General features: G+C 38.6%; 2 protein-coding genes and 1 non-coding gene across 4 annotated transcripts; 1 reads left to right on the top strand and 2 right to left on the bottom strand.

Annotated features, from left to right (window-relative positions):
• Positions 1-22,145: 22,145 nt before the first annotated feature.
• On the top strand, positions 22,146-27,767 carry LOC110802887 (uncharacterized). 2 transcript variants are annotated; one of them, XM_022008342.2, is made up of 6 exons: positions 22,146-22,390; positions 22,509-22,600; positions 23,142-23,241; positions 23,801-24,656; positions 24,867-25,000; positions 26,809-27,767. In XM_022008342.2, exons 1-6 carry the CDS (start codon positions 22,296-22,298, stop codon positions 27,689-27,691), a joined length of 2,160 nt encoding a protein of 719 aa, XP_021864034.1. In that variant the 5' UTR covers positions 22,146-22,295; the 3' UTR covers positions 27,692-27,767. The 2 variants fall into 2 exon arrangements, with proteins under 2 accessions (XP_021864034.1, XP_021864035.1); XM_022008343.2 differs by lacking the exon at positions 22,146-22,390 and having other exon boundaries at positions 22,585-22,600; positions 23,142-23,237.
• A 4,476-nt stretch (positions 27,768-32,243) lies between these two features.
• Positions 32,244-33,872, bottom strand: LOC110802891 (uncharacterized). The gene is made up of 2 exons (XM_022008346.2): positions 33,354-33,872; positions 32,244-33,242 (listed from the first exon to the last, which is right to left on the bottom strand). The coding sequence occupies exons 1-2, from the start codon at positions 33,844-33,846 to the stop codon at positions 32,548-32,550; spliced, it is 1,188 nt and encodes a 395-aa protein (XP_021864038.2). The 5' UTR covers positions 33,847-33,872; the 3' UTR covers positions 32,244-32,547.
• Positions 33,873-35,350: 1,478 nt separating this feature from the next.
• On the bottom strand, positions 35,351-35,422 carry TRNAH-GUG (transfer RNA histidin (anticodon GUG)). The gene has a single exon. It is a non-coding gene; the product is annotated as a tRNA-His (tRNA).
• Between the last annotated feature and the right edge of the window lie 36,667 nt (positions 35,423-72,089).

Genomic DNA, 72,089 nt, shown 5'->3' with positions numbered 1-72,089 from the left:
GTCACTAATTGATTCGCCTCTCTTTTAAAATATATTTTTTCAAAAGATCATCTCTATTATATTCCTAGAATATTGTCAAAATCTTAATTATAGAAAATAGTATCGTAGAAAATTTCTATCACCAAATCATATACATCACGTACATTGGTCCCCAAAGTGCAACTGGTTTATCGTAATATTTAATTTGATATTTAGTGCTTTCTAGACATCAAATAAAGTTGTTGGACATTCAAAAATAAGTAGCATAAAAAGAGGGGAAAAAATTGTATTTCTTTGTTGCTGGACATTCAAAAATAAGTAAATAGGAGTGTTAAAGAGAATTTCAAAATCCATATACATATTTGCAATTTTATTAATCTATTAATATATACATGTCCATTATTACATAGTAAAATAGATAGATTTAAATTAGCAATTTTATTAATCTATTATATAGATTATTACTTAGTAAAATATATAGATTTTAATTAGTATATAAGGATGCATTGATGTGGATCTGACAAGTGTCACTCTCTAATTGTATAGCTTTGTTGTTGAACATTCAAAAAAGAACAAAACATGAGTGTTAAATAGAATCTCATAGTCCATATTTATATTTGTAGTTTATTAATCTAAAATGTAAACTCTCCACTATTACTCATTAAGTAGAATGATTTTAAATTAGTGCAAAAATTGATATTAATATTTTATAAATCGTGAATCGTACAAGTGATATACTATCCTACAATAATGAACTCTTCGATACATATGAACTTAGTTATCTAACGCGAGGTTGAAGGAGGTTTTTGACCCTCAGCACGGTTGACCCCATCATCGATCCCAGGTGGGTGGGGATGGATATAAGTTTTATGGGTTATGGGAATGAAAAATGTATCTGATGCGAGTAATGGGGTTATCCACGTGGGTAGGACTTGACCTCCTCACTTATCCTTTATCTAATTGATTATGAGTATATCAATATATTTTTAATACTAACGTACATATAATTTTGTATATATACTCAATCATACTAATCAGACAACTAAGTTGCCAAACAGTCTAGAACAAAGATTTAAAATTCAAAACTCTCATACCAAAAAAAAATTGTCGGACCAAGGTTAATGTAACACCCCGACCTCTAATTCAATTATTAAAGCATAATTAGCAGCGGAATTAACGTAATTTGGTCGGGGCATTACCTGCCGTAACTTCCCTTTGGAAATTACAAGGCAAACATCAATCGTAATCTAGTAGAACTCCCAAAATAATATAATAGTCCTCAAAATAAAAGTACATAACTTACTAAAAATCGTTAATTAAGCTATTAAAACTCAAAACATAAACTAGGTGGAAATTATCAAAGTGAAATTCCTCGCCACTAAACGTTTCCATCGTTCCCCGCCGTACCTAAAACAGAAAACAAAACGGTGAGCCGAAGACTCAGTAACGAACTATTCTAGCAACGTAAATTCATTTCAATTCATTTTATTTAATAACACAGGGAGAATAGAATAATGTAAAACATTTTATAAAGTCCTTTATTTAATTCATTCATAACTTTAGGGTGCACATGCTAGCCGTGGCAAGTATAACATGGTGGAACGTCTTCCACGATGGACCGCTGTCCATAAAACATGGGGCCTTGGCCCGAAAACATGAGAGCCTTGGCTCAATGGGCGGATGCCCCATGGGTACATGCATGACTGAGAATCGTAACCTGTGAACATATACTGCCAAACGGGCTAGGTCTTTCACTTTCCTTTATCATGTTTCGTTTAATTTTACATTTTAGCCTTTTTACTTCATTTGAAATAACATAATTCCTTTAGATCATGTAATCAACATAAAACATCATTTAGATCCTTGGATCAATAAAATATCATTTCTTTCCTGGCATCATAGAAACATCATTTCATTCATGGCTTCTTATATCGTTTTATAAGAATTTCAATCAATCATATTATAATAAATAATTCAATAAAATCACATTTCATTTCCCTCAATTCATAAAACATGTCAAAACATTCAGTTCATAAATCAATCATAACATTGTAATTTCATAAACGCATTTATAAGGGAATTGCGGTACTAGCAATAGCCGTTACCTCACTTCCACGATTTTGCTAAGGATTTTCCTTGGTTCGTTCGTTCTGAGCTCCGAGTCCAATTTCTTTCAAAATAATAAATTATTGAATTAGTACTAAAACGAAAAATAATGTTAAATCGATATTTTATAAATAATAAATTTTATAAGTGATGAATTTATAAATAACGAATTTTAATAAAATATAATTTCGAAATTTACTGAAAATATTATTAATCGAATTTCAATCGAAATATATATATATATATATATTTATATATATATATATATTATTAATCGAAATATATATATATATATATATATATATATATATATATATATATATATATATTTATATTCATAAACCGATTTTCATGAAAATATTTATAAATTCCGTTTTTGGTTAAATAAAGCTAGTAATTTTATTTTCGTAAAATCGATAATTAAACGTGGAAAATATTAAACAATTTTTATTAGTAAATAACTATATTATCAAAATTTATTAAAGCATGCAAATTAATAATTAGAAATCTGAAAATACAATTAAGTTTGTAACTCACCCAAAAAGCCCAAAGGAAATATGGCCCAATTTTAATATGGGTTGGAAGGGAATCAAAGTTTTAAAATAAAACTTTGATTTTGGTTTATTTAGAACAAGAGAGGGCACGAGCAGGGGGGGGGGGGGAAGCACAGCGGAGCAGAGCCGAAGAAAAGGGCGACGGGGCTGGGTTCGGTGGCGCCGGATACGCCGGTGAGTACGGCGGCGGTGGTGGTTTGTTCTCGGCGACAGAGCAGCAAGAGAAAGGGTGGTGAGTGGCGCGAAGGAGAGGAGAGACAGGGGAGATTGGGGGGTGTTTCTGGGCGTTCTGGGCGGCGACAGGGCGGTGCGGCGATGGCAGCAGGTGGTTGCCAAGGTGGTGAAGGTGGCTGGAGGTGGTGATGCGTGGTGTGGTGTTGGTGCGGTGGGGCGAAGGAGAAGGAAGCAGGGGAGAGAACAGGGGAGTGTGACGAGGGGAAGGAGAGGGAAGGAGGTGGTGCGTGCGGTGGTTCTGGGGAGCGACGGTGGTTGGGGTGGTTGTATGGTGTTGGGCGGAGGTGGCAGTAGTGGTGGCTGGTGGTTGCAGTGGTGTTTGCGGTGGTGGTTCGTAGACCGAATCAAAGGGGAGTGAAATTGATTTTTGGATTTGGTTTTTATTTTTTTTGAAATTGAATTCTGAATTGTTGAATTTGTAATGGATGAAGAGGAAGAAGCAAATTTGATTTTTGCTTTGAATGGGGACCTAAATGAGGGAAGGAGGAAGGGAGGAATTGTTTTCCCTTCTTCCTGCTACACGTGAATAGCAAGCAAAGAGAAGAAAAAATGAAATTCTTAGTCTTGAGGGCATTTTGGTCATTTCACAAGATTAGGCCAAAATTCTGAAATTTGTTGCTATTTTTGGAAACTACTAAAAATAGAAATATTTATTTAAAATAATTCTTAATAAAAATATCGTTAACGAAAAACAAATAAATTTTCGTTTATAAATTTATCGTTTAAAATAAATCGTAAAAACGTTTAAATTAACGGAATTCGATAATTCGTAATTATTTAAAACGAAATCAAGCTAATAAATATTTTTAATTTTAATAAATCAAGTTTAAAATTTTCGGGGTATTACATCCTTACCCCCTTAGAAAAAGTTTCGTCCTCGAAACTGGAGCTCAGTCGAACTAGCCATCCATAGAAATCATACAATTCACACTTAACCATTCTATTCGCTAGACAAACATGCGGAATAACATTATAACATAATCATTTAAATAACATATTAAAATTCATACATCTCATCGTTTCTAAACGAATAACTGGGGATATTTCGCTCTCATTTGCGCTTCGACTTCCCATGTAGCTTCAGATGTCAAGTGATTGGCCCACAAGACTTTAACCATTGGAATTACTTTGCTTCTAAGTCGTTTCTCTCTTCGTTCTAGAATTTCAATTGGTTTCTCCTCGTAAGTCAAATCGTTTCGCAATAACAAGGGTTCGTGCGTAATCACATGGCTAGGATCAGGAACATATTTTCTTAACATCGACACGTGGAACACATTATGCACCTTTTCCAAGTCGGTTGGTAAAGCTAGCCTATATGCTACTGCACCTATTCTTTCTAATATCTCATATGGCCCGATGTATCTTGGGCTCAACTTTCCTGTTTGACCAAATCTCATTATTCCTTTCGTTGGCAAAATTTTCAAGAACACGTGATCTCCAACCTCGAACTCTAGTGGTCTTCTTCGTTGGTCCGCATAACTCTTTTGCCTACTTTACGCTGCCATCATTCTTGATTGGATTAAACGAATCTTGTCAGTAGTTTCTTGAATTAATTCTGGTCCTATAACACGTGCCTCATCGATATCACTCCAACATAATGGTGTTCGACATTTCCTTCCATAAAGTGCTTCATACGGTGCCATACCAATAGTGGCCTGATAACTGTTGTTGTACGAAAATTCAACCATAGGCAGAAACTTTTCCCACGTTCCTTGAAAATCCAAAACACAAGCTCTCAACATATCCTCAACAATTTGATTAGTGCGTTCTGTTTGTCCATCAGTCGTTGGATGAAATGCAGTACTGAAGTTAAGTTTCGTCCCAAGAGCTTTCTGCAATTCTTTCCAATAGGTTGATTGATACCTCGTATCACGATCAGAAACAATAGAACTGGGCACTCCATGCAATCGCACAATAGTGTTCACATATAGCTCAGCAAGTTGATCTAAACTCGAATTGCTCTTCATTGCTAAGAAATGCGCTGACTTCATTAATCGATCAACAATAACCCAAATAGCATTCATTCCCTTGGTTGATCTTGGTAAACCTATGATAAAATCCATTGAAACTGAATCCCATTTCCATTCTGGCACATCCAGAGGTTGCAACAAACCTGCTGGTCTTTGGTGCTATATCTTAATTCTCTGACACGTCAAACATTTAGCCACATAGTCTGCCACTTCTTGCTTCATGTTGCTCCACCAATACACTTGCCTCAAATCCTTATACATCCTATTTCCTCCAGGGTGGATCGAGTATGGCGAACTATGAGCTTCCTCTAAGATTCTCTTTTTCAACTTTTCGTCGTTTGGTACGCATAATCTCCCTTGAAATCTCAACGTGCCATCTTCTTGCACTACAAAACCAGGTGACTTCCCATTTTGCACTTCGTTTCTTATTCTTTCTAATTGCAAGTCCTGACATTGTGCTTCCTTAATCTCATCAATCAAAGTTGGCTTCATTACCAACGTATACAAACATGCACTTCCTTTCTTAATGAACTCAATTTCCATCTTTTGCAGATCATCTTGGTTGGCTCGAGAAAAAGTTAGGATTGAGCTTAGGTGAGATTTCCGACTTAATGCATCCGCAACAACGTTGGCCTTTTCGGGATGGTACTGAATGTCAAGATCATAATCTTTAAGGAGTTCTAACCACCTACATTGTCTCATGTTGAGTTCTTTCTGGGTGAAAATATACTTAAGACTCTTATGGTCAGTGAAAATTTGACACGAAACTCCATACAAATAATTTCTCCAAATCTTAAGGGCGAAACAACAGCTGCAAGTTCAAGGTCATGGCTAGGGTAGTTTTGTTCATGGACTTTGAGTTGGCGTGAAGCATAAGCTATGACTTTTCCATTTTGCATTAAGAAACATCCTAACCCATTCTTAGAAGCATCACTATAAATAACAAATCCCTCAGTTCCAAATGGAAGGGTAAGAATAGGGGCAGTGGTGAGACGTTTCTTAAGTTCTTGAAATGCACGTTCACAATCATCATTCCACACAAATCTGGTATTCTTCCTAACTAGTCGGGTTATGGGTAAGGCAAACTTAGAAAAGTCTTGAACGAACCTTCTATAATATCCAGCTAAACCCATAAAACTCCTTACTTCAGGGACATTAGTTGGTCTAGGCCATTCCACAATTGCTTTTATTTTCTCAGGGTCAACTGATATACCTTTCTCGGAAATAATATGACCTAAAAATGAGATTTCCTTAAGCCAGAACTCACACTTTGACAATTTAGTATATAACTGGTTTTCGATCAACATATCTAACACTTTTCTCAGATGCTCCTCGTGTTCCTCATTACTCTTAGAATATACCAAAATATCATCAATGAAAACAACTACAAACTTATAAAGGTATGGTTTAAAAATACGGTTCATCAAATCCATAAATACAGCTGACGCATTGGTTAACCCAAAAGGCATCACAACAAACTCATAGTGACCATATCTAGTTCTAAAGGTTGTCTTTGGAATATCCTCAGGTTTAATTCTAAGTTGATGGTAACCTGACCTCAAATCAATCTTAGAAAACACTTTTGCACCTCGAAGTTGGTCAAACAAATCATCAATACGGGGTAAAGGATACTTATTCTTAATGGTAATCTTGTTTAACTCTCGATAATCTATGCATAACCTCATAGTTCCGCCCTTTTTCTTCACAAACAAGACAGAGGCTCCCCAAGGTGAAACACTAGGTCGAATATATCCTTTTTCAAGTAACTCATCTAATTGTTTCTTTAATTCTTGTAACTTAGCTGGTGCCATTCTATATGGTGCCTTAGAAATAGGGGTGGATCCTGGAATTAATTCAATGCTGAAATCTAATTCTCTTGGTGGGGGCATACTAGGTATTTCTTCTGGAAAAACATGTGGGTATTCACAAACAACAGGTATGTCAGTAATGGAAGGTACAGGGGTATTTAGGTCAACAACACTACATAGGTAACCAGATAAACCACTCTCAATCATTTTACGTGCTCTCAAAGCATGGACAATTTGAATCGTTGGTTTTCTTACTAACTTATGGAATGAAACTCTATCTCCATCTGGCGTTCTAAGGGTCACACTTTGCCTCGAACAATTAAGGTTAGCTTCATACTTAGTCAACCAATTCATTCCCAAGATTACATCAAACTCAGATAGGTTAAAATCTATTAAATCCGCTAGGAACTCCACTTTCTCTATTATGATAGGGCAATCCTTATACATGGTTCTACATTTCACAATTTCTCCACTAGGAAGGGAAACACTCATAGCATGAAAGTCACAACATGGTTTTAAATTTAAACATTTTGCAAACAATGGAGAAATAAAGGAATGTGAAGCTCCAGAATCAAAAAGAACATGGTCTGCTAAAGAATGGATAGAGAAGGTACCGGTGATAACATTATCATTCTCATCTGCCTCATCCTGTCTCATCACAAAAACTCTTCCAGCTGGCGGTGGTCGGGGTGGGTTGCGGCTTGAACCTCCTGCGTTGTTGTTCCGACCACGATCGTTGTTAGTTGGAACTGGTCCTCTCATGGTTGACGTCACTTGATTTGGGCAATCTCTGACGTAATGATCATGACTTCCACATCGGTAACAAGCATTTGTGCCCACACGACATTCACTCTCAACATGACTCCTTTTTCCACATTTGGCACATCCTTGCGACCGATTGTTCCTTCCTTGAAATCCTTGTCCCCTATTATTTCCTTGATTACCATCATTCCTCCTTTGATTTCCCTGGTAACTTTGGTTAGGCTTCTTTGCTCCTCCCTGGCTTTGGTTATCATTTCTCCTTTTATACCCAACATTCTTCGCTTCTCGAAGTAGTACCACTCGCTCCACATTAGCTGCAATATCAACCATATCCTGGTATGAAGTAAACCTCTGAGTGGACAAATCCTGGTACTTAAGGTGCAGACCTCGTTCGAAACGATTCATCCTGGACTGCTCTGTCGACACCAAGTCTGGTGCAAACCTTGACAACTCCATAAACTTATTTGCGTATTCCAACACGCTCATTGTTCCTTGTTGCAAGTGTAGAAATTTATCTTCTTTTTGTTTCCTCAAGGATGGTGGATAAAACTTGTCTCTCATTAACTTCTGTAGTTCGTTCCAACCAAATCCAGGCCCATTCTTTCGTTCCTTGTTAACTTTCCACCATAATCCTGCTTGGCCCGACAAGTAGAACACTGCGAAATCAACTCTCCATTTCTCAGGGCATTGCAGGGTTTCAAACAACTGATCAATGCGACTTATCCAATCCTCGAACTCAACTGGATCGGGCTTGCCATCATAGGATGGTGGGTTGAGTGATGAAAAGTTCTTGAACACCGTTGCGCTCTCGTTCCCACTAACAGCTTTCTTTTTCCGAGAATCATGGACTAATTCGGCCAACATTGCACTCACATTTTCCAATCGTTCCATCCTTTCCTCGTGGCCATTAACATGGACATACTCTTCATGAGTGATGTCGTTATCATCGTGAACATGATACTCGTTGCGAGCTCCGTTGGTTACATCGTTGATAGCATCGATGGTCGACATTCTGCATAACATATCTTATCAGGTTGAAGCGAAATAATAGTATAAAATAAACCCTTTGATCCCGTTCCTACACTCACACTCATATTCATTTTAACTTAGCAAGATTTTAGAACATTCTTTTTAACTCATTCCTTAAAATTCTTTACTTAAAGCCTAATGAATTCTATTCGTGCGAAAACCCGTAAGGTTTAGACATGGTGGAACGTCTTCCACGATGGAGCGCTGTCCATAAAACATGGGGCCTTGGCCCGAAAACATGAGAGCCTTGGCTCAATGGGCAGATGCCCCATGGGTACATGCATGACCGAGAATCGTAACTTGTGAACATATACTGCCAAACGGGCTAGGTCTTTCACTTTCCTTTATCATGTTTCGTTTAATTTTACATTTTAGCATTTTTACTTCATTTGAAATAACATAATTCCTTTAGATCATGTAATCAACATAAAACATCATTTAGATCCTGGGATCAATAAAATATCATTTCTTTCCTGGCATCATAGAAACATCATTTCATTCATGGTTTCTTATAAAGATCGTTTTATAAGAATTTCAATCAATCATATTATAATAAATAATTCAATCAAATCACATTTCATTTCCCGCAATTCATAAAACATGTCAAAACATTCAGTTCATAAATCAATCATAACATTGTAATTTCACAAACGCATTTATAAGGGAATTGCGGTACTAGCAATAGCCGTTACCTCACTTCCACGATTTTGCTAAGGATTTTCCTTGGTTCGTTCGTTCTGAGCTCCGAGTCCAATTTCTTTCAAAATAATAAATTATTGAATTAGTACTAAAACGAAAAATAATGTTAAATCGATATTTTATAAATAACAAATTTTATAAGTGATGAATTTATAAATAACGAATTTTAATAAAATATAATTTCGAAATTTACTGAAAATATTATTAATCGAATTTCAATCGAAATATATATATATAAATATATATATATATATATATATATATATATATATATATATATATATATATATATATATATTTATATTCATAAACCGATTTTCATGAAAATATTTATAAATTCCGTTTTTAGTTAAATAAAGCTAGTAATTTTATTTTCGTAAAATCGATAATTAAACCTGGAAAATATTAAACAATTTTTATTAGTAAATAACTATATTATCAAAATTTATTAAAGCATGCAAATTAATAATTAGAAATCTGAAAATACAATTAAGTTTGTAACTCACCCAAAAAGCCCAAAGGAAATATGGCCCAATTTTAATATGGGTTGGAAGGGAATCAAAGTTTTAAAATAAAACATTGATTTTGGTTTATTTAAACCAAGAGAGGGCACAAGCAGGGGGGGGGGGAAGCACAGCGGAGCAGAGCCGAAGAAAAGGGCGACGGGGCTGGGTTCGGTGGCGCCGGATACGCCGGTGAGTACGGCGGCGGTGGTGGTTTGTTCTCGGCGACAGAGCAGCAAGAGAAAGGGTGGTGAGTGGCGCGAAGGAGAGGAGAGACAGGGGAGATTGTGTTAGGTAATGATATATATGACAATTCATAAATCATGCGGAAAAACCATAAAGCCAGAAAAGCATATTATTTACACATAATCATTTAGCATAGTTTAGATGCATACTCTTTGTTGCGTGCCTTCCCTAGCTGCGCCCGAACCGAACAAGAACAAGTCTTTAGGACTCCAAGTGTCGTCCCTCCGTAGATAGTCCACAGCACGTCCGGATCCGCCTTAAGCTTGACCAACTAGGATCGCCCTTAAGGTACTTAGAATTTTCGGCACTTATAGGCTATTGTATGACTGAATTTTTTCTCTCAAAAATCACTTTGAATACTTGAATACTCTCTGTAAATATGTGACCCTAGGCACCTATTTATAGAGTTATGGAAAAGGATTTGGAATCCTATTAGGATACTAATTTATTTAATTATAATCCTACTAGGACTCTAATTAAATAAACTAAATCTTTTAGGATTAGATTTAATCATATGACAAATCCCGGTAGCCTTAGGATTCGAGTAACACACTTCGAGTGATACGCTAGCACCGCACGTAGGCCTTGCGGCCCACGCACAGCGCCAGCCCACTCGTCGCAGCCTCGCGCGCGCGCCAAGGCCATTGCTGGGCCTGGCCTTGCGCTGGACCGGGCGTGGCTTTGCAGCGTGTTTTTGGGCGCTTGGGCTTGCTGAGCATAGGCCTGGCTTCGTGCTGGGCCTTCGTCTAGCAAGTCTCGTCCGATGCTAATTCGTACGACGCGCTTCTGATTAAATTCCCGATTCCGGAATTTATTTCCGATACGAACAATATTTAATATTTCCGATTACGGAATTAATTTCCGTTTCGAACAAATATTTAATATTTCCGTTTCCGGAATTATTTTCCGATTCCGATAATATTTCCGATTCTGACAATATTTCCGTTTCCGGCAATATTTCCGATTCCGGCAATATTTCCATTTCCGATAATATTTTCCGATGCGTACCATGTTTCCGTTTCCGGCAACATCTACGACTTGGATAATATTTATATTTCCGATACGATCCATATTTCCGTTTCCGGCAATATCATCGTTTCCGGAGTATTCATTTCTTGCCTGTGACGATCTCAGCTCCCACTGAATCCAAGATCCGTCGATTCCGAATATCCATAGATGGAGTATTTAATGCCATTAAATACTTGATCCGTTTACGTACTATTTGTGTGACCCTACGGGTTCAATCAAGAGTAAGCCGTGGATTAATATCATTAATTCCACTTGAACTGAAGCGGCCTCTAGCTAGGCATTCAGCTCACTTGATCTCACTGAATTATTAACTTGTTAATTAATACTGAACCGCATTTATTAGACTTAACATTGAATGCATACTTGGACCAAGGGCATTATTTCCTTCAGTCTCCCACTTGTCCTTAGGGACAAGTGTGCATTTCCTAATTCCTTTGTCGCTCGATGCTTGCTCTTGAACATAAGGTAAGAGTTGTCATCCTTATTATGTCCAGAGGTGTTCCTCGGTTTCAGAGTTCAACTGATCAAATAGACAGATAATCATAGCCTATGATTCATCCGAGCACGGCCATGCATTTCACAGTTTCTAGCTCTCCGAGTGGCCGTGTACAACTTTTAAGCATCTCATCCCGATTTATGGGAGGACAATCCCAATCTTGCGATCTTGAGATTAGACTTCGTTTGATAGGTGATTACCTGAGCGTTGCCTTTATAGCCTCCTTTTACGGTGCGACGGTTGGTCAACGTCAAAGCAACCAGTTCTCAAACAAGTAATCTCAAATCACTCAAGTATTGAGGATTTAGTGTCTAATAATTTTAATGAAATTTACTTATGACAGATTTTCATCTCTTACAGTAAAGTTTCATAGGTCTTGTCCGATACTAGTCTTCCCAAAGTAAGTATCTATGCAAATGATTATGACATTGCCATGTCCACATAGTTCAAGAAACAGAACTACTAGTCATCTTGCATTCTAATCGTCTAACGTTTTCTATGCGTCCAATTTTATAGAAAACTCCGACTAGGGACCATTTTCAACCTTTGACATTCAAGTTCACTTGATAGACATTTCTTAGTCACAGGACTGGTCCTGACAGTCTATCTTGAATATATCGTCAAATTGAAGGGACTCATCATTTAATACTAAACCAAGATTAAATGGAATATGAAAATGCATTTCATATATGATAAATGTTCAACCCCAATGTTTTACAACCATGGGCCTCAAACCCATCTTCTAAAACAGTTCATGGAATTTCAAAGCTATGCTTGATTTCCAGTGCTACAATGTAAGTGTTGCTTCTCACTTGTTGCATAGGTTTAGTTATCATGCTTTGCCAATCTTAATATCCTTTTCATCGAATGTTCTTCGAGATAGATGATAAGATCTTTTGAGTATGTTTATTTTGTGATCTAGTCTTTCTCGCTACAATGGTGGTTCTACGCATTTCTCAATGAAGAACCATCAAGTTAGCAGACTTTTTTCTTGCTTCAAGAGTGGTTCTACGCATTTTTCAATGAAGAACCATCAAGCCAGCAGATAGGTGATCTTCCCAAGTTCAGTGAAGAACTCTTTAACATAAACAACCCTGTTTTATTGCTTCTTAGGCAATAAGTACTTTTACTTCAACTGTTTAGGTTGCTAGTGATGCTTTGTTTGGATTTGCTTATCCAAGCAGTTCACAGATATGTGGAAGACTTTCCATCTGTATCTTAGAACATAGAAATTAATATTTTAATTTCCCACGCAACAACTCATGGTCTCCAATCCATGTTGCCATTTCGAAACACGATGCTCTTTAGCTCGTCCTTGTCAATGGTTAACTCCAAAGGGTCTTGCTTGATCCTTTGCCAGTGTTTATGCGTGTAGCATCAATATTTATCATATCTTTATTTCCTTGAATCAAGAACTATTCCTATGTACCTTTTCAAGTACCATAAGTGTTCTTGATCTCAATCTAGTTGATCTTCACTTAGATCAATAGAGATTGGTATATGTTCGTCATGCCTAAAGTCATACGATACATTTTTGGCGATCCTCATATTATATCATACATGATAAATTCTTTTGCAGAATAATTCCCAATTGAATTCTATTCATGTAACTTTAGCTCATTCAATTTCAGTAGATACGTACTGAATCCAGCTAAATTCTTTGACATATAATATAGGTTAAGAATCTCACTTAGATCATTTGATGTTTTAACTTAGTAAATGCTTATACATAGTTCAAACATTCTTTTACTTAGATTTATTCACATGGGTCGAATATCTCCAATGGAGTATTTCGTGTTTGATTTAGTAAATGTCATTACTTAATCCAAAATAATATTATAAGATCTTTGTAAATAGATCTTAGTACCTAGTATGTACTAAGTTTCGCCTTGGTCCATCATTGATGAATAATCTCAAATCTAAGTATTTAGCATTTGAATGTTATTTCACAATAGAGAGATATGTGTGTGATACACATAGGACCAATTAAGTTTTATGTACTCCCACTAAACTTCTTATATATCTATAAGAATCATGTACATTTTATGAAACTAAAATACTTATTAGCTTCACTAAAATACATTTCTAATTCCCAATTGCTTGCTTAAATCTGTACTTAGATTTTATAAACTAGCTTTTCTTTTCAAGCATTTATTTGGATCCACAAATCCTATGACATAGCATGTACATAGTTTCTTCCAACATTTGACTGAGGAAGATGTTTTGTCATCCAATTGCCATATGTACCAATATGCAATCATTGCTTGAATTATAGACTTAAGCATTACGATTTTGCATGAGGTTTCAACACAATCCACATCGTGAATTTGCTTGTAACCTTTAGCAACTAATCTAGCTTTGTGTGTGAACACAATTTCATGTTTGCTGGTTTTTATCCTTAAAACAAACTTTGCAACCAATAGGTGTGAAACTATTCTTGCAAATCAACAAAATTTCAATTTTGTCATCAAAACATTGAGTATGTTTTATGGCCTCTAACCATTTAAAACATTTGAGTCTATATATGGCCTCTAACCATTTTAGGGAATCTGGGTTTCGTCATAGCTTTCTTACAAGTCACAAACTCATTAATCTACATGATAATAGTTTGACTGCAAGTTGTAGGTTTCTTCACTATCTAATAGAAGAATTGCATAGTTTCAGTGACCTGAACTCCATGTTTCTTCACTATCTAATAGAAGAATCTCATAGTTTCAGTGACTTGAACTCTATGCCTACAAGGGTATAGAACATCAAACAACAGAATGTCAATAGCCACTTAAAAGTCCTTTGAATATTCTGTTCTCCTTGAAGCACTTGTAAAGTCTTCTAAGAGATGTCTATTCTTTAAAGCCACTTCTAAAGTCCTTAAAGAATACGTGTTCGGATTTTCTAAAGAACTTCGAAAAGCCTCCGGAATGTCCGTTTATGTTTGTTGTTCGCCTCGAAGACTTTCGAGGTCTATTTTCTCCCACTTGTCATTTTGGAAACGAATCTCCAAAAGGACATAATTTCGAGCAAACAAACATTATGTTCTCAAAAATTCGTGGTAGAAACAATACCCTTGTGTCTCATTTGAATAAATCACAATGAAACATATATCTATACTTGGGCCTTAGTTTGTTGAATAACAAACACTAAGCTCCCACTGAGTTTAGCAACTCTCTAGATATATATTATCGAAAAGATATTCTGAAATTTCTTTTCTATAGCTTTGACGAATTTAGTTTAGTTTGGTGGTAGTTGAGCATTTTGTTTTAGAAATTAAAGGAAAAGTCTTTATGATCCATCATTGATCGAATCAAGTACTAATCGACTTCGATCATTCCAACTTAGATATGCCATATCTTATGGAGCTAGATTGTGAATTTTACTACACAATCATTGATGATCATTCTTGATTTAAGTAATCATCAACATGATCTAACCTAGATCTTTATGATTTCTTACCAAGTGGGATTTATACTTCTGAATCTTTGAACTAGCCAAACAGATTCAAACTTATATCACATTGAGTAAATAAACCTATATTCACTCAAATCTGTGTGAAATAATAAAGTCATAAAACCTTTCTTTAGCTTTGAACTCTATTGTCTAGGCGTTCTAACAATAGTTCATATCTTTTGTTACTTTCAACAAGTAAGACTAGTCGTCTTAAATTGATCTAGAAATCAATGAACTTTCAAAAGTCCATCAAAATAGAGCTTTTGAATGTTAATTTGTTGATATGGTCTAAGCAACAATGCCAAAGATTAGTGGAACTCAAATCAAGGGGTTGATTTGAACCTAGTAAAGTTCTTTAAAGAATTGTTTGTTTTAATCAAGCATATTGACTCAACCTGTAATTGACCATTTCATTCAAATAAACAAACAAACATTGTTTTTGTTTTTCTTGAATGTGAGTCTTTCTGTGTTTGAAAACAGAAATTTAGGTATGTTGATTATGGAACAAAATAGCCATTAAGTTCCAGCCTTTGAAAGGACTTAAAACAAACTAGATGACCCTACAACTAATGTAGCATTGCCATGCTTCATTTCCCACTTGTAGGTCATTAGTGTATCCTAGCTTCCATTGTTTGAGTTATTACCGAAGTAAGAACCTCAAGCGGTATATGATACCAAGGAAGTTTGATTGCTAGGTCACTTCTCTTTAAACATAAACTTATAGGTAGAAACGGAATCGTAAATTCCTTTCATTTGTTCCTCGTTTTCCTATTTCTTGTACCCTTTCTTATAGTCTTAAGAATTGATTTCTTTAGTGTTGACTTTTATACTTTGTTAGACATGTCCAATGTCACCAACAAGGTTTTTACCATTTTAATTTATGTTGAATATTTTGCTTCAACTAGATGATCTTACCAGAAGCTTCTAAAGTTCTCTAAGCATCGATCTATTCGAATGTCTAGGGACTAGACTCATTCGAGAATTAAATGGACAAAGATGTTTAGGTTGTTAACCATTGGTAAAGCTGAGCGTTTAAGCTCAATGCTTTATGATCTCAAAACTACAGTGTATTTTGAATTCACAAGCACCAATTGGTTTGCCATTCGATTTTGATACTCGAAAACAACCATAAAAGTCGCTATAAGAAACGTACATTTTAAATTGCTCATTTTCTCTCATTTCCGTGAATCGTTCTTGGATTCACTACCAATCGAGGAAATTTACTGTTACCTTTCTAAAAGGATTTATTGCAGTGCAAGATATTTAATTATAAACAATAATTAAAACATACATTGAAGCATGCAAAGTCTAAACATTTATCATGAATAATAACTTGAAAATTAAAGCAATCATGCAACAAGTCATTAGCATTTTATTCGAGTTATGTGTTCCGGCAGGTGTGAATAAAATGATTCCAAGACCCTAAAACCATTGAAGAATTAAGCACAGTTTGTCGACTCAATTCTAAAACATTTTAGGTAAGCAAAAGCCTTTTGCTAATAGTCTAGAAACTACTCTTGGTTGATAGGTACGTCTAAGAACTTATTAGGTAAACCTATCGATTTTGCCACGACATAAAAGGACTCCTTACTTATATCGTTGAGTTTCACCAAAACTAACGTGTACTCACAATTATTTGTGTACCTTGCCCCTTTAGGACCAATAAGTAACACCTCGCTGAGCGAAAACTATTACTAGATTGATGTAAAGGATATCCAAGCAAGTGTATATTTTGGCATGGCACCTTTTAACTCAATTTTTAAGTTTGGAACTTAAGGCTCTTACTATGTTGGTTAGATTTTAAGTGAACTAAAATCCTTAATCATGCAACATAATCAAGCTTTTGATCTCATGCATTTTAAGACATATTTAAAAGCAATAAATAACTTAAAACATGCATAAGATAAATGTGATCTAGTATGGCCCGACTTCATCTTGAAGCTTTAACTTCAAAGTCCGTCTTGAAAATCTCCATGGGAGGCACCATTTTCTTCAAATAGAATAAGCTATAATTAAAACTAATTACAACTATTTGATGGTACGCAGACCATATTTGAATTGAAAAACAACTTTGGTACTTTAGACCAATTACATTCAAATTAATGGTACGCAGACCATATTTTCTATTCTATTTGGGCCATACTAGTCACTTCATAACCTGCAAAACAGTACATATACAATATATACCATTCACCCATTCATTATCATGAATGGCCCACATAGCTGGTTAGTAAAACACATTATGCATCACATAAACATTTGCAGCAATTAATCAAGGGCACCAATAATCTACAAATTATTCAGTCCTTATTAATTCTAATCAAGTTGTTTTAACCTTAAGGATTTGTAGACCTAATCAAGAGTTTATGACTAAAAGTGCTCCCACTTAAACCAATAAATTCATATGCTTTACTAACTTTAAACATAAAAATGTATTTCTAGTCTAACCGGAAACATACAAATTTAATTAAAATTTAAAGCTCATATAAATTTATAATTGAATCCAAAAAGTTTAATTTAATTTCAGTCGTATTTAAATTAATTCTTGATTTTAATTTTAGTAAAATAATTAGAATAAATAAAAATTTATTATAATTACAATATTCAAAATTAAAATCCAAGAAAATAATTTAAATTATTAATTTTAAAATTAATTAAAATTACGTAAACTGAAAATTTCAAATTAAAATTTCAAAACGATCTAATCGCAACGCAACAACTCCACGCATCGCACGCCCATGGGCCACACGCACACAGCCATGCTGGCCATGTGCGCGCAGCCCATGCGCTGCCTCGCATCGCTGCTGCTCACCATCGCAAGGCATCACGCGAGCTGGTGCTCGCTGCGTGCGCCAGCGCTCGACGCACGAGCATGCTGCCGCAGCCCATCGTTGGGCGCAGCGCTCGTCGCACGCACAACAAGCACTCGCACGCCATCGCTGGGCGCAGCGCTCGTCGCACGCACAACAAGCACTCGCACGCCATCGCTGGGCGAAGCGCTCGTCGCACGCACAACAAGCACTCGCAGCGCGCGAGCGATCGATGCTTGGCGCAGCACTCGTGGCACGCGAGCTTACGCTCGCTGCGCGCGAGGCTCCGCACGCTTGCGCGAGGCAGTGCGCGCTGTGGCGCAGCTCGCTTGCTGCCCACACGCGACTGCTCGTGCCTTGCTCTCGCCCTCGCCCATTCGCCCATTGCACATAGCCCACGACACAAGGCAGGGCTGCTGCCTTGTGCTCGTGAACCATGGCCTTGTTCATGGCATTCGTACCGCATGGGCGACGAGCTCCCTTGCTCGTCGTCACATGCCCGCACTATACAACACCCCTTAAGGGTAACACGTAGCGTCCATTGCTTTGTGCGTGCAAGTTATATGAGCGAATCGCATAAAAATTTAAAATTTATATTCAAAATTATTGACAAATTAATAATTAATATTAATTTCATAATTTTAGGGCGAAAAATCGAAAATTTATTATTCAATTGATTTCCGATTAACATGGATTCAAGTCTAGGTCATAAAAATTTAAAATTTAACATAAATTTACAATTTTTATGGTGGTTTTTAATCATAGGTATCTAATTAAATTATAACTAATTATGAAAATCAAATTAATTCCAAATTATTCCAATTTTCAACAAATTAATCATAATTACAAATTAGATTGCATAATTAACAAGGATAGGCATTCAAACTTGTTAAACATATACAGTAGGTCAATAAAAAATTCAAGATTTATCAACAAGAATCGCAAATATTTAATTTAACATCTTAAATTTACGAAATTTTGCATTCCAAAAAGTAAAACCTTCGAAACGTCATAGTTAGGCTTCGAATTTGAGAATTCTGGGTTCGGCCGAAAAATACCTTTTTTTTGTCAAAATTTTAGAATGCCTTTTACATGCGGAATTGACACAAAAATCACTCGATTTGGATGAGTAACGAAGAAACTGCCGAAAAACTGCGTACGTATAATTAAATAAACGCAATTTGCAATTAATTAACAATTACGAAAATTAATCACCCCTTTTAATTCTTGCAAATTTGTAATATTTAACCATGTTCATGCAATTTAGATTATGAAAATAATAAGAGGCTCGTGATACCACTGTTAGGTTATGATACATATGACAATTCATAAATCATGCGGAAAAACCATAAAGCCAGGAAAGCATATTATTTACACATAATCATTTAGCATAGTTTAGATGCATACTCTTTGTTGCGTGCCTTCCCTAGCTGCGCCCGAACCGAACAAGAACAAGTCTTTAGGACTCCAAGTGTCGTCCCTCCGTAGATAGTCCACAGCACGTCCGGATCCGCCTTAAGCTTGACCAACTAGGATCGCCCTTAAGGTACTTAGAATTTTCGGCACTTATAGGCTATTGTATGACTGAATTTTTGCTCTCAAAAATCACTTTGAATACTTGAATACTCTCTGTAAATATGTGACCCTAGGCACCTATTTATAGAGTTATGGAAAAGGATTTGGAATCCTATTAGGATACTAATTTATTTAATTATAATCCTACTAGGACTCTAATTAAATAAACTAAATCTTTTAGGATTAGATTTAATCATATGACAAATCCCGGTAGCCTTAGGATTCGAGTAACACACTTCGAGTGATACGCTAGCACCGCACGTAGGCCTTGCGGCCCACGCACAGCGCCAGCCCACTCGTCACAGCCTCGCGCGCGCGCCAAGGCCATTGCTGGGCCTGGCCTTGCGCTGGACCGGGCGTGGCTTTGCAGCGTGTTTTTGGGCGCTTGGGCTTGCTGAGCGTAGGCCTGGCTTCGTGCTGGGCCTTCGTCTAGCAAGTCTCGTCCGATGCTAATTCGTACGACGCGCTTCTGATTAAATTCCCGATTCCGGAATTTATTTCCGATACGAACAATATTTAATATTTCCGATTACGGAATTAATTTCCGTTTCGAACAAATATTTAATATTTCCGTTTCCGGAATTATTTTCCGATTCCGATAATATTTCCGATTCTGACAATATTTCCGTTTCCGGCAATATTTCCGATTCCGGCAATATTTCCATTTCCGATAATATTTTCCGATACGTACCATGTTTCCGTTTCCGGCAACATCTAGGACTTGGATAATATTTATATTTCCGATACGATCCATATTTCCGTTTCCGGCAATATCATCGTTTCCGGAGTATTCATTTCTTGCCTGTGACGATCTCAGCTCCCACTGAAACCAAGATCCGTCGATTCCGAATATCCATAGATGGAGTATTTAATGCCATTAAATACTTGATCCGTTTACGTACTATTTGTGTGACCCTACGGGTTCAGTCAAGAGTAAGCTGTGGATTAATATCATTAATTCCACTTGAACTGAAGCGGCCTCTAGCTAGGCATTCAGCTCACTTGATCTCACTGAATTATTAACTTGTTAATTAATACTGAACCGCATTTATTAGACTTAACATTGAATGCATACTTGGACCAAGGGCATTATTTCCTTCAGATTGGGGGGTGTTTCTGGGCGTTCTGGGCGGCGACAGGGCGGTGCGACGATGGCAGCAGGTCAGCAGGTGGTTGTCAAGGTGGTGAAGGTGGCTGGAGGTGGTGGTGCGTGGTGTGGTGTTGGTGCGGTGGGGCGAAGGAGAAGGAAGCAGGGGAGAGAACAGGGGAGTGTGACGAGGGGAAGGAGAGGGAAGGAGGTGGTGTGTGCGGTGGTTCTGGGGAGCGACGGTGGTTGGGGTGGTTGTATGGTGTTGGGCGGAGGTGGCAGTAGTGGTGGCTGGTGGTTGCAGTGGTGTTTGCGGTGGTGGTTCGTGGACCGAATCAAAGGGGAGTGAAATTGATTTTTGGATTTGGTTTTTATTTTTTTTGAAATTGAATTCTGAATTGTTGAATTTGTAATGGATGAAGAGGAAGAAGCAAATTTGATTTTTGCTTTGAATGGGGACCTAAATGAGGGAAGGAGGAAGGGAGGAATTGTTTTCCCTTCTTCCTGCTACACGTGAATAGCAAGCAAAGAGAAGAAAAAATGAAATTCTTAGTCTTGAGGGCATTTTGGTCATTTCACAAGATTAGGCCAAAATTCTGAAATTTGTTGCTATTTTTGGAAACTACTAAAAATAGAAATATTTATTTAAAATAATTCTTAATAAAAATATCGTTAACGAAAAACAAATAAATTTTCGTTTATAAATTTATCGTTTAAAATAAATCGTAAAAACGTTTAAATTAACGGAATTCGATAATTCGTAATTATTTAAAACGAAATCAAGCTAATAAATATTTTTAATTTTAATAAATCAAGTTTAAAAATTTCGGGGTATTACAGTTAAGCTTGAGGCGGGTGTAGGGGTGGGTGATGGAGCGGGGATGAGTTTTATTTTGATCCCAACGAGGGTGGGATCGAGATTGTGTTTTAGATGAGGATGAGTATCACTCTTATCGTGGGTGGTGAGGATAGGAACAAGATAAGCAAGTACGGTTATGGAGACCAATCCTCCGCACTCACCCCATGTCGAAGTCATATGTAGCTAAATAAATAGATTGTGTGAGTGGGTGTTAAGTAATCGGGTATAAAGATACATGGTGTGTGCGAGTATTAGGTGGATAGGATTATCGAAGTAAATGATGGATGCAAATGACTTTACTTTTTAACACGTGTAACAAACAGGGAGAAAATAATTTTATATACTTACCCTTGGTCGTTTTTAAAAAAAAATAAAAAATAAAAAATAAAATAAGTGACTGAACGGGGCAATAACATATCTATCATGTATTAATTTTAATTGCCGATAACTATAATTTAGTTTTCATTCAAAATTAATCTAAAAATGTGCATCGCACGGGTGTGGATACACAGGAAAGGGAGGTGATGAAGAGGGATGAATTTTATTTTATACCAGACTGCGGTTGGGAGGGGTGGGTATCGTTCCTATCGTAGATGGAGGGGATGAAGATGAGAATTGTAGGCTGGTGCGGGTGCGGGTGTGCAGGCCAAACCCCGCCTCAAAGTCATCCCTAACTCAATAAAGTAAATGGTCTATATAGGTGATAAGTGATCGGGTAATGAGTTGGCGGGGAGACTGTGCGAGTATTAAGTGGATATTACTATCGAAGTGAAGGCGGGTGAGATAAATTTATGCTTGATGCAAGTGGTGAATGAGATTGAAAATACTTTCATGTATGTGCCCTTATTTGTTTTAATAAGTAAGACACCGAATAAGTAATAACAAATTTATCCATCATTAATTATTTTTTATTTTGAGAATATTTATAGTTTATTCACTAAAAATTACCGAGTAAATAATTTTTCCATAGCAAACTCGAAGGGTTTGGGGAGAAAAAGAGCCCAAATGGATGATCAATGAAGAAGTTCCTCATTATATGCTTCGTTGTCTCTGATCCTCGATAGTCAATTAGGATTTGTCTCTTCAGAAGTTTGATTGGAAAGAAATGGAGAGTAATCCAGAGTCTGGGTCGCCCAAGAAGAAGCCTCGCCCGCTTGTGCGCATTGTGCTTCTTCTCATGTCTCATCGTGTTCTTGTCAGGTACTCTGCATCGTTATGCTAGTAATTTCAATCTGGGTTATGCTCAACTTTAGATTTTTGAAAACCCCAGTTTAACTTTTCTCTATTTGACAGATATATATATATATTTTTTTTGCAGTTTTCTGTGCTGTATTGCTGGAGTTATTGCCCTTTTACTCTTGCCTGTTCTTGCCAAAAATACTTACATATCAGAGAATGCACTCATGCCAGGTGAATCTTATTTATCAAGTCTCCAAATATTTGAATTGGGGTTTTGTTTGTTTGGATGATCTGGTTTGTTGGTATTTTTTGGGGAGATTACTTTGATTGAGTGTCGATTGTGTTCAATGCTCATATTTGTTAGATGTGTGTTATTTGAATTGCTGAAGCACGCTAAAATTTTGATTTTTCGGGATTAGTTTTTTACCTTTTGGATCCCATCATATTGCTAGAAATGGGTATTTTCCCTGTGCAGTGAGCCAGTGATTGCTGGAAGGCATACGCCATTTCATTGAATGTGTAGAAACTAGTAACATTTATGGTTCTCAAGAATTCGGAATTATGAATGATGTACCTCTGAGAGATATGATTTGTGCAGCAATAATTTCTTTATTTTGTTAATGAATGAGTTCATGTTAACATTATACGGAGTAAACGTGGAACATATCTTGCTTGAAAAATACTTTTAACTTGCTCTTTTAATAATCTCGGATGAACTGTTTTGTTAAGATAAGTTAATTCATTAACTAAGGAGTGTCTATTTATGTCATAGGTTCTGCCAATCCCATGCTGTCTGCTAATGATGTCTTAGATGCTGACAAGCTTGTTGCGGAGATAATGAGCTTGAGCTTGGAAGGCGATACTGCAGGCATGTATGTGTCCTCTAAATGCCATTGTACATTTATGCTATATACTTAATCTGAACCTGAAACAGTCAGTTCTTCTATTTCAATGTTTAGTCAATACCAAATCTCAACTATTATTTACAACTAAACCTGCTGAGAACTTGAAAGGTAAGGTTAGGCCCAAGAATATACAACAGAATGTCATTGTTCCAATATTTCCTTTCATATTCATCTCATCTATCACAAGTTTCTACATTCTTAACCCCTTTCCAAGCACGGGAGTCTGCATGCCCGAAATTGATTTGAGCGTCTAGCTTTCTGTCACTGCAGCTGACTGAGGCTTTATTTTGTAAATAGAGTTGAAACAGATTATTATATGCCTTTGGTTGCGCTTTTCTGATACGAAGTATCACTCTTGCCTTGGGTTTTAAGGCATTTCATTTAGTCGATTGTGAGGCCTTTGGTCTAAGGACTACATTTGGATAGAAAGAACTAGCATGGTTTTTCCTTGAATCCTTTCACTTCTACTGTATGATTTGTTGACGTGCTTTGTTATTTGATGTTTCCACCGAATATTTCATTTCAGTGAAATTCCAAGGATTCTAATGAAGCGTGTGGGAGACTTGGGTGCTGAAGTTAGTCAGTTCCAGTTCTATCCTCGGCCAAATAAGTTTCATCCTCTTCATTTCTTTTCTAGTCATGACAGTGACTCGAATCAAGAAAATGCTACCTGTGCAAGTCCAGCTATTAGTACTGTTGGTATAGTTAGGGCTCCACATGGCGACGGAAAAGAAGCTATTATCTTGGTGACTGCTTATAATGCTGTGAATCCCGATAATGGTGAAGCTTTATCGTTAGGTGTAGCATACTCTGTTTTCTCTTTGCTAACGCAAGTTACCTGGCTGGCAAAGGACATTATTTGGCTTGCTGCAGATTCTCGATACGGCGAACATGAAGCTGTTGCTGCGTGGTTGAGAGAATATTATGCCCCAACATTTTACAGCACAGATAAAACACACACTAATATGTGCTCTGCTAAAAATCCTCATCAGGAAATTGAGGAGAATCATGTTGTAGGTGCAGAATCATTTGAGGGCCTTAGACGTGCTGGAACAATGGCTGCTGCTCTGGTGATTAAAGTTAACGTAAACAAAGATTCTCAGGAAAGTCTTAGTATCTATGCTGAGGCATCCAATGGCCAAATGCCAAATCTTGATCTCATTAATGTTGTGAATTATCTGGCAGTACATCGTCAGGGTCTGCATGTAAGGGTGGGGAAACTTTGGTCCTTATTGGAGTCAAAATGTCTGAAGATGATTGGCGGAACAATTGAGTTTCTAGGAAACCTGGCTAGAAGCTTAAATCCCCAGTGGGGATTTGGTATTCCTGAAAGCGAATACGTTGAAGGCACTGCTACTCTTGCTAGTTCATTGTATGCTCAGGTGAGGTGACTCTTGATCTTCATTTCATCCTCATTTTGGTTCTTTCTTTCTTCTTCTACGTGTCACTGGCTATTTGTTTTGTGTGTGTGTGTGTGTGTGTGTGTGTGTCTGTTAGCGTGTCAAGTAGACTGATCATTTGTCATTCTTTATTTTTTACTTACTGCTCTTGTTACTTATCTTCTCTTTCTGTTTTATCATTATTTTAATTAGGCGTTGGGCGTTCCAACCGGTTCTCATGGTGCTTTCCGTGATTACCAAGTTGATGCTGTGACATTGGCAATTTCTTCCAAAGCCTCACCATATAACAAGGCCAAGCGAAGTGAATTTCTATTACGCAGTGGCCGGTAATGTATTTCTTCAACTCTTTGCCTAAATTCTATTATGTTTTCCCCAAAAGATTCAGTTGTCCTATTTCCATATGAGTCAAATGTTCTTACTTTTATGGTGTGTTCTGGCTGACAACTAATTTAGACCAGGCCCGTTAAATTTTTTAATTGGTACTACATATATTAGAAACAAATTGCCAGATGCCTCATAATTCTCTCTATAGTGTCCTGTGTAGGACAATTGTGCCATTCCCGATAAACTTAGAAAGTTCTTCCGTTAAGCCCTGATCAATGAACCTCCAAAATCCGACAAACTAAAAATGAGTCCTAACAAAACTCGTCCTTTTTCCTTCCCGCGAACCACGAGAGCGCCTAGCGCCCAGAGAGGAATGTGATTCAACAAGCAATTCGTCACTGCGAAGCTATAGTAAAGGTGTACAAATCATGTCTCTGAACCTGGACTGCAGCTTTATAGGGCTAGCCAGTTCATAAAGCTGAGGACCCAAAAGTCCTTGGCATGTGGTTGCATGTTACTTTAATTTGTATCCTGAATAAACTTCTGAAAGGCATGAACCTAGTCGAGCATTTGAGCTGTAGCCAGAGGAGGTTAAGCTCCCACACAGAAGTTCAAGTGTTTCTAGCCCCTTTTAGTTCTCGCATTGAACATTTGTGCCATTGCCGACATTGAATAACTGGATAACCATTCTGACTGTCTTGCTAGTTTTATAGGTCCATGGTAGGAAGTTTGCATGTAAAATGAAATGATACCTAAAAAAGACAATGTCTTGTACACCCTCTTGAAGAATTGGCTCCAGGGACATCGTTTCTGCTTTGGTCATTGGAGATTAAGTTGCTACACATAGGCTTGAGATTAAGTTGCTACACATAGGCTTGAGATTAAGTTCCTGATTGAGCAGCACAGATTAGTCATTAGCAGTTTTAATCAACTTTTGTCTTCACCTGAAACTGAATTTGACTAGCTTGTTCCTTGTTGAAGCTACATGCTGAGCTTTTTGTGTTCATTTTTCTCTTCTTCACTTCCTCTCCTATCCCTTCTGTTGTGTGTCATTAAGAAAAGCAAATATATGTTGATAAGATCTTATAGTGTACTATTCTCTTGCTTTGGCCAGCGGTATTAAGGAAACTGATGTACAGGATACACAAAAATGCGGACAACGGAGTTGGTGACGCCACCTTTTTTTTAGAATGATGTACAGTAGAATGTGAAATCAATCTTACTATCTAGGCTTCACTCATCTGAAATTCAGATCTGGGATTCTGGGTATCGGATGTTTAAGAATGTTTCACTTGCCTAATTAGACAATTCTAGAGATAAAACTTACACTCACTAATGCAGGGTCTCTTTAAATTCACTCCACTCTTAAAAAAAATGAAGGAATAGAACCAAGCAAACTGGCAATGATAATCTGATCTGGTAATCATACTCAATGTATTACATAATTTATATGAGTATTTATAGTATTAGATGCCTAACAAAAATAGGAAACAATCTAAAATAAAGAAATTTCTGGAATAGGTCCTAACTGAATATCTAGTTTATCTGCTTTTGTTTTCTAATCCCAAAAATGATTTAGTAAAGTCGGCAACATAAAATAGCATAGGAATGCAATTGCATCACATATTTGACTGTTTGATAAGAAATATAATTGAAAATCTAGATTCTGCTGTGGTCAATGAACAGAAAATGAAATTATTTGATAAGGCTAAATTTTAAATCTTTAGCAGTGACTGTTGAGTTGAAATTTAAGAGGGATTTGGGAAAATGTTGTTGCTTTAATTTCTTACTGTCTTGTTTCTTAACACAGGTTGATCGAAGGCACTATTAGATCAGTAAACAACCTCCTTGAAAAATTTCACCAATCATTTTTTCTCTACCTTCTAACTGGGCCGAGCAAGTTTGTTTCAGTAGGAGTTTACATGATCGCTTTTGCACTCCTTATTGCACCCTTACCCGTGGTTGCTGCGTCCCTTTATTCTGATGGTGTTCCGAAGTCTGATATAATAAAGTCTTGTGCAAGTGGTAGTAGCTCGATGAATAAATGTAATAAAAAAAGTTCATGGAGATGGCTTCAAGCAGCGAAATCTGTGTTTGTTATTCACATATGGGGAGTGGTTGTAGCATCACTTCCATATTTCATTTGTCAAATACCCAACGGGACGTCATTTTCTTGTGGTGTTTCCTGGATATTGCTGTCATTAGTTAGCCTTAATATCTGTTACCAGGTTTTCGGGTCTCCTTATTCCAGCTTCAAGTCATCTGAGCTGCATAAGCATAAGCATAAACAAGAATGGGGTGTGTTAAAGTCAGTGATGATAGCAGCTGCTTTTATTGGGTTGTCTCTGATGTCAGTAGTGAACTTTGCAGCAGCAGAAATAGGGGCATTGTTATTAGTGCCATTCTGTTTGATGGCTCACCCCTTAAAACTAGATATGCAAGACTTGACCCTGAAAGCTTTCTCCAGAATAGCTTGTAATATAGTCTTAGGACTGTTGTTGTTTCCGCCACTTACTTTCTTTGCGATACAAGGCTTGTCAGAAGGATTCAGCAATATCGATGTTGGTGGTTTTTGGACGTGGGTTGAGTCTCTTTGGGTATGGAATAGCGCAACATACCTATATGTAGTATTGGTTCACCTTCCATGCTGGCTCTTGTGTATTCATATTTTATTACATCCTTGTTCATTCTAATTAATCTTGTAACCAACATTTGTATTTCAGTGCTTCCAAACTTGCATCTAACTAGCTGACTTGTCATTTTGTTTGACATTGTCGTCCAAAGCAGATGAAACGGAACTACTAGTGAACTGTAAACACTCTATAATAGATTAAGAGGTAGACTGAAACATCACATAAAGATTTCAGGAAAACAGTCTATAACCCGGGACCAAAGCCAAATAAATTTTGCAACTTCACATAAAGATTTCAGGAAAACTGAAACTTCATCAATAGACTGCTGGTCCAGCTTTTATATCGGACTGTACAAGCAACTCTTTAGTGTTGATAAAGGTGCAGTCCTTTTCTCAAGTTTTTTTTGGATGTTCGTAAATGTCAGCAATACTATTAATTATTTGGGCGGTTCTAACTTCTTGCACCAAATTTATGCCCAATTATATGCAATATTAAGAGAATGCTCAACTCAGCTAGTGTTTATGCCTCGTCTAATTTTTTTAAATTTTTTTTTTAGATTTAGCCGGATGCATATAAACAGATTGATTAAAATGGTAAGAATTTATAGATTGATTAAAATGCTTCTCTGGGCTTTCCTATTGGATAGGTTGTCATTATATTATCTATTTGTAATTGTGGAGGTATTTCAGTAATCCAAGAGGAACACCAAAAGTGGATTTACTAATAAGCAAGAACTTACAGAGCCATGTTTAGGACTTTATTTATTATTTATTTTTTTGACAAGTGCTAACTAAACAAAATTACGGAAAATTAGAAAAGCAAATTAAATGTCGAGATGCTCCAGTTGCGAGATCATGAGCTTGTTCCACCCGCTGTCGCTCCACTTTGAGAACGCTGGGCCAAGAGAAAGCCTTTCCTAGGCTCTTGATATCTTCTAAGATCCAGCGAATATGTATGTCCTGTGTGTCTTCCTTCACAAGCATTTGCACCAGCTGCTGGGAGTCTGTAAGAATTGTAACCCTGTCCATACTAGCCTGTCGAGCCCACTTCATACCATAGAGGCACGCCAAAGCCTCAGCATGTAAAGGAGTTTCCGTCGTCCCTGAGGAGGCACCGCCCATTATTAAATTACCAGCCCTTAAGCTATTCTCCCAAACCCAACCCATACCTGCATTGTGGTTATTCTTATGCCAAGAACCATCCACTTGAATCCTCGCTGCCGAACCCTCAATAGCAGAAGGGGTAAAAACAATTCTAAAAAACCCCGGAGGAATAAGTGGCTCATCTTCTGGAGGGTGAAGAAATTGCAGAGAGGTACCGAAATTAGTAATAAATACCTCATGCTTGTCCAGACCATCCTTGATCAAAGCGAACACGGAAGCCAATGTGGTGACCTCATTCCTAAAAACTCGGTTGTTCCTAGACAACCACAGTGCCCATAAAGTGCTAATAAAATAGATATTCCTAGCATTGTTTTTCCCATCCTGGCGTTGAAATTGCCGGATATAGAACAGAAACCAATCCGTGAAGGAAATAGTTTCATTGATTTCTAAATGGATAGCAAGTATTCCATTCTTCCAAACTTCTTGTGCTATCGTACAAAAGCGAAAAATGTGCTGAATATCCTCTTCCCCACTAGCACAGAAATCACATTCAACTCCCATTTGAATACCTCTAGATTGCAGGTTGAGTTTTGTCGCAATTCCATTATGGAGAAGTTTCCAGATAAATAACTTCCATTTTGGTGGAATCTTTAATGACCAAAAATTCTTATAGAAATCCGTGGGAGCTCTATTGTAGGCAACTGCCACATCTCCCTTTATCAACATTGCATAAGCAGATTTAACAGTAAACTTACCAGATTTGTGATAGCTCCAGTACAAGAAATCTTCACAATCCGTTAAAGGAAGTTCCATACCCATAATTCGACGCGCATCTTCAAACTCAAAACTATCTTTGACCCTGGAATGATTCCAACTATTACCTGAAGGTGAAATGAAATGGCTAACCTTCCAGGTCCTTGCATTTAGAAGAGTAACTTCTGAATTAAACACGAGGGTTTTCCCTAAAATCCATCTATTATTTCCTGCGATAACCCGACGACCATTATCAATTTTCCAGTCACACCCTCTAAGGAGTAAATTACTGGCCCTACAAAGTCCACGCATACCCCAAGAGAATTTTTTCCCTTCTAACCTGGCTAGTACTCCAGTCTGTAAGGGAAATGGGAATTTCCTCCCACAAATCCCATCTAACATGCATTGTGGGTTGTTAAACAAACGCCACGCTTGTTTCATTAAAAGAGCCTTGTTCAAATAAGCCATCCCTCTTATTCCTAAACCTCCCAGACCTTTTGGTAGCTGCATTATATTTTTGTTAACCCAATGCATGCCTGAATTCCCTCTATTGGCCCAGAAGAAATGCACTAACATAGAATCTACTTTAGATACAATCGATCTTGGAACCTCCATACAGGAAAGAACATGAGAGGCCATAGCAACGAGGACTGTATTTATTAAGATTAGCTTCTGAGATTGAGACAAAGGAACTGAATTCCAGGAAATAATCTTGGTGGCAATCTTGTCAATAATGAATTGGAAATTAGAGCGCTTAGGACCTACCAAATCAATAGGAACTCCCAAATGCGAAGACAGAGCGGGAACCAAATCCATCTGAAACGTATCCCTGAATTTTCCCTGCATCTCGATGGGTGTATTTGGGCTAACTTTGAAATGAGATTTCTGCAGATTCAGTTGCTGTCCCGAAATTGCACAGAACCTACCAATGATATTTTTAACCTGAGAACAACTTGCCTCTATAGCTTTGAAAAACAAAAGAGCATCGTCAGCCAAGAACAAGTGGGACACTTGAGGGTAACCCCTTGAGATTCGGATTCCTTGAAACCGATTAAGATTATTCCCCATTTGTTACATTCGAGACAGTATATCCATGCAGAATAAAAACAGAAAGGGAGACAAAGGATCTCCCTGCCGTAAACCACACTTAGGCTTAAACTGTTCTGAAGTATCTTCGTTGATTAGGACTTTGTAAGAGACTGTAGATATACATTGATGTATCAATTGGATCCAGCGCCAAGGAAAACCATACGCCCTTAAAACTTTCATCAGAAATATCCAGTGAACCTATCATACGCTTTACTCATATCAATCTTAACCGTGGCAAGGTATCCAGACCCTCGCCGACGATGATTAATCTTATCAATAATCTCATGACTAGCCAAAATATTGTATGTCATGAATCTTTCCGAAATGAAAGCATGTTGGGCCGGGGAGATTATTGAAGGAAGAATGGACTTCATTCTTGTAACCAAGCATTTTGAAGCGCATTTATAAATTGTATTGCAAATGCTTATGGGTCTCAGATGCCCTACTTCTTCCGGGAGATCTTTTTTTGGAATCATAACCAAAATAGAGTGGTTCCATTCTTTTAATAGATAACCAGAAGTAAAGAAACTCTTAACCGCATCACAGACAGACCTCCCTACCTTATCCCAATAGAGTTTGAAAAAAGCTGCTGAAAAACCATCAGGACCAGGCGATTTAGAGTTTCCAATATCAAACATTGCAGACCTTATATCACCATCCGTAAAAGGTCTGTCAAGCATAGCAGCCTGGCCTTGTGAGATTTGTCGAAGACCTAGTTCTTGAATAACCATGTCTAGTTCGTCATTGTGAACTATTGCATCATTCGAATGAAAGATTTGTTTTAGAGAATCAACCAGAAGACCTTTTACGTGATCTTGTCCCTCTACCAAATCACCATCTTGATTCTTAAGAGTGAGGATCACATTCTTCTTTTGTCTCATTTTGACCTTAGTATACATTAGTTTAAATGGAATATCTCCTTCCTTTAACCATTGCTCTTTCAAACGTTGTTTCCAGAATTTAACCTTCAACGAAGCCTGCGAAAACGCTTGATCAACTTTATCAATGTAAACCCTTGCCTCACTTAAGTTCCCCACCACAGAACCTTCACTTGAAAGAGTTTCATTCATTTACCTCCAATTAACCCCCCATAATTTCTTATTAAGCAAACACCATCGCTTAATTTTCAATCGAATTGACACTACTCTCCTAGATAAAACATACATAGGTGAGCCCTGGAATGGATTCCTCCAATTGTTATTGATCATGTCACACACTTCTACAAATTGAAGACACCAATTTTCAATTTGGTAGGGTCTATTTTTCTCAGAACCGTAGAGTCATTTGAAAAAATAATTGCCGCATGATCTGAGGCAACCAATGGAAGGTTTAAAATATGAATGTCAGAAAAGGAAATGAACCACTCATTAGACATATACCCTCGGTCTAGCCTTTCTAAAATTAAAGCCGAACCGTCTCTTTTATTAGTCCAGGTAAACCTAGGTCCAGAGAAAGGAACATCAAGGAGCTGACTATTAAACCTCCAGCTAACAAAATCATCCCACCCACGAATGAAATTCGAACCTCCAAGCTTATCACTTAGGGTCTCAATTTGATTAAAATCCCCTAACAAAACACATTTTGGGTATAAACGAAGTAAACTTAAAAGTTGTTCCCAAATTAAAGGTCTATCTTCAACTATTGGAGCACCGTAAAAGAACAGCACGTAGTAGAAAATATCACTAGATTCTTCAACTTTACAAAGTACAAAGTTAGTACTACTAACTACACAAGTAATGACAAAAGGACTCCAACCAAAAACTGCCAAGCCACCACTTGTCCCTACTGGATCTACTCCACAACTAAAGGAGGGGTTGCACAACTTCATCTTATCTACTACATTAAGTACATTCATTTTAGTTTCTGAAAGAAACAAAAAACTAGGATTGTAAGTACGCAAAAGCCACAAAATGTAGGGTAACTTGGGTGAGTCAGGCTCATTAACACCCCTACAGTTCCAAAGAACAGCTTTCATTTTTTGGTAGAAGGCAAGGCCTCCGCTTTAGTTTCAGACAAGGATAAGGTTGGCTTGGCTTTTTTAGAAGGAGAGGTTGAATTAAAATCAAAGCGACGCTTCTGGCCAAGTTCACCAAGCCTGTTGTTAATCCTAACAAAATCATTCTGCAACATAGCTGAAAGTTGTTTCACTGAAACTGGATCAACATCAGCAAGATTATTCAGATCATCAAAGCTTTTATGCCTTTTATGAGACCAACTGGAACCAGAGTAACCAAAATGGGCCTTCGAATCATAAGAACGTGATCGCGTAAAGGTGAGTGGTTGCTTCCTTTTTTTTGACACAATCATAGCTGTTGGTGAAGCTTTAAACAACATGGGAGTAGACACTTGATTAACATCTTGGGCGTCCTTATTAACACCTGGAGAATACTGCTTAAAAATAACAGGAGTTGAAGGATCTGAAGTACCCCTAGTCAACCCATACAGATCATTTATGCCAGTTGAGGTTCCTGGAATGTTTAAATTTGGAGGTGGCTGCACATGAGTAGTTCTTCTTGCTAATGTGTCTGAGAAACCACGGGATGGAATATACATTCGTGCACGATCAGAGTCACCAAATTTCCCTGCAGAATAAATATCCATATTTGCCAATTCATTAACTGTTTGCTGCAACTCAACAAAAGGTCTGGGCCATGAACCAAGCAAACCTGGTTGCACAATTGGAATCGAACTAAAAACATTATCTCTAAGCACTTGAGGTCTCCCCTCAACAAAAGTACCAGAATGCTGCAAACTTGTATCTTTAGTAGCATAAATACCTGTCTGATTAGTCATAGGTAGTTGCTGCCGAACATTAGAAGGTTCCCCAGCTTCGAAAGTCAATCTTATACTTGATTGAAACCTACCTAAATTACCTTCCAAACCAGCCTCAGAAAGATTACTACCACTACTGTCACTACACAACGATGGAGCTCTCATATGAAACCTCGGGTTGAAGGCTTGCTGTTGAGATGGATAATATGAATGATAGGGGTCTCCAGGGAAAGTTGAAGTATTTTGAGGTAAAATATGTCCGCCTTCATTAAACCTGACAGGATGGTGATAATTTTCTGGAGTTTGAGGGTCTGATTCTTCCCCTAGAAACGCTGCATTATCTATTGCAGGACCTTCTCCAGCTTCAGCCGAGTTTGATTCTGCACTAACATAAGATTCCGTAGCAGAACTAGCTGATAAACTATCTTCTGAAATATCAGACACCACATGAATGATACCATCTTCAACATGTCCATTTTGAGCCACCCCAAAATTCATTGCATTCCCCCCATCATTGCTCCTATTCTGAAAATCCCCCTACGCCCCATTAAACTCTCCATTCTTGTGAACCATATTAAGCAGATTACCACCCCCACCATCATTGATATCATTCCCACTATCCCCTGATGAATTACTAACATAATCATTATCATCCCCTACATCAGGTCCCCCCCCCCCTCTCATCATCTGCCTCTTCTCCTAACTCTGCATCTAACCCAAGTAAAAACAAATCTACCCGAACATTACGACACCTGTACTTATCAGGTAATCCTTCAATCATATTCGAATAAAGAGGTGTTTCCATAGGACCATGAATCACTGAAAACCCAGCAGCCTCGAACCCCTCCATTCTATTGGTAATCTTACGAAAAGCATGATAAGCAGTAAAATCACAATTACACGAATAATGCCCAACTAATCCACATTTCTTACAAAATTTATAAACTCCCTCATAACAAAAGTAGACCCAAACAAATTGACCCCCCGGAACAGACACAAAGCAACCCGGTATTAAAGGTTTCGTTAAATCAAGCCATACCTTTGCTCTAAATTCTTGGTTTGAGGGTAGAATATCACCATTAAGTTCCACCGCTTCAACGAAGCCAATGAGGTTGAAACATTGAAGAGCCCATTCAGCATCGAGCAAACCAAGTGGAAGCCCTACTACACGAATCCACAACCAGGCCTTCGAGAAGTTGATGTTGCGCAAAATTGTGCTCACACTTCCTCTACGAAAAGTGATTACTCTGCCATCAATTATGATCGTATGTAGTTCTATTATGGCCTCAACATCAGCTTGGTGGGAGCAAACAAAAACATAGAAATCCCCAGTACGGTGGAATGTTATTGTCTCTCGCTTCACCCATCTAGAATCCACCAAGTGTTGAACCATGGACTGACTTGGGGGATTGGTATCAAAGAAGTGACCCACAACTGACTTATCCCAATTTATTTCTCCCATATGAAAATCAACAGGAGGGACTACAAGAGGACCCATCCTATGAATTTGCTAAGGATGCAATTGATTCATTACTAAACAAAGAAAATGACACTTTGGAGATGGAAGTAAACAGAGACCGTGAATAAAGAAGAGTAATTTGAGTGAGACTAAGAGAAGAATAAAGAAAAATATTTTGAAAGATTCAGAAAAGATAATAAAGAAAATAGATTGAAAGAGACAAAGAAACAGAGAAGGTAAAAGAACAGAGGAATTATCCTAAAGAGTTAGAGAGATTATAAGAAACTAAAACAACAATTATTCTAGAGTTTAGTGGGAAAAGGACAGAAGTTTAACAATAAACAAAGAAATTACAAGTAACAAAACCAAAAGGACGACAGATGTCAAACTAATTTCTTAAACATGCAAAAAAACAGGTGTTAAGCAATCTAAAGAGAACTTATCTAGCCTGAAGATCCTGGAAAGGTGAACAAATTCGAACAAAAAGTAGATTAAAACTTGATTTTTAGCTGTGTAGGAAGGACAAAAAAGGAATAAAAGAGGTGTGGCTGCTGGGATTCGAGCCCAGGTCTCCACGGCCACAACGTGGAATTCTAACCACTAAACTACAGCCACTTTGTTGTACATATTACGGAATACAAATAAAAAGTTACGTAAAATTGCAGTACCCATGAGTTCTGTGTAAGCTAAACATCAATAGAAATTTCACGACAAATGTATAAACTTATTTATTATTTTATTTTTATTTATGGAACTAATCCTAAAAGTTCTTCCCCTTTTTTGTTTTGCCACATTTGTTAACCCATTTTTTCTATTAGCTAGTTAGTTATATTTGTGTTGTTATATTTGTGTTTAAGGGACTAGATTGATTAAAATGCTTCTTTGGGCTTTTCATATTGGATATGTTGTCATTATATTCTCTATTCTATAAGTGTGTAGGGTATTTTAGTAATTTAAGGGGATATCAAAAGTGGATTTACTAAAATAATCTCATCACTTCACTTATATAATAGAGATCATTATTCATTAGTATCTCTAATACATGTTACTAGATTTTAGCCCGTGCGATGCACGGTTTGTATTAAAAACAGTTAAAAAAATTTCATATATATACCAACTGATATATTGTGTATTAGATTATGATTTTGGATTGAATTTAGAAGTATATTACTCCTTCCGTTCTTAAATATTAGTCTCCTTTTGACTTTTTTACCCGTTTCAACTTAATATTTAAACGTAAATATCTCAAAATACGTACATTTAAGACATATATTGATATTGTTAAACTATACAATGAGATGAACAAAACAAGATCCCACATGAATATATTTTGAAGTATGTATTGGAAAAAATTATAAGAATCTCTTCAAATGTGAATAGTGTCAAGATTCTAAAAGAGACTAATATTCGAGAACGGAGGGAGTAGATTAGATTAGTTTTTGATTTTGGATTGAATTTAGAAGTATATTAGATTAGTTTAGTTTAATTTCATTTTAGATTTATTTTTCAATTATTAGAGTGTTTGATTTTGGATGAAATTGCATATTAATAATTAATTAATAAAAATATGTATGTGACACCTAATTGTTTATTTACACGGCACTCGACTTTTTTAATTCAAAAATAATTTCGAAATCTTATTTTTCATTGGCCGAAACCATTAGATTTCCTACATGGCGCTCTAATATTGCTTAAATATTTGATTTTGGATTGAATTTCATATTAGATCTGTGTTTGATTTTGGATGAATTTAATTTTAGATTTTTTTAATTATTAGAGTGTTCTATTTGGGATGGGGTTGTACATATTAGTAATTAATTAATTAAAATATCTATGTGGCACCTAATTAATTATCTACGTATCACTTGATTTTTAAAATTCAAAAATAAATTAGAAAAAATTTTCATTGGCCGAAAGCATTTGATTTCCTACGTGGCGCTCAAATATTTCAGCAAATATGCCTCCTATATATATTAGATTAAATGTGTAAAATTTTGATAGTTAATTACTCATCGGGATAATCAAACAAGACCTCACGTGACTATGTTATTCATATATTTTGGAAAGATTTAGAATATATATTTAATTGTAATGAAAGAAAAAGAAAATCAGACAGAGTAATTAAATTAAATTATATGAGTATTTTGTTTTTTTTAAATGAAAAGATATAACAAAAGTTAGGTTATATTGTATTCAACTTATTTTGTATATACTTAACATATCTGAAATTATTTATTACCTGAAAAAAAAAAATTGTCTGTAAAAATGTACTACGTTTGAAAAAACTTATTTTTAAGTTTTTATGTATGAAATAAGTCAAAATAAGTTGAACAAAGAGAACCCTTGGATACCGATAAGCGCTTATACTATACAGAGAAGTACATGTAAGTAAGAGAAAACACCATTTTGTTGGAAATTCCCCGTCCCATTTCAACTCCTAATCCAACTCAATATTTGGTCATTTAATTTCGTATGAAATTCATGTCAGATTTGCCATGCCTACTTGATTTTGATCTCTTATCCTATACGCGATGACTTGTTTTTCATTGATTGTCCAATAATGTAATACCACATATTACGTATGTGATAATTGTTTGTATTCCTAGACAAATACACGTTATAACTTATACTTCCTCCATCTTTTAATACTCGTAACGTTTGGACTTTTGCCACTATTCATATAATCTACTTTGACTATTCGTAGTATTTTTTGTATAAGATAACACATAGTCATGTGGGATCTTGTTAGATTCGTCTCGATGTGTATTTTCAAAATATCAACTTTTTATAATTTTTGCATAAAGAGAATTTAAGATATAAATGATCAAAGTTATGCATTGACATGCGTGAAATTAACAAACGTTGCAAGTATTAAAAGACGGAGGAAGTATATACATGTGGAAAGACTTATACAAAAATGATGTTGGAACACAAGGAAAGGAGTACATTGTAAGAGGCTTGATATCAACTCCAATATCTTGTTTGTCGTTTGAGTATGGACTACACTTACACTATTATCATACATAACGTACGTAATAATGTTGTCATGTTGAAGCTAAGGATATAAATGATGATTTCATGAACCTGAAGCTACCTAAATCGCAAATCCAAGGGTCTTACTACATGTACATTAGGTGTATAAGGCATCTTGTACACCATGCTTTTCTATTGGTTGAAATGACATATTTATTGTCTTTCATTCTCATTTTTTAGTGGGTTTGATTATGTGTCAACAAATTAATGGTGGTGTATAAGAGAATCTTGTACAATAGGTGTACATGTAGCATTTTTCCAAATCCAACGCTTAGTGGGTGCAAAATATTTTTTGGTAATTTAAATAGGTGTAAATGGTCAAACTTTTATAAAATAACTATATAAAATGTTCATATTTTATAACAGAAAAACACACAAATCAATTTTTAAGTGGGGTCAAATTCAACCTCACAACCAACGTGCGGATGGTGCAGGGCGTGCACATAGACCACTGTGTACCTGCACCAAAATGCAAAAATATTAAAACAAAACGCAAAAAATAAAAAATAACGCAAAAACTCGAAATAGAACGTAATAAACTAAACAAAAAGAACATAATAGACTAAACGAAAAGAACATTAACCAAAACTCAAAAAGAACACCAATATTAAAAAAAAAACCCAAAGAAAATGTACAAAAATGAATGGAACATATTCTCTTTTCTGATAAACTATAAAAAGAACAACTATTTTCCAAAAAGAACATCATGTGAAAATTAATGCAACAAAAAAAAATCAAGTATCGATAATATTATAAAAGAACGATAAAAAAGTTAAAAAGAACACAAAATAATTAAGAAAAGAACAACAACAACAACAATTTTTTTATAAAACACAAAGACCAAAAGAAAATGAAAACTCAAAATTAAAAAATAAAACGACAACAAATAAAGGAAAAAAGAACAAAACACATGAAAAAGATTAACATTTTATTTTGCCTTATCAAACATAACAACAGAATGAAATCGATGAAAAGAACAACAGATCTATGTTCTTTTATTAGTTGTATTTGTTCTTTTCAATCCATTTAGTGTTCTAATTATAAAAAAGTTGACAATTTAAAAAGAACAAAAAAAACTAATTTAAAAAAGAACATAAGCAACGTAAATATTAGAAAAAGAACAAAACACGATTTTGATGGACTTAAAAGTAGATTTATGTTCTTTTATAAATATTATTTGTTCTTTTCCCATGCATCATGTGTTCTATTAAGAAAAGAAGATGAAACGACGTTGATTTAATTGTTGGACTTAAAACCAAATCTATGTACGTTGTTTCTAAAACTGTATTCTAAGTTAAAGAAAGAAGATTTAAATGTGTTAATGATGTTAGACTTAAAACCAGATCTATATTGTTTTAGAAAGTGCAATTTGTTCTTTTAATTAAAAAGAACATTGCAATTTGAAAAGAACACACTACAAGAAAGCGCTTGATTACCAACTGCATTTACCGACCGCCATAAAATTAGTCAGTAAAAAAAAAATTATCGACCGGAAATAAACCAGTGGGTAATTTACCGAAAATAGAACGGTCGCAAAATTTTAAGTTTACCCACCACTTTTAAAGTAGTCGGTAATTTATCGACTGCTTTTTCTTGTATTCCGACTAAAGAGCGGTTGGTAAAAATCCGACTATTTCCAAAACTCATTCAAAATTTTAATTACCGCCTATTTAATATCTCCAACCATATAAGCGGTCGTTAATTCTTTAAAGAAAAAAAAAGCTTGAGTACAATTTGCGACCAACTTCATTCAATTCTACATTTCAAAGAAAACCAAAAAACCGACACACCCAGCCTGCGATTTGGGCTGGGCGACGACATCGTATCTCTCCTGCCGGCGACGACGCACCTCCCACCTGCCGGCAACTACGCACCTCCCACCCCAACAACCCGCCGACGCCGTCTCCCTCCCAGCCGCGCAAAGTCCTTCCCAGCCCAGCTGCGCGCGTTGGAGCAAGCCTCCACCCAGCCGGACCACCTAGCAGGACCGGACTACCTAGTCAGCCGCACACCCGTCGACGAATTCCCAACCCAGGTAACCTTTGTTCTTAATTTTCATGATATAATGCTTCAATTTTTCAAACCCTAACTTTGTTGTTTATATCAAATGTAGTTTTTCTCTGTGAAATCTGTGAATAACCTTTTTTTCTCTTCTAATTTTGTTGAATTAATGACTTATTATGTTGGAAAATAAGTTTGTAAAAATGGGTCAATTGCTTAAAAATGGGTAAAATATCTTTCTGTGTGAACTCTTAGATATGTTGAATTAATGACTTATTATGGGCTTAAAAATGGGTAAAATAATGTAAAAATGTGAATGAAATGCTTACTGTTTCAAAATTTGTTCTATATCATTATTATGTTAGTGATATTTAAAATTAGATTCCTAACCACAATGATAATTACTCTTGTTTTATTATTTATATTTGATTTTTATTCTTATTGGCTTGTGTTTAAGTAATTATTGATCTTTATATAATTATAAGTAAATTATTGATCTTTATATAATTTATAAGTGTGTTTAAATAAATTATTGATCCTTATATCATTAATAAATTATTTAACTTTATATCATTAATAATTATTGATTTTTATATAATTAATAATAACAATTATTCGAGTGTTTATTTAGAAAACTTCGAGCGTTAGTAACATGATTAGTGTGAGATGTGTAGAGATTGGTTAGTAACATGTTTTTTGTGAGATGTGTAGAACTTGGTATCATGAAAAGAAGAGAGCGCAGTTGGATGTATGATAGACTCGACGGGCGCAATCTTAAGCCCGACTTTCTCAAGGGGGTTGGTGAGTTCATTGAGTTTTGCAAAGAGCATCCAACATGCAATGATGGTGACAAAATAAGATGCCCATGCCCCTTGTGTGATAACAGACATTTCCATGATACTGAAACAGTTAGAGTACATTTGTACAAGGAGGGGTTTGTTCGTAATTACTATCAAAGGATATGTCAAGGGGAAAAGCTTAGTAGAGTCCTCGCGCGTTCAGCCAAATCAATATTGGGATATGGTTATTGATGCTCTTGGAAATAATCAAGAGCATTTGTTGAATGAAGAGGGTAATTCAGTTGAAGAAGAACCAAATGATGAAGCTAAGAAGTTTATAGACCTTCTAAAGGCAGCTGGAGATCCATTATATGAAGGGAGAAAACTCTCTGTGTTGGAGATGGCATCAAGAATTGCAAGTTTGAAATGTGAATTCAACTTAAAACACAGGTGTGTGGATGGGTTTGCATCTTTGTTGAATGATGCGATTCCAAATAACAACCAAATGGGTAGAACTTTCAATAGCACAAAGAAGGTTCTTGAGGGCTTGGAACGATCATGAGAGGATCCACACATGCCCTAAAGGTTGTTTGCTCTTCTAGAAAGGCGATGCACAGTTAGATAAATGTAGAGTATGCGGAAGTGATCGGTATAAGAAGAATGCAAAGGGCAAGCTTATTCCAGCAAAAGTTCTAATTTATTTTCCAATCACACCGAGGTTGCAAAGGTTGTATGCTACCAAGAACATTTTGGAGGATATGACTTGGCATGCCAAGAATCCCCGAGTTCAAAACACCTTCGCACATCCTAGTGATAGTGAAGCGTGGAAGCACTTGGATACAACCTTTCCTAATTTCGCATCAGAGCCACGAAATGTCAGGCTTGGTTTGTGCACGGATGGATTTTCCCCCCATGGTAAATTTGGATCCCAATATTCATGTTGGCCAGTTATTCTTACACCATACAACTTGCCTCCATCGATGTGTATGAAGAGACCATTCATGTTCCTTTCTTTGCTCGTTCCCGGTCCTAAAAATCCTAAAGGAAACTTGGATGTGTACATGCAACCACTCATTGAAGAGTTGAAATAGTTATGGGAGGTTGGGGCTATGACTTATGACATCTCAAGCAAGCAGAATTTCAACCTCCGCGCATCCCTTTTGTGGACTATTAGTAATTTCCCTGCATATGGCATGCTATCTGGATGGTCCACTGCTAGAAAGAAGGCTTGCCCTTATTGTATGGATAAAAGCAAGGAATTTTGGCTTGAACATGAATTCCTTCCACATGACCACCCTTTTCGAAAGAATAAAACAACTTTGTGCAAAAACAAAGTTGAAAATGGCATGGGTCCGCATATAATGTGTGGAGAAGAATTGTGGCAATGTGTGAAGGACTTGCCTAAAGCAACTGATGGTCCTGAAGCTCTTAAGAAGTTGAAGAGTTCCAAAAAGGGTTGGTTCAAATAAAGTATTCTATGGGAACTCCCATATTGGAAGGATTTGCTTCTTCGTCACAACTTGGATGTCATGCACATTGAAAAGAACTTTTTTGACCAACTCATAAACACTGTGATGGATGTGAAAGGCAGCACCTCGGACACCACTAGTGCAAGGAAAGATATGGCTAAGTATTGTTAACTTCGGCAGTTAGAGCTTGAAAATGGAAATCAAACCATGCCCAAAGCACCTTTTGCACTTGACAAGGCTCAAAAGAAGGTGTTATGTGAATGGGTCCGAGACTTGAAATTCCCGGATGCTTATGCTTCAAACTTGAGCAGGTGTGTTAATCTTCAATCATGCAAGCTGTATGGAATGAAGAGCCACGATTGTCATGTCTTCATGGAGAGGTTACTTCCAGTTGCTTTGAAGGAGTTGCTTCCCTTGCATGTTTGGAAGGAAATTACAGAGATTAGTCAATTCTTCCGAGACTTATGCGCCCCCACTATCAAAGTGAGTGACATAGATCGCTTGGATAAGAATATAGCTGAGATCTTGTGCAAGATAGAGAAGATTTTTCCATCTGCATTTTTCATCTCAATGGAACACTTGCCAGTTCATCTTCCACATGAGGCAAAGGTTGGTGGTCCCGTCCAGTACAGGTGGATGTACCCATTTGAAAGGTAATCAAAGTAATACAAATAAGCGTAAATAAATTATTACTTTAAATATCTTATATGTTTACTAGTAACTATTAATCACACTTACATAATTTATAGGTTTCTTAACCATTTGAAGCGTAAGGTTGGAAATAAGGCACGTGTAGAAGGCCTATATGCAATGCTTACCTAATGGAAGAGATTTCGAACTTTTGTTCCCACTATTTTCAACCTGAGGTTGACACCAAAGCAAGGGATCTAGGAAGAAACGTCCATTCGGTTGTTGAGAACCAACATGACGTTAATATCCCCGAGATGTTCAGGGTTGATTGTGGTCGTGCACCTACTAATGGCCGTTTGCGCTTCTTGCAAGACATGGAGTATGATCGAGCACATCTTTATGTGCTTGCAAACAGTGGTATCTTAAGGTGAATATGAAAGGTAATAAACTATAATTTAATTATTGTAAACTCTTCTAACGACGTATTTAACCTTTATTTCCTTAATTACCATAGGAAATTTGAGGAGCACATTCTCCAAACTCATTCTCACATAGTAATGGAGGATATTTGGAGTAAATGCGAAGCCCAGTTCCCTGGATGGTTTAAGTGACATGTGAGATTAATTGTATTTTGCTTTTATTCATATACAATATTACTTACACTAGTCATTGAAAGAAAAAAAAATTATTGACTAATTCTACGAATTAGGTTCTCCGGTCGTTGAGTCCTAATGATGTGACACGGGCGTTTGCGATGGGCCCCTCTAGACAAGTTAGGACATGGAGTCGGTTCTATGTGAATTGATATAATTTTCAAACTCATGACTACGGCAAACACAAGTCAACTATGAATTCTGGAGTGTGTGTACAAAGTCCTGATGAAGTTGACTACTTTGGAATTTTGGAGGAGGTGGTTGAAGTTTCTTATTGTGGTAAGCTTCAAGAGTACAAGACAATCTTGTTTAAGTGCAGCTGGATGGATTCCGTGAAGGGTATGAACATTCATGAACAATACAAACTTGTTGAGGCTAATCATTCTAAGAGATACCCGAAGTATGACCCGTTTGTATTGTCTTACCAAGTTAGTCAAGTATACTTTGCACATTACCCCAGTTTGAAGAGGGATAAAGCCCAATGGTGGGCTGTGTTTAAAACTAAGGCAAGGTCTGTGATTGATGCTCCGGTTGACTTAGACTTTCTGCAAGAAGATGCAAATGAGGTTTCTTCAGCTCTTTGTGCTCCAGATGAGATCCCAGATTATGAAGATTAAGAAAATGATGATGATGACGATATTTGTTGTGGGATCTTTTACGGTGATGACGTGTCACGCGTTCCTCGTATCAAGTATGACCTGGCACGAACTTCTGGCAACCTGCAAGACAAGAATATTCCCGTAGGAATATTCCCTCCGATGCTTAAGTAAGTATAAGCTAGAGAGAGAAATAATTTGTAGAGAGAGGGCAGAGCGAAGTTACTGCTAAGTTGGTGGGAATGAATTGATTGATTTTACCTTGGGATCTGAGCCCTATTTATAGAGTTAGGGTTTTTGGGGAAATGATCCCTCATCCCTATCTGTGAGTTGCGTGCTCCGTTGGATAGGGGACACGTGTCCTCTTGCTAAAAGGCCTTTTAGCAAGTTGGGCCAGAAATTGTGGGCTTTCTTAACTAAGGTTGTTCCCTTGGTTTCCCTGAATACCCAGGTCCAGGCCTGCTTCTTGGGCTCGAGCCATGGATTCGTTTTCCTAGTCATTATGACCTCCTTGGGCCTTAAGGTGGCAACTATTAAGCCCACATAATTTGCCCCTCATGAGGGGTGAAAATGGACGTTAGTTTTCACTGCTCTTGGAGTGTTCAATGAGGTGACGACGCGTGGCAGGGGTAATCATTTCTTACCCCTCTATAAATAAGTGACCATTTCGAGTGATTTTTCCCCTCATTTCTAGTGATCATTTGAGAGCCATAGGAGAAGGCGATTTCCGGCGTCTAACATCCACCAGGAGCCACTATAGCGCCGCCACAATCTTCAAAGTCCTGTTCTTGCAGTTCTTCATCAAGTTTCTTCAAAAACTCTCTTCGATCTATCAGGTAATGCTTGCTTTGGAAAAATTTGTTTGTTGATTTTGGTCCTTCTCAATTCTCTTTTCTTATCGATGTGAGGGCTACGTCAAAACTGAGGGCGGCAACCTGCCCTTTTGACGTCTTCCCTTTTCAAGTAATGCCCCTCTTCTTGAGCCAAGTCTTCAGCCTGTGCAGGGTATCATGGTGCGAATAGAAGATGATCCAGAATTCGAAGGAGAATCTTCTTCTCCCATGGAGGAGGACGTCCCCTCAAAGCGTCGATGTCGCGCCGGCGGGCACGTCAGGTGGAGAGGAGGGTCACCTCCACCCCAGCGAGATTTTCCCACTTTAGCCATGGCTGACTTTCCTCACCGTCAAGGGTAGGGATTATGGGAGGTCTCTAAATCTGGGTTCAGAGTATAAGTTCTGCATGCCGGCTAGCATGGACTGCACCAGCTTTGGACTAGTGGAAGGGGAGTTTGCCGTGTACAGCTCCTTTCTGAAGCTCGGCATGAGATTCCCTCCTCACCCTTTTGTGGTGGAGTTGTTGGACGGCTTCAACATTGGTCTGAACCAAATGTCTCCCAACTCTTGGGCTGGCGTGTTTGGTTATATTCCCCGTTGTGATCTTGAGGGTATTACTCCCTCCTTCCCAGCATTCCTGAGGATCGCCTCCATGTCTCAAGTTTCCAAAGCTGCCGCGGGTTGGCTGATTCTTACTTACAAGGGCGCTTATCGGATGGTGATGGGCAAGGCGTCCAAGTGGCATCACTGGAGAAAGAAGTGGGTGGTTATCAAAACCACCAACTTGGAGATGTGCGAGCGGATGAGACGTTGGACTCTTAAGCCCAATTTTGTTGAAAAGAGCGGCTCTTTTCCTCCGGTCTCCGCCGCTCTCTGGAATCGGGTCTCGTCTTTGTTCAAGGCCAAGCCGCTCATAGTTAAGGACAAGACGGCTTACATACCCGAGGGGTGGTTGCCTCATTTGGATCAACTGGCCGATCCCGTTTTCCTCTCGGTTGTGGGCTTGTATCCGTATATCGGTATATGCCGAGAGGTAATGTATCTATACTTCAGATCTCTCACTGTTTTATCAAAGCTTTACTCTACTAATGTCTTTATTTGATTTTCAGACGAGGCCATGGAGAAGCTGGATGATGCATCCAAAGGCCGGGTGGATATGCCGTCCTGGCTGGCAAAGGTACTTGACGCCAACACCTTTGAGGTTTGGCAGCGTCAGAAGGCGGCTGAGCAAGCCGTCCCAGAGCAGATGGTTCATCCTCCTGCTGAGGAGAAGGTATTGTTCAAGCCTTCCTAAGTATGTGATTTCCATTGATGTTTGCAACTTATGTGTTTTTGTTTCTTTAGAGTTCGAGGAAGGCGGTCATGGACGCGACACCTTCTTCCAAGCGCAGGGCTGGCGACACAGGGAAACCCGTCTTCAAGTCAACGGCTTCGAAGGCATCCAAGGTGTTTGCTGTCCCTAAGGCTGCATCTGCTTCTCCTAGCTCTCGGAAAGCTGGAGCGGCGGCTGATCCTCTTGAAGGAATTGCTGAAGCCGTCCGCCAGAATATTCCTCTGAAGGCGGCGGAAAGGGCTAGGAATTCTGGGGGTAAGTTTTACTCCAACATCGTAACCACCTGCCGTTCCTCGTCTAGCAGTTCTATAGTCTCTCCCAGAGATTCTAAGGCCGTTGTTTTTCCCATAGAAATGCCCGACCCTCAGAAAGACATTGATGTTGAATTGGATCAGATCCCTTCTTCAGGCGGGTTCAACTCTCATGACCGGAGGAGGATAATGACTTTGATGCGCAATGCCATTCCTCCCAAGTATGCTGAGACCCTTCCTGAGGCGGCCGAGAATCAGCTTGCCGCCATGTATTCCTCGGCATTGGATGTGAGTTTCATTATGCCTTCATTATTTATATATTCTCGTTTTTCTTTTATTTTTTACTCTTGCTGTTTTGTGCAGATGTTTATCCTGCTGGACTCGCTAAAGAAGTAGCGCACTGCTTTGGTGCATGAGGAGGCTCGACACCGTCTTCTGGCCAGTCAATGCGGCGATCAGCATTTTGCTGAGCTGGAGAAACTTCGTTTTGACAGGCAGGAGGAGATTGACGCTGTGACCAAGTCCCTGACCTCCCAACGTGCTGAGAACGCGGGCCGCCTTTTACAAATCGATCAGAACTTCTCTGAAATGGAGAACCTTTCTGAGAAGATTAAGGAGAAGGAAGCTGAGTTTTCTCGTCTTGAGACTCAGTTTAAGGAGTTGGAGGCCCAGTTGGAGGCGGCTCGCAAGGAGGTTGCCTCGTCAAAGAGTGTTCTCGACCAGTCGGTCATGCTATGTGAGAAATCAACTCGAAGGGGCATGGAGCTTGCATGGAATGCCGAATTTGCCAGTGAACGCCCCTTCAGCTGGTTTGAGAAGTTCCTCACCTATCAAATTGAGGTGGAGAAGGCTCAGAAGGAAGGACACACCCCTGAGTTTGTTCCCAGCGATGACGATGAATGAGGGCTTCTAGGCGCCGTGCATTTATTTTGCCTTGTATTTATTTTGGGCTTGTTTTTGTGACGCCTTGCTTAGTGGCACCATGTGCATAATTTTGTAATTATGACTAATTTTTTGGAATGACTAGGCGTCTTTTGAACGTTTTTTGCTCTTTAGCTTTTGTCATCTTTGTTTACTTGTGATTGATTCTATGTTTATAGCTGACACCCCTAAATTGAGACGTCAAATGCTTGCCTCGGTCTTTTTGCCGAGGTCTTTAGCTACTTTATATAGCTATTTGAGAAATGTGTGACCCCTGTGTTCTAGGTGATCAGCCTAGTGAGGGTGCTAATCTGGGCCACTTCTTAGGCCTTTAGACGACTAGTCTTTAATTCTTGAGAGAATGTTAGTTTGCACTTCTCCAAGAGATTTGGTAACATATTTGTCATAAAGGTTTCCCAGCAAGGCCGGCTTGCAGGGAATTTTTCATTTAATGTTAAAGCATGCTACATGGTGCGTCTATGTTTTGGATGTCTTTACAAAACATTTAATCAAGATAACATAAATGTTAATCTAGAAAAAGTACTTCTTGAGGTTATCCGCATTCCATGTACGCAAAATCGGACGCCCCTGCATGTCTTGGATCCGGTATGTTCCGTCTCGAACCTCCTCGTAAATCTCATATGGACCTTCCCAAGTAGGAGTGAGTTTCCCTTGTTCATTGGCGCGTCCTACGGCTTCCATCTTTCTAAGCACAAAATCTCCGAATTTTAATATTCTTCTAGAAACCCTTTTGTTGTACTCCCTCGTCATTCGGAGTTTGTATAGCTGTTGCCGCAGAGCCGCGTTTCCTCTTGTTTCTGGCAAGAAATCCAGGGCCGCCTTCATCATTTCCCAATTGGCGTCTTCATTAAATAACATGACGCGCAGAGTTGGTTCACACATTTCAATGGGTAGGACGGCTTCAGCTCCATAAGCTAGCAAGAATGGTGTTTCTCCTGTGGAGTTTTTTTCCGTGGTCCGTATAGACCATAGAACATTGGGTAACTCGTCGGCCCATAACCCTTTCGCCTCATCAAGCTTCTTTTTCATCCCTTCAGAGATGATTTTGTTGAATGCTTCTACTTGTCCGTTAGCTTGGGGGCGTCCCACTGATGCAAAACATGTTGTGATACCATGGTCAGCCAACCAATCTTCCAATTTGGGCGTCTTGAATTGCGGCCCGTTGTCAAAGACTATAGACTGAGGCACGCCAAATCTTGTGATGATGTTTTTCCAGATGAATGCACTCACATCTTGAGCCTTAGTGTTTTTCAAAGCTTCAGCTTCTACCCATTTGGTGAAATAGTCGACGGCAACTATCACATAACGCAATCCACCTGGTGCCGTCGTATAGGGACCTAATAAGTCCATCCCCCATTTGGCAAATGGTATAGGGCTGGTGATTGGTGTCAGTCTCTGTGCTGGCCGTCGAATTAGATGAGCAAATCGTTGACATTTATCACACCGCTTAACCAAGTCAAGAGCGTCTTCTTTGAGAGTGGGCCAATAGTATCCAGTTCTTAGGGCTTTTTCTGCAAGGGCCCTCCCTCCTATGTGAGAGCTGCATAATCCCTGATGAAGATCTTCCAGTACTTCATGCCCCTTCTCGGGGGTTACGCAGCGAAGAAGAGGCCGCGAGAAAGCTTTTTTGTATAGAGCCCCATTCCACACCTGGAACTAGGTACTTTTCCTTTGTAATCTTTCTGCCTGCTTGGGATCATCAGGGAGTACTCCATTCATTTTGAAATTAACAATATCATCCATCCAGGTGGCTGTTCGGTCTAGGATGTCTGTCCTCGAGGCGTCAATGCTTTTGAGCTGTTTTACTTCCCAAAACACATGACGTGGCGTATCGCAAGACGTTGAGCTTGCTAGTTTGGATAGAGTGTCTGCTTTGTTGTTTTCAGATCGGGGTATGTGTTGTATCTCAAAGTTAGACAACGGCTGAACTTCCTGGCGGACCTTTTCCAGATATTTTATCATGGAGTCATCCTTGGCCTCATATTCTCCTTTTACTTGACTGACGATTAACTGTGAGTCAGATAAAACCAGGACGTCTGCCGCCCCTGCTGCTTTGCTCATCTGAATTCCGCATATCAAGGCTTCGTACTCAGCTTCGTTATTTGACGCCTGAAAGTTAAAACGCATTGCATATTCATAGACATCCCCTTCTGGTGATTCGCAGATAATGCCGGCTCCCGAACCATTTTGGGTGGCAGAGCCGTCCAAGTGAACTATCCACTGGGTTTTTTCATTCTTCAAATAGGGTGGCTTGGTCAGCTCCGCAATGAAGTCAGCAAATGCCTGTCCCTTTATTGCCTTCCGCGGCTCATACGAAATATCAAATGCATTAAGATCAATTGCCCAGTTGAGCATTCTTCCAGACGCTTCCAGATTGGTAAATGGCCGCTTTAGAGGTTGATCTGTGTAGACTATCAGCCGATGAGCCAGGAAGTATGGACGAAGCTTCTTACTAGCCAAGAACAGAGCGAAGCCGAATTTTTCAACAGTTAGATATTTGAGTTCGGCATTCTGCAACATGTGGCTGACAAAGTAGACAGGTAGTTGTGTCCCATCCCTTTCTGTAAGCAAGACGGCACTTAGTGCGTACTCTGAGATGGCAAGGTACAGATATAGAACTTTTCCTGAGAGGGGGCTGACCAGCCGCGGCAGAGTGTGCAGGTGTTCTTTTAAACGGAGGAAGGCGATCTCTGCTTGTGGCGTCCATTCAAACTGGGTCCCCTTTCTGATGGTACTGAAAAAGTAATGACACTTGTCTCCGGCTCTAGATAGAAATCGTCCCAAGGCGGCAAGACATCCAGTTAGGCGTTGCACATCTTTGACCGTCCTTGGCGACGTCATATTAATGACGGCCTGTACCATGTCCGGATTTGCCTCAATGCCCCTTTCATCAATCAAGAAGCCAAGGAACTTGCCAGAGGATACCCCGAGTATGCACTTCTTTGGATTGAGTCTCATTTGGTATATCCTGAGGGTCTCAAAGGTTTCCCGCAAATCGTCGAGGTGATCCATCTTTTGCTTTCTTTTTACAATCATATCATCGATATAGGCTTCTATATTCCTCCCCAATTGCTTTGCAAAAACCGTGTTCACCAGCCGTTGGAAGGTGGCTGGGGCATTTTTTAAACCGAACGGCATTACTTTGTAGCAGTACAGTCCTTGTTCCATGACAAATGACGTCTTCTCTTGATCTTCGGGCCACAAAGGGATCTGGTGAAATCCGGAGTAGGCATCCATGAAGCTCATCATGGCATGCCCCGCTGTTGAGTCGACGAGTCGATCTATCTTCGGCAGTGGGAAACTGTCCTTGGGGCAGGCTCTGTTGAGATCGGTGTAATCGACACACATCCTCCATGTCCCATTGGGATTGGGTACCAGTACTACATTAGCTACCCAGTCTGGGTATTGACATGGACGTATGAAGCCTGCGTCCATTAGCTTTTTAACCTCAGCAGCAGCGGCCAAATTTCTTGCTTCTCCATGATTCCTTTTCTTCTGGCGTACTGGCTTTATAGCGCTATCCACATTTAGCTTGTGCACGGCTACTGCCGGATCAATGTCTGGCATCTCCTCTACCGTGAAGGCAAATATTTCTTTGTATTCTCGGAGCAGTTGCACTAATGCTGTCGGCATGGGGTCGTCAGGGGGAATTCCAATGGGAACCGTTCGAGACGGATCCGCTAAGTCCAGAATTATAGCATAGTGTGCTCCCACTGGCTCAGGTCGTCTTTCTACATTGTGCTCTGTTGGTGTCTCTCGTGTTTTACGACGGTTTGTCTGAGGTTTAGCTTGCTCGTTTCCCTTCGGAGAGGCTCCCCAGGCCGGTGGCTCTAATGTCGAAAAGTAACAATCCCTGGCCAGCTGTTGGTTTCCATAGAGGGACCCAACGCGTCCGTTACTTCCTACGAACTTGACCAGTAGTAAATGAGGTACAATCACAGCTTTTAGGTCGTTGAGTGTTGGACGGCCAAGTATGATATTGAATGCAGTGAGGTTTGCAACAATTATATACAGAATGACGCCTTCTTTGGTCACCGGGGGAACTCCAATGGAGGCCGGGAGTAAGATGGAGCCAATTGGACGAACGATGATTCCCCCGAATCCTACCAAGGGCCCATATACTTTTTCTATGGCTTCGGGATCGTGCTTCAATTTCTGCAGGCAGTGTAGACTGATTATGTCGAACGAGCTCCCCGTGTCCACCAGTACTCTCTTCACTCTGAGATTAGCCACCTTAATCTCTAGAACCAGAGGGTCATCGTCATATGGTGCCGCCGCCCTTCTGTAATCGTCTTTGGAAATTTCTACAGAGGGTAGATTCATCTGTGCGGGGCGAAGATAAGATGGACCTGCTTGCCGTCCTTCCTTACATGGTTCTCCTGCAGCTATTCCCCCTGATATTACCATAACTCCTTTGTCTTCATCTTTTAAATGAATGTACTGGAGGAGGCGTCCTTCAGCCGCATGATCACTTAATATCTTCCTCAACATCCGACAATTTTGGGTGTCGTGTCCTTCATCTTTGTGAAAAGCACAGAACGGGGCCTGTTGGCTGGAGGTGGCCAGTCGTCGGGTGGACGGTTCTATTCCCAGACTCGGTCCCTCAGCCAAGAGAATGTTTTCAAGAGCCGTGTTGAACATAAAGGAGCCTCTAGTTGACGACCTCCTTCGCCTTCTTTTCACCTCAGTACTGCGGTCATTCTTTCTCAAGGTGACGCTCTCATGTGGCCTTCTAGGAATCTTGAGAGAGTGATGACCCTGAGTTTCATCACTCTTCTGCGAAGCTTGTCTCGTCCGTCTTCCTGGACGTTCTTCTTTTACATGCCGACTCTCCTTCTCCAGGGTGCGTCTATTCATGGGTGAGTCGAGATCTTCTGATAAAGGTTCCATCATCCTGCCATTATCATGCTCGGGGTTGGCTTCGTGGAGGGACCTAGTGATTTCTTTTTGAAGGACGTGCTGAAACCCTTGTTGCCATTCAACTACAATATCTTGATGGGGATCATTCAACAAGTGCTGCACGAGCCTCACGGAGGCAGGCCGGCTAGCTGATGCGTCACAATGGTAGTTGGACTTATTTTTAAACGTCCCTCCCTGACAAGGATTCCCATTTCGTCCTGGGGTTTTCGCGCTCAGATTGAAGTTCAGCCATGACACTGTACCTCCCCACAGACGGCGCCAAATGTTGTGGGATCTTTTACGGTGATGACGTGTCACGCGTTCCTCGGAGGTATCAAGTACGACCTGGCACGAACTTCTGGCAACCTGAAAAACAAGAATATTCCCGTAGGAATATTCCCTCCGATGCTTAAGTAAGTATAAGCTAGAGAGAGAAATAATTTGTAGAGAGAGGGCAGAGCGAAGTTACTGCTAAGTTGGTGGAAATGAATTGATTGATTTTACCTTGGGATCTGAGCCCTATTTATAGATTTAGGGTTTTTGGGGAAATGATCCCTCATCCCTATCTGTGAGTTGCATGCTCCGTTGGATAGGGGACACGTGTCCTCTTGCTAAAAGGCCTTTTAGCAAGTTGGGCCAGAAATTGTGGGCTTCCTTAACTAAGGCTGTTCCCTTGGTTTCCCTGAATACCCAGGTCCAGGCCTGCTTCTTGGGCTCGAGCCATGGATTCGTTTGCCTAGTCATCATGACCTCCTTGGGCCTTAAGGTGGCAACTATTAAGCCCACATCAATATTAATGATGGTGATGCTGATAGTATGAGTGATGAGGATGAGGATGAGGATGAGCATGAGGATGATGAAAATGAGGATGAGGATGATGGTGATGATGACGTTGATGATGATGATGATGATGATGACGAATTGACGACGATGATGATGATGATGTTGGATACGACGATTAACTTGATCTTGCTGATTTTGATTTTATTTGGTTGTTTAATTTTAGGTTCAAGAAATATTATGTAGTTGTTTGGTAAACTTATGATTGAAATTTGACATGTGTTGTCTTTTATGATTGGACTTTGAATTATGTAGTTGTTTATTGAACTTATCATTGAACTTTTTATTTTGGTTGTATAAATTGATGTTTGTTAGACAGTCTGTAGTTGTTTGTCACTTGTTATTTGGTAAATATATATGTAGCGTAAGTTTATTTGTTAATGCTTGGTTTGTGTTCTACTAAATAAACATATGTCCAATTGAGGAATTATGTAGTCGTTTGGTAAACTTATGATTGAAATTTGAATTATTTAAACTTGGTTTGTGTTCTACTAAATAAACAGATGTCCAATCGAGGAGAAAACTCAGCCATCCGCAGTCGTTTAGGTGCACGTGGAGGTGGTCGTGAAGGTGGTCGTGGAGGTGGCCATGGAGGTGGCCATGGAGCTGGCCGTGGAGGTACTACACGGGTGACCCAACCCTCACTGGATACCTACTTTGATGATGACGAAACTCAAGGTCAATACTCTGAAGAGGTGGTACCTGATTCACAAGAAAATGAAGAAGATGAAGATTCTGGAGTGATTTAGATGGCACCGGGTGAACTTTGGTAAGACTTAGAGTTACATTTTAATTATTTTATCTCATGTATGAATTTTGTAAACTAACGTTACTTGTGTTTTTTCCTATTCCACTATGTAAGGTTTGATCACAGTTCCATTTCCCGGGATATTACTAACGTAATGCAGACATATTTCAAGAGTACTTGGACGTGTTATACCAAAGTTGACAAGGATACAAAAGAGAATTGGTTCACTCTGTTCAAGGTTTATTCAATTTTATATCATGTAATTTATCACTTTTTATTTATCAACTTGCTATAATTGTAACATAACAAAATATCCCTTCTTTTCTTTTCTTTTGTGTAGAGGACCTATAAATGGTTGCCTGAGTTTGATCAACTTGCTGTGCATGATTACCATGCAAATGCATATAAACGAGTTAAGTACATCCACTACCAAATAACAAGAAAGAGTAATGGAAAGAAGCCAGATTGGATGCCTGAGGAAGTGCATGCAGATATGATGAAGTACGTGGATGATGATGAATTCAAGAAAATATCTGAGCAGGCTAAGAAAAATAGAAGAGGGGGTTCATTAACCAACAAAGTTGAACCATCAAATTTCCAAGGTTCCATTTCCACAACTGAGGCTGCAAAGAAAATGGTAAATTTAATAATGTAACTTAATTTCATTTAACGTTGTTACTAATTTGATTATTTACACAAATTACTTGTATAATTAGGCAAAGGAAAGTGGAGGTGTGATGCCTACAGCCGGTGAATTATATTCGAAGACACACGCGAAGGAAGTACCGGGTAAAGGGAAAGTCCCTTGTAGTAGCAAAGCAAAGCAAATCAAGGTAACTTACTATTATTCTTATTTCTAAAATGTGAGTAAATACATTTGCATGCGTCTTAACAAGTTTAAACTAAGCTTATAAAACATGTTTTAATTTTAAAATCATCCCTTAGTTCTTTTAGTTGAAAAATGGGAGGGGAAATGCCTTATTTAGCCTATATATGACCTATATCGACCAAATATGACTTAAATGTGCGTAAATTTATTAGAATCAGTTTTAGAAACCTTGAATGTGCCACATAAAACATGTAAATAGTTTGAAATGACAAGTTTGGTTCCTTAGCTCAAAGTTGGGCGAGAAAATGACATTTTAGGCAAAATATGACCTATAACGACCAAATAAGCCTTAGATGTGAGTAAATACTTTTGCATGTGTCTTAGCAAGTCAAAATAAAGCTTATAAAACATATTTTAAGTTTAAAATCAGCCCTTAGTTCTTTTAGTTGAAAAATGGGAGCGAAAATGCCTTATTTAGCTTATATATGACTTATATCGACCAAATATGACTTAAATATGCTTAAATTGATTAGAATCAGTTTTAGAAACCTTGAATGTGCCACATAAACATGTAAATAGTTTGAAATAACAAGTTTGGTTCCTTAGCTCAAAGTTGGGCGAGAAAATGACATTTTAGGCAAAATATGACCTATAACGACCAAATAAGCCTTAGATGTGAGTAAATACTTTTGAATCTGTCTTAGGAAGTCAAAATAAAGCTTATAAAACATGTTTTATGTTTAAAATCAGCCCTTAGTTCTTTTAATTGAAAAATGGGAGCGAAAATGCCTTATTTAGCCTATATATGACCTATATCGACCAAATATGTCTTAAATGTGCTTAAATTGACTAGAATCAGTCTTAGAAACCTTGAATGTGCCACATAAAACACGTAAATAGTTTAAAATGACAAGTTTGTTTCCTTAGCTCAAAGTTGGGCGAGAAAATGACATTTTAGGCAAAATATAACCTATAACGACCAAATAAGCCTTAGATGTGAGTAAATACATTTGAATGTGACTTAGCAAGTAAAAAAAAATCTTATAAAACATGTTTTAAGTTTAAAATCAGCCCTTAGTTCTTTTAGTTGAAAAATGGGAGCGAAAATGCCTTATTTAGCCTATATATGACCTATATCGACAAAATATCACTTAAATGTGCTTAAATTGATTAGAATCAGTTTTAGAAACCTTGAATGTGCCACATAAAACATGTACATGGTTTGAAATGACAAGTTTGGTTCCTTAGCTCAAAGTTGGGCGAGAAAATGACATTTTAGGCAAAATATGACCTATAACGACCAAATAAGCCTTAGATGTGAGTAAATACATTTGAATGTGTCTTAACAAGTTCAAAATAAAGCTTATAAAACATGTTTTAAGTTTAAAATCAGCCCTTAGTTCTTTTAGTAGAAAAATGGGAGCGAAAATGCCTTATTTAGACTATATATGACCTATATCGACCAAATATGACTTAAATGTGCTTAAATTGATTAGAATCAATTTTAGAAACCTTGAATGTGCCACATAAAACATGTAAGTAGTTTGAAATGACAAGTTTGGTTCCTTAGCTCAAAGTTGGGCGAGAAAATGACATTTTAGGCAAAATATGACCTATAACGAGCAAATAAGCCTTAGATGTGAGTAAATACATTTGAATGTGTCTTAGCAACTCAAAATAAATCTTATAAAACATGTTTTAAGTTTAAAATCAGCCCTTAGTTCTTTTAGTTGAAAAATGGGAGCGAAAATGCCTTATTTAGCCTATATATGACCTATATCGACCAAATATGACTTAAATGTGCTTAAATTGATTAGAATCAATTTTAGAAACCTTGAATGTGCCACATAAAACATGTAAGTAGTTTGAAATGACAAGTTTGGTTCCTTAGCTCAAAGTTGGGCGAGAAAATGACATTTTAGGCAAAATATGACCTATAACGAGCAAATAAGCCTTAGATGTGAGTAAATACATTTGAATGTGTCTTAGCAACTCAAAATAAAGCTTATAAAACATGTTTTAAGTTTAAAATCAGCCCTTAGTTCTTTTAGTTGAAAAATGGGAGCGAAAATGCCTTATTTAGCCTATATATGACCTATATCGACCAAATAGGACTTAAATTTGCTTAAATTGATTAGAATCAGTTTTGAAAACCTTGAATGTGCCACATAAAACATGTAAACGGTTTGAAATGACAAGTTTGGTTCCTTAGCTCAAAGTTGGGCGAGAAAATGACATTTTAGGCAAAATATGACCTATAACGACCAAATAAGACTTAAATGTAAGTAAACACTTTTGAATGTGTCTTAAAATGTTCAAACTAAGCTTATAAAACATGTTCTAAGTTTAAAATCAGCCCTTAGTTCTTTTAGTTGAAAAATGGGACCAAAAACGCCTTATTTAGCTTATACATGACCTATATCGACCAAATATGACTTAAATGTGCTTAAATTGATTAGAATCAGTTTTAGAAACCTTGAATGTGCCACATAAAACATGTAAATAGTTTGAAATGATAAGTTTGGTTCCTTAGCTCAAAGTTGGGCGAGAAAATGACATTTTAGGCAAAATATGACCTATAACGACCAAATAAGTCTTAGATGCGAGTAAATACATTTGAATGTGTCTTAGCAAGTCAAAATAAAGCTTATAAAACATGTTTTAAGTTTAAAATCAGCCCTTAGTTCTTTTAGTAGAAAAATGGGAGCGAAAATGCCTTATTTAGCCTATATATGACCTATATCGACCACATATGACTTAACTGTGCTTAAATTGATTAGAATCAGTCTCAGAAACCTTGAATGTGCCACATAAAACATGTAAACGGTTTAAAATGACAAGTTTGGTTCCTTAGCTCAAAGTTGGGCGAGAAAATGACATTTTAGGCAAAATATGACCTATAACGACCAAATAAGACTTAAATGTGAGTAAATACTTTTGAATGTGTCTTAACAAGTTCAAACTAAGCTTATAAAACATGTTTTAAGTTTAAAATCAGCCCTTAGTTCCTTTAGTTGAAAAATGGGACTGAAAACGCCTTATTTAGCCTATATATGTTTTAAGTTTAAATGTGCTTGTAGACACCTACTTTTGTCCCCATTCCCGAAAGGGAAGGTTCGATGATGAGAACGTAAATCTCCACTTGACAACGCATCTTCTATAAAATAACGAATCTCAATCACCCTCTTCATTTCACCCGAAACCTGCTATTTATGGAAACCTGCTAAAAATAGTAACTGCCGTAATGGGTAGTTGTTAAAAGTGGCAAGTCATAAAAGATAGAAACCTGTCAGAATTAGGTGTTGCACTCCAACATAAATCCTAAATGAGATAGAAGTTGCGAGAGAATCCTATTCCTAATACGATTCGAAAATAAGATTCACGTATTGATTGAAATCCTAACGAGCCTAGAGTTCGTAACGGGCCCAAACGCATTCCGTCATAAAATTAATACGCACTAAAAGACTCGATTAAGTCTCATACACTCCGGGTTCTAAGAGTCCGAATCTGACAAAGAAACGGCCCAAACAGCAATTTCAACGCCCAGCCCTGGGCGCTGAAATTGCCTGGATCCTATTTTCAACGCCCAGAGCTGGGCGCCGAAATTTTTGACGCCCAGCCCTGGGCGCTGCAAATACCTGGGACGTGTTCTTTCATAATTCCTCGTGGATCAGAGTTCTACAATTCTATCTTTCCATGAACTGTTTTCTATAAAAATAGCCCTAAGTTCGACGTGAAAAGAACACAACACACAATTATTATTATGAGTATTGACTCTAAACCCTAAGCCTAAGCCTCACGCTGAAAAACTGATCACGCATTCTGTCGCAATCGATCCAAAAATCGAACAGAACGTATCCTGTCCCGTAAATTGAGATTCGTTAAATAAAAGGAGAAATAGCAAAGTCAAAGTGGTTAGTTTTCTGAGAACCGTGACGCACCTCTCAAGGGTGCGTCGTAATGTGTCCCTTTTCCATGGTTTAATTGCTTTACTCGCCCTTTTATGAACTGTTAAACTAATTAAATCTGATTGTTCTATCACGCCTAATAAAGATAATATGTTGGGAAATTGGACTATCATGCTAGGTCCCTTAAAACAATCTAAATCAGATAATCGCGCTCGATCTAGTACTATATGTTGCGTATTGTTAAAATCAACTCAGATTAGTTTAATAGTTAACGCATGTCCCTTCAATTATTTATGCTGAGCTAGTAAGGATATCCTGCCTCTGGAGTTATCGAAGAGCGAGTACTCCTCTCGGTAGTTACAGTCCCTCGAACCCTCAATCTCTACCTTGCGGGTGTATGTTGAGAGATCCCCACACCAGGGATCACAAGGGAACCTACGGCCGTCGTGGTTAAACATAATTGCACTCCCTTTATGTCACGATAACCGGGTTTTGTCAGTTTTTCTCATTGTCGTTAAAAACTAAATGGCGACTCCTATATTACTAGTCAATTGGGTGTAAACTCACAGGAAATCCAATTACACTTGATTTGACAAAAAGAAACGTCACACCCACGAGGGACAAGGTCACGCATTAGCCTCGTGCTTTTTCGACCCCCTCACAGTGGCGACTCCACTGGGGATAGTGAAGGAAATACTCGTGCTCGTAGGTAATCAAAATAGCCGAAGGGTGAAACGATCCTACCCCGCGTTTATTTCCCCATCAAGTTGGGACGACCTGAAAATCAGCATATTAATGTGAACGGGCAGAACCGCATAACGAATCTTGGCTCCCTCGGATGTTTCATCTCGGGAGTTGGGACTAAGGATACCCATCGCCAACCGGGGGGTGCAGACGCTTCGAATGTTGTCCACTCGGCACTTTCGCTAGTAGTACACCCGTCCCAAATCCAATCGCTCGCCCATTAGTTCCCTCTCATTGGTGCATGCCCCCTTGGCTTACATCGTGATTGGCCTCTTGGGCGAAATTCGTCTGTTGAAGGCACTACCTCGACCGGGGCATGTGTTGGATCTGCGATAGAAGCGATACCAAGCCAGGCGCAAATACTACCCATAGAAGCCTATCATAAACTACATGACATATTATTATTGCCTCATGATGTAATGTTAGTTATGTGTAACGAAATATGTGATTGTGTGTGACAAACAATGTTAGAAAACCAACGACCTTAAAAATTGCCCAAACATTCATAAACCAATTGGCCAAAGAGTCATACCGAAATACGTGTTCCGCAAACCCGAACGATCGCCACAAAAATAAGCGACGCTCGGGATGGCCTGTAACGAATCCCACAAACGCTGCACGACGCGTAAGGACGTTATTAGGCAAGCACGCTAAATCAAAGTCGCGTAAACAAAAAATAGACGTAAACAGAAAACGAGAACCAGCCAGGGACACATTTTCAACGCCCCTGGCTGGGCGCCAAAATTTCTCACGCCCTACGCTGGGCGCTGAAGTTGCTGCCTGGCCATTTGGTCAGGCGCAGCAGCCTCGGTGCCCGCGCAAAAAATATGTAGCAAAAATAAACCATTCGTAAAAATTGCTGCGAGGGCGTATGAAAAGGCACTCGATTCTAAAAGCGACTAAAAAAATAGTAATAAATAACTCGTTGTGTCGTTGTTAGGCCTCCTATGACGACAATGTTCGGCACCAAAACTGAGCATGCTAATTAAACGACCTTGAATGTCACATGGGCAAAGTATTCAAAAAAATAATGTTCAAATAAAGTTTTCAAAGAAATAAATAATGTTCAAATGAAAAATAAGTAAATCCGAGTCTAGACTAGGCTATGCCAAAGTACAATCTAAATCCTAAGTCTTCGTTCTGCAAGTTAAAAGGTTAAACCATATTGAGTCTCCCTTCCTAACATTTAAATCAATAAGCACCCATATGTAATTGTCATCCCTTGCTAAGAATCACGGCCTCAATACTCTCTCTCACCAATAAAAATAATATATTATAGTATTTGCAAAATGGAAACAGTCACATTCTGAAAATCATTCACCCATAGTCGCACAACCCCCAAAGTGAGCCTAAGGTGTCAATACCATTAGCAAAAATTAATGGCCTCAAGGCTTATGATCACATTGGGTCACGACTATCATAGTCCTCTCGAGCCACTCGCTCCTTTAAATACTCCTAAGTACGGACTAAAAGATTTTCCATGAATGCAACATGACCAACCATGAAAATACCCAAATCGGCACACCATAAGGCTACCATTGGGGTAAAGCAATACACACTAAGAGGGAAGCTGCACTAATGATTCTAGTCTTACAAAAATAAAAATTAGATCTCCCCAACTAACTACCTTGCCAACATTAAGCAAAATGGCGCATGACAAATGAACACCCAAGGGTTAAAATCTAAAGTGTCAACCAACGAAAGTTATGGTCCAATTAGCCTAAGTCTGAGAGTCGCTTGGTCAAGTGTTATAGGCTTACGCCACGTCATTATTTTGAGTCCAAGCCACCTCCTTATATTCATACGCGGGTTATAATCAGAGAAATTAATGAAAGTTCGAGTCTAAATCACAACTTCCAATTAAATCCCGGAAGATGGAATCTGAAAAGAAGCAAAAAATTATTTTCGATGTAGTTCTTTCGTTAAATTTCAATAAGGTAAAAATAACATTTTGAATCTACGCTATTTGCACATTTTAAGAAACGACTAAATACGCTTGCAAAGTAAGACAATTTAAAGGTCCACCCTAGGCCTACTAAAGCTAAAGGTCCACCCTATGCCTACTAAAGTTAAAGGTCCACTATAGGCCTACCAAACGAGGCTCACTCAGTCTCGGCTCGTGACTCAAAGACCACAACTATCTACCTTTTAGCCCAAATAAAAAGGGGGGAATCCCAAGCAAAAAAGAAAAAAGAGAAAGAGTAAAGGGGGAGCGAAAAAAGCGAGCCATGAAATACTTAGCCCGTACCTCCCAAAGTGCGAAATTTACCCAAGTAAACGAAGGAAAAGAATTAAGTCAACCAATCCAAATCATAAAATTCTACGATGTCTATCCTTTCCAATCCTTATGTTCTTAGACGCCTTCGCTCTGGGGCCCATGTTCAGCTCATTTAACCCATCCATGTTCTCATTGCCATAACCCAAGAAACCATTACCTCGACTCTTGTTCTTGTTGTCACAGCAAACCACGTACGACCATTGACACGTGCGTCATACCCATTATTACACCACCGTTAGCATAATGACCATATAACTTGTTTGGATACATCTTGTTGATATACCCTTGAACCGTCCCCATGCTATTCAATGGCCTTGTTTGATGTAATCCTCATGCTCGACTAATACCTATACAACTTATCCTATCTCATTCAACCCATCTTTCAAGCCGTCTTGAGTCACAAATAAAAAAAGAGACAAATGAAAAGTACATCCTACGCTCAACGTAAAAATAAAAAATAAAAATAAAAAATGTGAATAATAAAAAAGAAACTTTGCAAAGCGCCTCTAAAGTTAGTCTAAAAAGAAAAAGAAGCATTTAGCGCACCAAAAAAGATTCGCCCAGAAATCATTTTCAGCGCCCAGAGCTGGGCGCCGAAATCTTTAGCGCCCCAGCCTGGGCGCTGATTCTCTCTGCTCGCCAAATTTTGTCCAGAATTCGTCATTTTATCCGCACATGCACAGAAAATAAACGAACACTTGGAGGGGTACAGCACGTATTCAGATATACGTACCAAAAATCACATGAAAAGATTTTTGTGCAAATACATGTACTCAAAAAAAAATACAAAACAAATTTTTGGCTTACGGCAAAGCAGCAGATTAAAATAATAATAAACCTCACTTATTCTACCGTTTCAAATAATATGTTTCCACCTCAGAACATACTTATTAAAATCAGCATTCTAAGAAACCATTTTCTAGGCTAAGAACTATGCAAGACCTGATTCCAAATTAAATCTATTTAAGGCGGATACGTAGGCAATCCATGATTCGGTCTAACCAATTTGCAAAAATATTAAAACCTACAGAATAACAAGAATAAAAAATAGAGTCCTTTATTGAAATTTAATTACTTGCAATCCAAGTCGAAAGAAAAATTTAAGTCAAAGGAAGAATCCAAGTCATCAAGATGCCAAAACGAGCACACATCGAAAAATAATAAGGGCACATACCCTTGCCAAGAAGGAGCACTCACACTCCTAGGCACTTAGCCAAGACTCAAAAGATCGCTTTACCTCTATTGAATGGGGGCTAGCGCAAGCGTCCATGACCTCTAAAGTACTCGACTTGACCCTCCCTAAAGCGAACTAACTCACTTAAAGACCTTCTTTCACCACTAGACACAGTCATAATCGCCAACAAGTAGTAAAGGCAGTAAGCTTGCAATAAAGAGGATTGTTCTACGGCATCGCCCCATCGTTCCTTCGAACTCAGGGCGCCCGTTTATGGCAATTCAAATGCTTGCTAACCCCCTTTGAAAAAAAATCAGACATTGTCAATAGGACTTGGCACTTAACCAAGGCTCACCCTACTCAGACATATGACACGGGCATCTAAAATCGAAATCTAAAAGCATCCTTAATGGGAAGACATAATAGCAACTGGGGGCTAAAAAAATTGAAATGAAAGAGCTAGGAAAAGAACTAAGTATACCTTGACCTTTTGTGCAGACATACACCAAGTAAATCTAAGTCAATTTGAAAACGGTTTATATTCCCGCAATTCTGGAAAAGATGGCCCTAAAAGCCTAAAGCAAGTGCCAAACGGGCACAAGTATATCTTGACGCCTGCACCTTGGCTTCCAGCAAATCCTTAGACAGCATTCCAAAAATCGTAACAGTATTTTGATTCACTCATGTAATCCTGTATGAACCCTTATATAAGTCAACCTACTTAGGACACCTCGGATTATACACAGTAGGACTCGGATTTCAAAGAATTTTCAAAGACTTCTTCGAACATAATAAAGTGTCCTTGGTTTAAGCTAAGTATGCGTTTATCTCGATGTTGCAAGTGAGTCAAAGGGATTTCTAAATATGATTATGGGTAAAGAAAGGCACCTAGCTTTTGGTCAAGGCACACTTCAACATGTGACTACCTTGACCATGGCGATGTCGCGCAATACGACATTTACAAGAGAAGTAGCAAATCACTACTCGAACATACCTCGCACTAAACGAGTCTGGTTCAAACTATTCACGATCCATGTCACCATGAATGCATAAAATCGTATGCCAAGCATTATAGCACCAAGCCAATCCCATAGCTACAATTGGGGGCTTGAGAAAAACACTCTACAAATGCTCGAAATGACGATTTTATCGCAAATTCTCGACGCTAATGCTATACACACATCATAGGGGCACAATCCTAAGCTTTAATCGTGTAAAACGAACCTTAGAATGGCTACAACCCCTCCCAAATTCTAAGCACTACTTAGAATATATAGAGTCACCCCACTATCAAGGGTAACTGAAAATCGCGAGTCACCAAAACTCCGATCAAACTACTGCACATAACGTTCGCTCTATAAAGCACACGTTACACAGTCTACGTCGTTCCAAAGCAAAAACGAAAGTCCTGCCTGGGGCGCACTTTCAACGCCCAGGACCAGGCGCCAGAGATTCCGACGCCCAGCTCTGGGCGCTAAAAATCAACTCCAGGCGAAGGCTGTCGAGGATAAACAAAAAAGGAACATCTATGAATCCTTGCATCGAACGAAGTAATAAGCCGTGCACAGCCACGCAGAAGGTGCTACACTTGTTCGAGCACCTGAACGAGGCGTGATGAAGTACTCCAATGCAAAAAATAATAATGATATCCCAACACCTGGAGGAATGTTCTAAGACACGCTGTTAGGCCACACAAGCCTACGCCGCACTATAAATTTAACCATCCCACGGTACAAGTCTAAAAATGAGTAAGAGGCAAACACTACTTATCGCCCGAATTCAAAGTTCAAGCCACACGACTTCTACATAAAGGATTAAGGGTAGCAAAATATTACCTACCACGGCAGGGATAGCTCGCACCTACACGAGCGAAACACCAAGGCATCTTTCTCGAAAGAACCTACAAAAATCGTACGCCAAAAGGAAGCATCCCAACATGCATACATGGGGGCTCCAAGCTACGAAACGACCATAGCAAAATAAAAAATCTCGAAGCAAATGTTTGAACGATCGAAAGGGCACGATGCTTGAGCCCACTTCATGAATGGGCCTGAACCCTACCAAGCTTCTAAGCAAACTATTCAAAATCAGTCAATGCTCAAAAAAAAAAAATGATTCAAGCAAACTGATTAATGGACCGCACACAACGGCCATTCTATGAACGCTCGTTCACACATACATATCATCTTTTCTAAGTATTGAACATTTACGAACGCGTTCAAAAGAAAAAGAAAAAAAAGAAAACGAACGAACAAAAGGCCAACTGTGTCATCAAGAGACTTCCCCAGAAATTATTTACAGCGCCCAGCGCTGGGCGTCGAAATCTTTCACGCCCAGGCATGGGCGCCGAAAACGATCCCAGACCCAGAAAAGGCTCTGACTTCTATAGGGCCCTGCCGTATCCATTCGACTCGAAAATTGCCGATTTCTTTACTAAAAGTCGCACCTCACGGCTTTGTTAAGAGTAGCACACCACTACAAAGATCGCTCGCACTTACGAGCACAATCCCAAAAATGATCAAGGACATCACCAAAATGCGTATCCCCAAGGAATCTCTTTGACAAGAAATGACCATCAAGCACGAATGCTTGGGGGCTCGAAAGAAAATATATATTATGCAAAGGTAAAGCAATATTTCCAGACTACGCTGTACGAAGTCCCGTGTCTGGATGTCTCAAAAGATAAAACCGATTTACGACCTCAAGACAAAGGTCGCCGTTGATACCTATACGAAGTCCCTTAATCAAGGACCCAAGTGTGAGGGGGTCGAAAAAGCACGAGGATAATGCGTGACCTCGTCCCTCGTGGGTGTGACGATTATTTTTATTCAATCAAGTGTAATTGGATTTCCTGTGAGTTTACACCCAATTGACTAGTAATATAGGAGTCGCCATTCAGTTTTTAACGACAATGAGAAAAACTGACAAAACCCGGTTATCGTGACATAAAGGGAGTGCAATTATATTTGACCACGACGGCCGTAGGTTCCCTTGTGATCCCTGGTGTGGGGATCTCTCAACATACACCCGCAAGGTAGAGATTGAGGGTTCGGGGGACTGTAACTACCGAGAGGAGTACTTCGCTCGTCGATAACTCCAGAGGCAGGATATCCTTACTAGCTCAGCATAAATAATTGAAGGGACATGCGTTAACTATTAAACTAATCTGAGTTGATTTTAGCAATATGCAACATATAATACTAGATCGATCGTGATTATCTGATTTAAATAGCATTAAGGGAACTAGCATGATAATCCAATTTCCCAAAATATTATATTTGTTAGGCGTGATAGAACAATTAGATTTAGTTAGTTTAACAGTTCATAAAAAGGGTGAGGAAAGCAACTAAATCATCGAAAAGGGACACATTACGACGCACCCTTGAGAGGTGCATCACGGTTCTTAGAAAACTAACCACTTTGACTTTGCTATTTCTCCTTTTTATTTAACGAATCTCAAATTATGGGACATGATACGTTCTGTTCGATTTATGGATCGATTGCGACAAAACGCGTGAACAATTTCGCAGCGTGAGGCTTAGGCTAAGGGTTGGAGTCAATACTCAGAATATGAATTGTGTGTTGTTGTGTCCTTTTCACGTCGAATTTGGGGCTGTATTTATAGGGAAGAGTTCGTGGAAAGATAGAATTGCAGAGTTCTAATCCACAAAAAATTAGGAAAAAACACGTACCCAGGTATTTTCAGCGCCCAGGCCTGGGCGCCGAAGATTTCTTAGTCAGATTCGGATTCCTGAAATCCGTAGTGTTTGAGACTTAATCGAGTCTTTTAGTGCGTATCAATTTCATGACGGAATGCGTCTGGGCTCGTTACGAACTCTAGGCTCGTTATGATTTTAATTAATACGTAACTCTTATTTCCGAATCATATTAGGAATAGGATTCTCGCAGTTTTCTATCTCATTTAGGATTTACGTTGGAGTGCAACACCTAATTCTGACAGGCTTCTATCTTTTATGACTTGCCACTTTTAGAAGCTACCCTTAAAGACCGTTACTATTTTTAGCAGGTTTCCATAAATAGCAGGTTTCAGGTGAAATGAAAAGGGGAATTGAGATTCGTTTATTTTATAGGAGATGCGTTGTCAAGTGGAGATTTATGTTTTCATCATCGAACCTTTCCCTTTCGGGAATGGGGACAAAAGTAGGTGTGTAACGGGCGCTTGTAGGGCGAGCGTTATGTGCAGTAGTTTGATCGGAGTTTTGGTGACTCGCGATTTTCAGTTACCCTTGTTAGTGGGGAGACTTTATATATTCTAAGTAGCACTTAGAATTTGGGAGGGGTTGTAGCCATTCTAATGGTTCGTTTTACATGATTAGACCTTAGGATCGTGCCCCTATGATGTATGTATAGCATTAGCGTCGAGAATTTGCGATAAAATCGTCATTTCGAGCATTTTTAGAGTGTTTTTCTCAAGCCCCAATTGTAGCTACGGGATTGGCTTGGTGCTATAATGCTTTACATACGTTTTTTATGCATTCATGGTGACACGGATCATGAATAGTTTGAACCAGACTCGTTTAGTGCGAGGTACGTTCGAGTAGTGATCTGCCACTTCTCTTGTAAATATTGTGCGACATTGCCATGGTCAAGGTAGTCACATGTCGAAGTGTGCCTTGACCAAAGGTAGGTGCCTTTCTTTACCCATAATCATATTTAAAAATCTTTTTGACTCACTTGCAACGTTGAGATAGACGCATACTAAGCTTAAACCAATGACACTTTATTATGTTCGAAGAAGTCTTTAAAAATCATTTGAAAATTATTTAAGATCCGAGTCCTACTGTGTACAATCCGAGGTGTCCTAAGAAAGTTGACTTATAGAAGGGTTCGTACAGGATTACATGAATGAATCAAAATACTGTTACGATTTTTGGAATGCTGTCTAAGGATTTGCTGGAAGCCAGGGTGCGGGCGTCAAGATATACTTGTGCCCGTTTGGCATATGCTTTAGGATTTTAAGGCCATCTTTTCCAGAATTGCGGGAATATATACCGTTTTCAAATTGACTTAGATTTACTTGGTGTATGTCTGCACAAAAGGTCAAGGTATACTTAGTTCTTTCCCTAGCTCTTTCATTTCAAATTTTACCCCCCAGTTGCTATTATGTCTTCCCATTAATGATGCTTTTAGATTTTGATTTTAGATGCCCGTGTCATATGTCTGAGTAGGGTGAGCCTTGGTTAAGTGCCAAGTCCTATTGACAATGTCTGATTTTTTTTCAAAGGGCATTCGCAAGCATTTGAATTACTATGAACGGGTGCTCTGAGTTCGAAGGAACGATGGGGCGACGCTGTAGGACAATCTTTTTCATTGCAAGCTTACTGCCTTTACTACTTGTTGGCGATCATGACTGTGTCTAGTGGTGAAAGAAGGTCTTTAAGCGAACGACTATGTCTGGTGGTGAAAGAAGGTTTTTAAGTGAGCGACTATGTCTGGTGGTGAAAGAAGGTTTTTAAGTGAGTTAGTTCGCTTTAGGGAGGGTCAAGTTGAGTACTTTTAGAGGTCATGGACGCTTGCGCTAGCCCCCATTCAATTGAGGCAAAGCGATCTTTTGAGTCTTGGCTAAGTGCCTAGGAGTGTGAGTGCTCCTTCTGGCAAGGGTACGTGCCCCTATTATTTTTCGATGTGTGCTTATTTTGGCATCTTGGTGACTTGGATTCTTCCTCTGACTTAAATTTTTCTTTCGACTTGGATTGCAAGTAATTAAATTTCAATAAGGGACTCTATTTCTTATTCTTGTTATTCTATAGGCTCTAACATTTTTTTCAAATTGGTTGGACCGAATCATGGATTGCCTACGTATCCGCCTTAAATAGATTTAATTTGGAATCAGGTCTTGCGTAGTTCTTAGCCTAGAAAATGGTTTCTTAGAATGCCGATTTTAAACAAGTACGTTCTGAGGTGGAAACATATTATATGAAACGGTAGAATAAGTGAAGTTTATTATTATTTTAATCTGCTGTCTTGCCGTAAGTCAAAAATTTATTTTATATATTTTTTTTGACTACATGTATTTTTTGGTGGTACGTATATCTGAATACGTGCTGTACCCCCCAAGTGTTCGTTATTTTTCCGTGTATGTGCGGATAAAATGACGAGCACTTCTGGACAAATTTTAGCAAGCAAAGAGAATCAGCTCCCAGGCTGGGGCGCTAAAGATTTCGGCGCCCAGCTATGGGCGCTGAAAATGACTTCTGGGCGGATCTTTTTTGGTGCGCTAAATGCTTTTTTTCTTTTTAAACGAATTTTTTAAAGGCGCTTTGCAAAGTTTGCTTTTTTTTATTATTTATTATTTTTTTGTACTTTTCATTTGTTTTCTTTTTTATTCGTGACTCAAGACGGTTTGAAAGATGGGTTGAATGAGGTAGGATAATTTGTATAGGTAAGCACGAGGGTTATATCTGCTAGGACTCACAATTTGCAGCCTCAAGCTAGTGTCATGAGTTTACATCAACCAAGGCCGATGAGTAACATGGGGACGGCCCAAGGGTATATTAACAGGATGTATCCAAACAAGTTATATGGTCATTATGCTAATGGTGGTGTAAGAGCAGGTTTTGGGCTTTGGAAATAATGGGTATGACGCACGTGTCAATGGCCGTGCGTGGTTTGCGGTTGACAACAAGTTCAAGAACAAGAGTCGAGGTAATGGTTTCTTGGGTTATGGCAATGAGAACATGGATGGGTTAGATGAGCTGAACAGGGGCCCCAGAGCGAAGGCGTCTAAGAACATGAGGATTGGAAAGGGTAGACATCGTAGAACTTTATGATTTGGATTGGTTGACTCAATTCTCTTCCTTCGTTTACTTGGGTAAATTTCGCACTTAGGGAGGTACGGGCTAAGTATTTCATGGCTCGCTTTTTTCGCTCTCCCTTTTCTCTTTCTATTTTTTTTTTCTTTTTGCTCGGGATTTCCCCCCAACATAAATCCTTCAATCAAATTTTTTATTTGGGCTAAAAGGTAGAGGGTTGTGGTCTTTGAGTCACGAGGCGAGACTGAGTGAGCCTCGTTTGGTAGGCCTATAGTGGACCTTTAATTTTAGTAGGCCTAGGACGGACCTTTTAAATTGTCTTACTTTGCAAGCGTATTTAGTCGTTTCTTAAAAGGTGCAAATAGCGTAGATTCAAAATGTTGTTTTTACCTTATTGAAATTTAACGAAAGAATTACATCGAAAATAATTTTTTTGCTTCTTTTTCAGATTCCAGTTTCTCGGATTTTAACTGGAAGTTGTGATTTAGACTCGAACTTTCATTAATTTTCTGATTATAACCCGTGTATGAATACAAGTAGGTGGCCTAGACTCAAAATAATGACGCGGCGTAAGCCTATAACACTTGACCAAGCGACTCTCGGACTTAGGCTAATTGGACCATAATTTTCGTTGATTGACACTTTAGATTTTAACCCTTGGGTGTCCATTTGTCATGCGCCATTTTGCTTAATGTTGGCGAGGTAGTTAATTGGGGAGATCGAATTTTCATTTTTGCAAGACTAGAATCATTAGTGCGGCTTCTCTCTTAGTGTGTATTGCTTTACCCCAATGGTAGCCTTATGGTATGCCGATTTGGGTATTTTCATGGTTGGTCATGTTGCATTCATGGAAAATCTTTTAGTCCGTACTTAGTAGTATTTCAAGGAGTGAGTGACTCGAGAGGACTATGATAGTCGTGACCCAATGTGATCATAAGCCTTGAGGCCATTAATTCTTGCTAATGATATTGACACCTTAGGTTCACTTTGGGGGTTGTGCGACTATGGGGGAATGATTTCCAGAATTTGACTGTTTTCATTTTGCAAATACTATAATATATTATTTTTATTGGTGAGAGAGGGTATTGAGGACGTGGATTCTTAGCAAGGGATGACAATTACATATGGGTGCTTATTGATTTAAATGTTTAGGAAGGGAGACTCAATATGGTTTAACCTCTTAACTTGCAGAACGACACCAAGCATTAGGACCGATTCTATGGATAAGGCAACTAAGACTTAGGATTTAGATTGTACTTCGGCATAACCTAGTCTAGACTCGGATTTTTTTATTCGAACATTATTTTTCCTTGAAGACTCTATTTGAACATTTATTTTTTGAATACTTTGCCCATGTGACATTCAAGGTCATTTAATTAGCATGTTCGGTTTTGATGCCAAGCATTGTCGTCGTAGGAGGCCTAACAACGACACAAAGAGTTATTTATTTTTTATATAAGTCGCTTTTACAATCGAGTGCTATTTCTTACGCCCTCGTAGCAATTTTTTTCAAGAAAAGTTTTTTTTGTTACGTATTTTCTTCATGCGTGGGCACCGAGGCTGCTGTGCCTGACCAAAAGGCCAGGCAGCAACTTCAGCGCCCAGCGAGGGGCGTGAGAAATTCTGGCGCCCAGCCAGGGGCGTTGAAAATGCGTCCCTGGCTGGTTCTCGTTTTCTGTTTGCGTATACTTTTGTTTTTTGCGACTTTAGTTTTGCGTGCTTGCCCTATAACGTCCTTTACGCGTTGTGCAGCGTTTGTGGGATTCGTTACAGGCCATCTCGAGCGTCGCTTATTTTTGTGGCGATCGTTCGGGCTTGCGGAACACGCATGTTGGTATAACTCTTTGGCCAATTGGTTCATGAATGTTTGGGCAATTTTTAAGGTCGTTGGTTTTCTAGCATTATTTATCTAGCATTATTCGTACGCACAATCATAACATAGTCACATAGTTCGCTACACATAACTACATTACAAACATGGATTTGAAAATTAAATATGTCACGTAGTTTATGATAGGCTTCTATGGGTAGTATTTGCGCCTGGCTTGGTACCGCTTCTATCGTAGATCCAACACATGCCCCGGTCGAGGTAGTGTCTTCAACAGACGAATTTCGCTCAAGAGGCCAACCCGCAAGTGCAAGCCAAGGGGGCATGCAGGCGAGAGGGACCTAATGGGCGAGCGATTGGGCTCGGGATAGGTGTACTACCTGCACAAGCACCGAGTGGGCAACATGCGCGGCGTATGCACCCCCCTATTGGCGAAAAAAGGTATCCTTAGTCCCAACTCCCGAGGGAGCCGAGATTCGTTATGCTGTTCTGCCCGTTCACATTAATATGCTGATTTTCAGGTCGTCCCAACTTGATGGGGAAATAAACGTGGGGTAGGATCGTTTCACCCTTCGGCTATTTTGATTACCTACAAGCACGAGTATTTCCTTCACTATCCCCAGTGGAGTCGCCACTGTGAGGGGGTCGAAAAAGCACGAGGCTAATGCGTGACCTCGTCCCTCGTGGGTGTGACGATTCTTTTTATTCAATCAAGTGTAATTGGATTTCCTGTGAGTTTAC

The sequence above is a fragment of the Spinacia oleracea genome, chromosome 4, assembly GCF_020520425.1.
Source record: "Spinacia oleracea cultivar Varoflay chromosome 4, BTI_SOV_V1, whole genome shotgun sequence".
NCBI classification, from domain to species: Eukaryota; Viridiplantae; Streptophyta; class Magnoliopsida; order Caryophyllales; family Amaranthaceae; genus Spinacia; species Spinacia oleracea.
This window is presented reverse-complemented; position numbering and strand designations above follow the sequence as displayed.

Coding starts and splice junctions, on each gene's coding strand:
- LOC110802887 (XM_022008342.2), top strand. CDS start 22,296: ATGGAGAGTAATCCAGAGTCTGGGTCGCCCAAGAAGAAGCCTCGCCCG. Junction 22,391..22,508: donor TCTCATCGTGTTCTTGTCAG/GTACTCTGCATC, acceptor TTTTTTTTGCAG/TTTTCTGTGCTGTATTGCTG. Junction 23,242..23,800: donor GAAGGCGATACTGCAGGCAT/GTATGTGTCCTC, acceptor ATTTCATTTCAG/TGAAATTCCAAGGATTCTAA.
- LOC110802891 (XM_022008346.2), bottom strand. CDS start 33,846: ATGAATTTTGGGGTGGCTCAAAATGGACATGTTGAAGATGGTATCATT. Junction 33,243..33,353: donor ACCTATGACTAATCAGACAG/GTATTTATGCTA, acceptor TTGTGCAACCAG/GTTTGCTTGGTTCATGGCCC.